Source organism: Papaver somniferum, unplaced genomic scaffold, assembly GCF_003573695.1.
Source record: "Papaver somniferum cultivar HN1 unplaced genomic scaffold, ASM357369v1 unplaced-scaffold_33, whole genome shotgun sequence".
Classification (NCBI taxonomy): Eukaryota; Viridiplantae; Streptophyta; class Magnoliopsida; order Ranunculales; family Papaveraceae; genus Papaver; species Papaver somniferum.
This window is the reverse complement of record NW_020644373.1, coordinates 2,640,642-2,700,491: the sequence shown is the minus strand read 5'-3', so window position 1 is coordinate 2,700,491 and position 59,850 is coordinate 2,640,642. Positions and strand designations below refer to the sequence as shown.

At 36.9% G+C, this 59,850-nt stretch overlaps 1 protein-coding gene and 1 long non-coding RNA gene across 6 annotated transcripts in view; one reads left to right on the top strand and one right to left on the bottom strand.

Moving 5' to 3' along the window:
- The first annotated feature begins 41,294 nt into the window (after positions 1-41,294).
- On the top strand, positions 41,295-44,002 carry LOC113342091. 3 transcript variants are annotated; one of them, XR_003356400.1, is made up of 4 exons: positions 41,295-41,967; positions 42,280-43,039; positions 43,133-43,324; positions 43,790-44,002. It is a non-coding gene; the product is annotated as an uncharacterized LOC113342091 (long non-coding RNA). The 3 variants fall into 3 exon arrangements; XR_003356399.1 differs by having other exon boundaries at positions 41,298-41,967; positions 42,280-42,747; XR_003356398.1 differs by having other exon boundaries at positions 42,280-43,324.
- Positions 44,003-59,768: 15,766 nt separating this feature from the next.
- The window catches only part of LOC113342027 (probable serine/threonine-protein kinase WNK3), a 4,943-nt gene continuing 4,861 nt past the window's right edge, over positions 59,769-59,850 (bottom strand). For all 3 annotated transcript variants that reach the window (XM_026586691.1, XM_026586690.1, XM_026586689.1), the window contains one exon: positions 59,769-59,850. This exon is cut by the window's right edge and continues 1,350 nt beyond it. The gene's annotated coding sequence lies outside the window, so the exon portion shown is untranslated.

Sequence of the window (59,850 nt, the reverse complement as noted above, 5' to 3'; positions counted from 1 at the left end):
AATTATTATTTTCTAAAGATATGCATTTAATTGCTGGAAATTAAATAGCACATAAAAACTACGAAACCTTAATTAAAATATTTTCAATTTATTTCGATCCTGGGATTCTCCTTTAGCTATTAAGGAATATCTTTGAATAATTAATGATAAGGGTTATTGCACATGTTCAAATTATGTCGACATCTTTATTTTGCAAGTCTTTTTTCATACTTACGATCTTGGAAACTATTTGCCACACTTCCAAACAAGTTTAGAATTGGTTCGTCTGAATTCCAAGAACTATGTGATTGATTATCCTATCAAATCACCAATTATGGGTTTCACGGTTCTACCAAAACAAGTTCGGTTCTACCTCCATGTGAGTACTGTGTATAGTCACGCTAGTTACCAAAATTTGGTTGACTAGGTACTAGGATCGGTTCCCCACAACTTATGGTAACTAAATGTATTCGGTTGCACATGTCTATAAGATCGGTTCCCCCAAAACTACAAACTTGTTGCACATGTTCATAGGATCGGTTCCCCCATCTACTAAAAACGTGTTGTACCTCTTACAAGGATCGATTCCCTCTTGTAAATTTGTTGCACCTCTTACTAGGATCAGTTCCATAATTACTAGATAAAAGTTTTTATTTACAAGGTATCGATCATACCATCTTGAGTGATTACTTAAGATCGGTTTCACTAATAAAAGTCATACCAATACATAAGTCATTGTGAATAGTTTTACCAAGATACATAAACAAGTTTATGAGCGGTTATACTAAACACACATATTGGTAATTCAAAATAGATTTGCAATGAATAACAATACCAATAAGCCTAGCGATTTCCTTTTCGATTCACAAAACGAGTTTATGAATTTACTTCCTTTAAACGAATGTAAAACATTGTTTCCTAGGATGAAATATTCACTCATACCCATTAATAATCACAATAGAATTCATATGATCATGTTGATGTCTTATATACAAAGTTTAATGGTTAAGCAATAAACGTCGTATTGTATTCCTTAATACTATGTCTAACTAGAGTATCATTGTTAATACCGGAATTCTCGTTAGGTTCTACCTGTCCTAGTGTACCAAGATGACCTCACTTTTCTTAGAATAGCATGAGAGAGCCCCCTTTACATTGTACCTTGTCCTTCCTTATATGGACTTTCCAAAAGCCCCTTCTTTTTATGACACCTTGCCATGTGTCCTAAACCTCCTTAATTACTACTAATGCCATCCCTTTTCTCATATAAGCTCCTTCTTCCTTGTTAATTCCTCCATTGTCCCTTCCACCTCATGGAGACGTATTCGGTGGACTTGGGCCTTAGTTCCCAAGTCCCCATGTCCCATATGTGACCTTTCCCTTCTTTGGGGCACCCTAATCTGGTTAAGGGGAATTATTTTTCATGTATCAACATTAGTTCCCTGACTATGAGGTTAATCGTCAGATAACCTTATAGTCATTATCCATCTCTCCACCGTTTTCATGTTACTGGGCGACGTTATAACTTCCATTTGCACGATCATTCTTTACTTTTGTTAATTATCGTGCCTACTTGTATAACTACCACCTTTACTCCTCCAAGCTTCCTGTAAATATGTGTTCTAATTTACCTTCTTCTTTCACTTATTAAACTGCTTGCCTTTTCTTCAGACATCACACTCGTTGTTGCGCCATGTCTAGCAGTTCTTCCGACGATACCTCTTCGAGCGGGTCAGGCGAATCCAAGGAGATAATGAGTAATGGCCCGGAAGAGAGCGAGTATTCAGGAGAACAAGAAATTCACTTATCTCCTCCCGCTGATGGCAAAGCTTACACACTTACGGAGTTTGCTGAGACTCCTCAACTAAAACACGCACTGAAGCTAAAAAAATATCGTGGAAATAGACGTGTGATACCCTTGAATGATAACCTCATCCCTCGTCTCCTGAATCCACTGGTATTACCTTATCCGAACGCCCCGGGATGGCTCATGTATCCGGAGCCGGAAAATACGGCTACCTTTTCGTTAATAAGATTTCCTCGTATGACTATCTATCGTGGTGACTACAGGATTCCGGACATCGACGCCCGCTCTGTATCGAAGACTACTCCGATTTAGCCACATTAGGAAGCTTATATCCGCGATAATCCTGATCACGCGGCCAAACTTCGCCAGGATAAAATCAGTGAGGCTGTAGGTTCTTCTCTTCAGCGGGAGGTAGAGAGATGTAGGCGCGACACAATGCGACTCTTGTGTCGCTGGGCTCCTCCCGTTCATACTCTCCCCACATCTTGGTGTAGGACATTGTAGTCTTAGAGGAAATTGTCGCACTCACTTGCTTACCTCTCCTTGGATCCCATTCTTATGATGAGGCGGCCGTTTATGAAGCGCTGACCCCGGACTACCTAAGTCTATAGAGTTATTTGTTGGATTGCAAGGATGCTTCTCGAGTCGAACTAGTACGGAAGGGCAAGGCACCAACCCAAAAGGGGAAGACAAATAAAGTTTTTACCGCAGGAGGTAAGACTATCAAAAGGGAAAACTGTTGAGAGTAAGAAGAGAAAGAATCCCTCGGTTCCTCCCTCGGGGGAGCGTCTACTTAACAGTTCGTTCCGGGCTTACGAGTCAATTCGCGTCCCCAACACTCTAGCCGTTTCCTCTGATTCCGAGTGGATCACCAAGGATCACAAGCGCGTGACTTTTCCTCTCTGGATTCGATTCTTCCCCCCCCCCCCCCCCCAACTAGTGGATGGAAAGGTGTTTCCCCCGGAGCGTAAAGAATCCAATCCTCGAGCAGAACTGGCCGCCTTCATTCTCCTTTGGCTTTGTCGCGATGTATTCGAATATAGCCCACAGGATACCATAAAGAATGAATTGATTCCGATGGCGGTGTTGTTGACCCGCGGGGTTTCCTTTCCTCTCGCTCCCATATTCCTGGGTGGTTTGTACCGCCACTTAGACTTGTTTTGCCAGGATCTCCAAAAGGTTGGCTCGGCGCATAAGATTGAGACTTTCATCCCTGCCAACTTCATGCTCGCGTGGTCTTGGGAACAAATTCCTCCATATGCTCCCGATCCCCATGAGTTAGAGGTCCACGGTGAAGAAGATGTCAAGCGGGACGATGGTTTGGTGGAAAGGGTTCCGGTCGTATATAGATATCCTCGTATGGCTCTTTGGCGCAAAAAGCGGAAAGTACCCAAAGGCGACATAGTGCAGTTCTTGGACGTGGCCAAGGATTTGAAACCACTTCCTACCACGATGGCTGATCTGGTCCAGCCCACTATGATTTTACTTCACCTTTTGACGCGGACTTGGATTCGACCCAATTTCTGTCTGAATCAGATTTTGATTCGGTAATGGCGGTGTTGCCTGGCTATCTTCCTGGTTTCCATGCTGGTAAATTCATAGACATGTCTTACAATCCCGACCGTACGACTCGTCAAGTTGGTTTTGATCAGGGAGTCTCTCATAGGTTCCCTCTTCCGGAGAGTACTGATACTTCAGATAACATAGCTAGTTTCAACCGATATATCTTCAAAGGGCCGGTGCGCCTAGCTGACAGGGGAATCAACTTCTCATTCAAACATCCCCTTCAAGACTGACTCTCCGGAGTTAGTGAGGGTGCTCATAATTGTCAGCTTTCGATGCGGTGTCGGGATTTGAACTTTCCGCTGCGGGAGCCAGTTCCCTCTAAAGAGTTGGCTTACGAGGATATTAAAGCATTGCATGCGTCAGGTAGGATTAAGCTTGATGATGCCGTAGCAATAGCGCGTCGTCTTCCTCCGGGTACTAAAGTCCGCTTCTTGAAGCCTGTCCTGACTTCTTGGGATCCTTCAGAGGGTTGTGATCTTATTCGGCCGAAGAAGGAGACGAAATTTTCGAGTCGAAAGCCTCCCCGTATGAATGTATCTAAACCATCTTCGAGTCATGTAGCAACTAAAGTATTGATGAATCGTTCCTTTCTTCCTTAGCGTTTTTTTTTTGATAACCCGATCTATGCGCTGATGGGCCATCGGTTCGACCATGTTCCCAGGGTGCTCCACTTTCTACTCGCGTGGGGTGGAAGGCCCTTTCATATACGATGGAAGAGTATTTGAACATGCCTAAGCATGAACGGACCGAGAAGAGTCTTGCCAAGAAGGCCAAGCGTGAAGCAGCCAAATTTTTAGATCCCCCTCTGCGCCCTTGTTCCTCTGCTAACGTTTCCCATTTGCAATATGGGCAGCCTTGTCATAGGAGCGCGTCACAGCCTCTTCAGGACATCATTAGAGGTCCCACTCCTTCTTTTGCTGATCAATTGCACAATTTGGGGATCATCTTGTCTGAGGGTGGAGGATGGGTTTCGCCACGTCCTAAAGTGATATCTGTCTGCCCTCCTCGGGTGCAGACCGTTCGTTCTCGAGGTGAGATTATTGTGTCCCTTAATGTTGTTTTGGAGTCAATGAGCCCATCTGGATCTAACCGATCAGTGTTTGGTGGGTCCTCATCCTACGTGGCGTTTTCTACTGGTGGTTTCCAAGGTAGCCAAATTACTCTTGTCTTGCGTTCATGAGTGTTTCTACCTCTCTCCTCTACTTATTTTGTTATAAATCATCGGGTTTTGTTCATCATGTTTCTCACTTTTGGATTTTCAGGTACACTTAGCGGTCCAAGCTCGTCATCTGGCTCTTCGGTGTCCCACGACGTAGATATCAATACCTCTCAACACCAGGTCGCATCTAAGTTTAGATGAAAGGTCTAATATTTTTACTTTATTTTTCATGAACCCGCGTCTTTATTAATAACTGGTTTTATTATTAGACTATGGGTAGTAACCGGAAGGGAGGGAGCAAACCCGAAACCCCTGGAATTGATGTCGGCCGACGCATAATCGTCAACAGTGATATCGGTTACAAGCGCCCTCATAAAGATGGCAGTGGATCTCAAGCGAATGTGCATCCACCCGATGTCCAAGTAGAATTCTCTCACGCCGATACAGGCACGGAGCTCCAATTCCCCATGATGGTGGAGGCCTCTGTAGCTTGGGTCGACCCTTCCACTCATACTGTGGTTTATGTGTTTTGGGTTCCGTCCACTTTCGCTGCTGTGTAAAAAGATATTGTCGAGCGCACTAGTGGCCATATGGTTAGTATCGTACTATTGGATATGACGACGCTTTGTTACATGACCAAAAATCTGTTGGAGGTCGTCGACGATCTTACTAAAGTGGGAGATGGTCCCATTTTTGCAACCAAGATTAGCAGCTGGGAAGCGTCTGTGCGGACATCCACCAACTTGAAGTTTCCGATAGGTTAGCTGGAGGCATTGTTAGTGCAGGTGAAGAATCGTGTAAAGACCCCTGCGTTCAACTTACCACTCGGGTAACCAAGCTCGAGGAAGAATTGAAGAAGTGTTCTGGGGTGACCAAACAGAGGACAGAGGTGCTGGACCAGCTTCTTACCCAGGTGGGAGTGGCGAGCGATGAGCTACTTCGTGCAGCAACTGCAGAGAAGGGTGCCCTGATGTGATTTTCAATTGAGTTGTAGTAAAAAGTTCGTTGAGACTTGTGAAAGCAAAAGATTTTAGATTTAATGAAATTTAAAAACAAACAAAACATAATTCAAGATTATTAGGAATAACCAAGACATTGATTCCACTATTACACATGAACAAATTATGGCAAATAATCCAAAACTCTAATTATCTTTTAAGTCCCTTATTTCTTAATTCATAATTAATCAAACATATTCTCAAATATTAATTGTATTCCCCAAGCATAGATTATCAATTGATTAAACAAAGTATAATCTATCAAATTGAATCACAAGTAATTAAGAAAATTATGTAAACATTTAAAAACTCTGCAAGAGCAGTGATTGAGTAAATTATAATTAAAAATTAGAGAGAATGAAATAGTTACCCATTATTCATGCGTGAATAGCTTCCTCATTTCCTTGGTTGTGGGAGAATTAGCTCATCATCATGTTGGAAACACCCTCAAAATTCATTTTTATTGCTTAAAGGGTGTTTACAAAGATGAAATGGAGAATTAAAAACCGGGTTTGCAATAGTTATAAGTGTTACAAACTGAAAAGAACGATAGAACAGTAATGTCGCTGATTATTGACCCTCGCCTGTGTGTCGTTTCTACTGTTGAAAAACGACTGTCTTGGATGGTCTGTTCTTCGCGTTCTTCAGATGAGCAGCTGCAGAAAAATATTTCTGGAACTTGATTTTCTCGACTCTGTCATGCTCTATAATCTCCCAAAACTCTCCGTCCCTTCTAAGATGCCAGAACACGCTTTATATACACAAAAACTTCAAAATATCTCGTAATAATGTCTCCAAATTCTCTCACAGCAAAGCCATTATTTGGGAATATATTATTTCCAAAGTTATGGTTTTAAATCCTTCTTTACATCCTTCATGTGTCTATTGCAACTCAGAGTTCTCCATACATGTGCAGTACACGAATTAGAGTCCCAGCAGCACACGAAATTCATAGCAAGTCCCGTGAAAACTCCCCCATGAACGTATTTCTCTGTTTGCTTCAAACCCACGATGCATCCAACTCTAACCGAAACCATCGACCATACCATCCCTGTTTGGTCCAAACATACCCAAAGCAACCAAACCCAGTGATTGATTCTCGCTCAAACTCCTCGGAATTCGAAACAAAGCTTTCCATTTGAAGATAAACCCGAGATTCTGTTTCTCTTCAACTCCACCATTATAGCCAATTCTGGTCGAAACCATTGATCATACCATGCCTGTTAAGCTTAAACAGGCCTTCCCATGAAATTTCAACCATTGAGTCTCCGTGAACCTTCTCCAAAATCGAACTGTTGGAGAAGAACCAAATTTCCCGCCAAAAGCATAATTTGAATGTTGAAGATGAAGTTCCCTGAATCCATTATGCGGGTGCCTTTAACACCTTTTCGAGCCAAAATTTCCAAATAATTTTATTTCCCAAAAATACCTACAAGCACATAAAACACCAAAATAAGTACGAAATCGAGTACCAACAATACAGAAAATTGAGGACAACTTAGACACAAAAATGTGTCTATAAAATACCCCCAAACTTATTATTTGCTAGTCCTAGAGCAAATCTAATATAAAATGACTACACTTAGCACGTGCATCAAGCCGTTAAACCGCTAGGTGGCCCTAGCGGAGGAGTGTTGTCTCCGGAGGGTTTACCAGAGGTGTACCCACAAAACCTTTACTCCAGACCTTAACTATCCACGCAGGACCTTGGAAGGCACTAAATAATATCCTTGGTTGGCATACAAACATTGACTATAGGAGGAAGTACCCTGATGCGGATTTCCAATTGATGTACACGAGTTTGCACTCAGCATACTATAATTCATATATAAGTGATAGAGCTCTACTCATATATTTTCTAGACATCATAACCGGAGTCAACCAATCATATGAAAAGATTAAGAAGATGGATAAAGAGAAAAATAGATGGTTAAAGTGAACGGTGTTTCCCATATCTGTCTGAAGGCCTCTGCCAAGATGATCCTATCCTAATGGACTGAGATACCGGTCTGACTAATATCAACACAACTGGCATATACAAGGGGACCAGTGGTCGATAAACCTAACTCTAGGTCAACACAACTGGTATATACAAGGGCACCAGTGGTCGAATTTATTAAATTTATTCCGGTTGGTCTGATGGTCTGGTCTCAAACTTTTTTTTTTTTTGTATCTCAATCACTCTATTTCACCTAGAAATGGTAACAGCTTGAGTCGTGTGCCCCACCAAATCACTTAAGAAATAAAAACAGAAGGGATTAGGATTCAACGAGTTATGGCGAAACTACCATGTTTTTTTTTAATTCTAACACCTGAGCCCTGTGCTTTTATGAATAGACTCTTTAGATATTTCCATCTAACCAGATTGGTTCCTCAACTCCTACAACCAAGATGTTCCCATCCACTTAGATTGGTTAGTGCCAACCTTAATAAGCATAAATTTCTAGGCTCTGGAGTTTATTTATTGCAACTAAAAGCTAACAAAAAGTTTCTTCCCCACCCCCAAACTTAAATCTAACATTGTCCTCAATGTTTCTAATGAAAGAGTAATACCAAAAAGCAAAGTAACATGAGGAATCAGTAAAGAGAGAAGTCGGAAAGATAGTACCTGGGTGAAGAGAGAAATCAAAAACTAATATACAACATACAATCGCCTCGATGTTCAATCAAGGGTAAACAGGGTCCTCCAAAGGGACCTCCTCAACATCACCTGTAGGAAAGGGCTCTAAAAAGGGTTTCAATCTCTGACCGTTAACCTTCAAAGAACTACTACCATCCGCTGTCTCAATCTCAACAGCTCCATGAGGAAAGACAGTGCGAACAATAAAAGGACCCGTCCACCGAGAACGTAACTTCCCAGGGAAAAGATGCAAGCGGGTATCATACAGAAGAACTTTTTGACCTGGAGAAAATGACTTTCTTAAAATATTATTATCATGCACAAGTTTCATTTTGTTCTTATACTCCTTAGTAAATCACATGAAGTAACTTATTTTCTCGCTGACCTAGCACAACACCAATAGCATAATCTGAAGCATCACACATGATCTCAAAGGGTAGGTTCCAGTTGGGTGCCCGGGACTATGGGGGCGGTAGTGAGTAAAGTCTTAAACTTCTCAAAAACCTCTAAACAAGCATCATCAAAGACAAACTTAACATCTTTTGCAAGCAAATTGTAAAGAGGTCTAGAAATCAAGCTAAATCCTTTAATGAATCGGCGATAAAAACCTACACGCCCTAAGAATTACCTAATATCTCTTACGGTTTTTGGGACCTGTAAAGTTTTAATAAGGTCAACTTTGGCTCTATCTACCTATATACCCTTCGAAGATACGATATGCCCTAGAACAATTCCTGAACGAACCATGAAGTGACATTTCTCCCAATTAAGCACTAAATTCTTTTCCTTACACCTAGTCAAAACTAATGACAAATGATGCAAGCACTCATCGAAAGACGAACCAAACACTGAAAAATCATCCATAAAGACCTCTAAGAACCGTTCTACCATGTCATAAAATATGCTCATCATACAACGCTGAAAGGTCGCAGGGGCATTACATAGCCCGAAAGGCATGCGTCTATATGCAAAGGTACCAAAGGGACGAGTAAAAGTGGTTTTCTCTTGGTCTTCTGGGGCTATGACAATCTGATTATAACCGCAGTATCCATATAAAAATCAATAATGGCTATGTCCAGCTAATCTCTCTAGCATTTGGTCGATGAAGGGAAGGGGAAAGTGGTCCTTCCTAGTGACCTTGTTCAATTTCCTATAGTCAATAAAGACACGCCAACCCGTGGTCACCCGGGTTGGGATTAACTCATTGTTATCATTCTGGACTACAGTAATACCGGATTTCTTGGGAACAACCTGAACGGGGATGACCCACTTACTGTCTGAAATGGGGTAGATAATGCCTGCATCTAACAGCTTAAGAACCTCGGTTCGAACTACTTCTTTCATATTAGGGTTCATTCAACGTTGCATCTCCCTAGAAGGTTTGGTGTCACTCTCTAAATAGATATGATGCATACAATCAGTAGGACTTATTCCCTTAATATCTGCTATGGTCCATTCTAAAGCTTCCTTCTTATTCTGAAGGACGGTCACTAGCCTACTTTCCTGATTACTATCCAAGTCGGATGCTATAATCACAGGTAAAGTTTCAGATGGGCCTAAAAACACATACTTCAGGGAATCTGGTAATGGTTTAAAGTCCAACTTAGGAGGCTTTTCTAACGAAGGAACTAGGGTAGACTTAGAAACGGGTAAAGGTTCGAACTTAGGTTTCCAGCCATTATTAGTGTCTAAAAAAGGGTTGATTCTAACAAAGCATTCACCTCATTAATCACATTATCATCATCAAAATCAATCCCAAAGTGAGCTAGGCATTTCTCTAATTGATCTTCTAACAAAGTGTTTGGTAATGACTCCTCGACTAATGTTCCTATCATGTTCACCTCTTCTATGCTCGAGTCATCTAGTTCAGAGGGTAGCTTACTAATATTAAAAATGTTCAGCTCAATAGTCATGTTACTAAAAGACAAATTCATAATACGATTTCGACAGTTAATGATCGCATTGGATGTAGCTAAAAACGGGCGACCTAAAATCACTGGTATTTGGTTCTCCGGGTCATGGACAGGTTGGGTATCTAGGATAACAAAATCCACTGGATAAATAAACTTGTCGACCTCAATAAGAACGTCCTCGATCACACCACGAGGAATTTTAACGGACCTATCAGCTAACTGAAGTGTCATCTGGGTAGGTTTCATCTCACCAAGTCCTAGCTTAAGGTACACATGGTATGGTAGTAAGTTCACACTGGCTCCTAAGTCAAGCAAAGCTTTCTCGACATGGTGTTTACCTATTGTGCAAGAAATAGTAGGGGACCCTGGGTCTTTATACTTAGGAGTAGTGGTATTCTGAATAATAGAACTCATATGACTAGCTAGGAAGGCTTTCTTCTGTACACTAAGTTTTCTATTTCGCGTACACATATCCTTAAGAAACTTGGCATAAGCGGGAATCTGCTTAATCGCATCTAACAATGGGAGGTTGATAGTAACCTGCTTAAAAAACTCCAATATATCATTAATGTTAGACTCCCTCTTAGTTGGAACTAGCAGCTGGGTGAACGGGGCTCTGGGAACAAAGCCGAGCTCAGCAGGACCCTCATTGGTCTCTTTGGAGACTCTATCGGTCTCCTCATTTTCTGGCTCAGAAGGGTGAACTATAGCATGTTCATTATCAGGCATGGCAACCTCATTGTCAACTTTCTTTCCATTCCTAAGGATTGTTATAGAATTCACATGATTTTACGATTTCTCTCCTTTAGGGTTAGGATCAGTTTGACTAGGGAATCTTCCATCTTCTCTTTCACTGAGAAACTTAGCTATTTGGACAACTTAAAGCTCTAAGTTAGCAAGAGAATGGGAATTATTCTTAAAATTCTGCCTGGTTTCTTCTTGAAAACCACAGTGGTTGTTTGATAACATCTCATGGTTCTTTGCTAACATAGTAAGGGTTTCTTCTAAGGTGGAGATCTTTTTCTCATTCTGAAACTGGGGTTGACCTGAAGAGTTCTTAGCATAACCAAAACTCGGGGGAGGCTGAGAATTACTAGACTGTCCTTGATTCTGACACTTAGACCAAGAAAAATTAGGATGGTTTCTCCAACCAGGGTTGTAAATCTCTGAGTATGGGTCAAACTTCTGATGGTTATCAAACCTAGCATTGTTATAGACAACATGGGCTTGCTCTTCACTAACCTGACCTTCCCAAAACGAGTTATTGGGTTCTACTCCACAACTAGACACTTGAGAGGCTCTAAACTTATCATCAGGTTCAACAAGAGACCTATGTTTAGGATGATTGAATTCCAAAGCTTCTAACCTTCTAGACAAAGCAGCAAACTTAGCATCAGACCCGAAGCTTGTATCAACCACATTGGTGCTACTTCTATTGACCAAGAGTCTTTTGGGGGGTTCAACACAAGACTCCCACTGTTAGGATTTTTCAGCGACAGCTCCTAAGAAGGTAAAACCATCATCGACACTTTTACTAGTGAATTCACCAGCGCACGTAGACTCAACCATGGCTTTGGTTGAATAGTCTAAACCATCATAAATAATCTCTACGAGTTCCATCTTACCAAATCCATGGTAAGGACATTGGAATAGGAGATCATTGAATCTCTCTAAAAACCTATAAAGAGACTCTCCCTCTTGTTGTACACTAGCATTAATTTTCTGCCTAACAGACGTAGTTTTATGCTTAGGGTAGAATTTCATATAGAAAGCAGCAATAAGTTCCTGCCATGTTTCAATGGATTCAGATGGTAGGTTGTTCAGCCAGGTCTTGGCTTTGTCTCTCAAGGAAAAGGGAAACATCTTAAGTTTCAAGACTTCATCAGTAAGGTCTTTTATTCTAATTGTCCCACAAATTTCCTCAAAGTCCCTAATATGAAAATAAGGGTTCTCATCATCTTTCCCTAAGAATATAGGGATCATCTGAAGAACACTAGGTTTTATCTCGAAATTAGCCGTAGTGGCTGGCAATTTAATGCACGAAGCTCGGGTGGACCTAGTTGGGAACATGTAATCTTTCAAAGTTGCCATCGCTGGCACAACTGAAGTACTAGGGGTATTTTACTCACGAAGAGACAAATTCTCAAAACTGAAGTTTCCGAAAATAGGGCTCTCAAAAGAAGAGTCTTCGAGCTCCCCGCTTCCACAAGAAGAACTACTAGGTTTTTCACTAATCAATCGACCTACAATGTTTCTTTTCCAAGCCCGATCTTTAATAACCTTGGGCATACACTAGAAAAACAAAAGAAAAAGAAAAAATCCTAAAAGGAAGGGAAGTTCTATGCAAACACAAACAAGGCTGACTCCACCACAGCAAACCTACTGATTTCTAGCAAACAAAAAGCATGATGGATCCACTTAGATTGTTTCTAGAACAGCTTCTAATCCTTCGAAAGGGAATTCGTTACAATTTAAGCAAACCCCTCTGGAATCAATCCGAGTTTAAGTAAGTTGAATCGAGACGAGGGAATCTCAATGGATCTTTGATACCCAGAGCCTCACCGGCGTTACAAGGCGGCGTATTCAACTCACAGAAACCATCATGAACTTTGAAGCATGCTTAAAAGAGTAACCAATATTTTTCGAATGACTTTCCTATTAAGCTCGTTACCCCATAGGTCTCGTTCTAGTCAAATTTTAGGCTTAGGTTCGCTTTTGGTTTCGTTTTCCTAAGGCGGGCAAGAAGGGAACGATGATGAAATCCTAACCCTTATCTTGTATGGCCAGTCCTTTCCCTTTACTAGGAAATTAAAGCATCTGTTTTCAAATCCTCAGCATATATGCAAATGAAGGAATATAGTAACTCTCTGACAGGGGATTCGCGAGTGTTTCGAAAAACTCATCTCCCGTACCAGACGGGGGATGAACCGCTGAAGACGACTCGGGCCACGACTACTATGTCATGTACGAACCCGAGGGGCCGAGGCGATATCGTAATCGCCGTCCTTCTCTGCAAACAATTGATATTTAAACTACCCTTCCGTAGGGTTTTAAAAAAAAATAAAGTCCCAAAGTCCACAGTCCAAAGTCCAAAAATAAAGTGCAAAAGAAAAATATAATCTAAAAAAAATTGTCTCTTTCTCTCTTTTTTTTTAATTAATTTTTATTCTTCCTTTCTTTCGCTCCTTTCGCTTTGCTTTTACTCCAAATCTTTAAGTATTCACTAAAAACTTTGGCAAATTTTTCTTTCACTCCAAACTCCAAAATCTGTAAGGAAAAGACAAAAACCCAAAAACGTAAAGAAGAACAAATAAAATAAAAATGAAAAACAAATAAAAACCTAAAAAAAAAAAAATCTAAAAACTCTAGCCTAAAGACAAGTCCGCGTCGGCGGCGCCAAAAATTGATGTGATTTTCAATTAAGTTGTAGTAAAAAGTTCGTTGAGACTTGTGAAAGCAAAAGATTTTAGATTTGATGATTTTTAAAAACAAACAAAACTTAATTCAAGATTATTAGGAATAACCAAGACACTGTTTCCACTATCACACATGAATAAATTATGGCAAATAATCCAAAACTCTAATTATCTTTTAAGTCCCGTATTTCTTAATTCACTATTAATCAAACATATTCTCAAATATTAATTGTATTCCCCAAGCATAGACTATCAATTAATTAAACAAAGTATAATCTATGAAATTGAATCACAAGTAATTAAGAAAATTATGTAAACATTTAAAAACTCTGCAAGAGCAGTGATTGAGTAAATTATAGTTAAAAAATTAGAGAGAATGAATAGTTACCCATTATTCATGCGTGAATAGCTTCTTCATTTCCTTGGTTGTGGGAGAATTAGCTCATCATCATGTTGGAAACACCCTCAAAATTCATTTTTATTGCTTAAAGGGTGTTTACAAAGATGAAATGGAGAATTAAAAACCGGGTTTGCAATAGTTATAAGTGTTACAAACTGAAAAGAAAGATAGAACAGTAATGTCGCTGATTCTTGACCCTCGCCTGTGTGTCGTTTCTACTGTTGAAAAACGACTGTCTTGGATGGTATGTTCTTCGCGTTCTTCAGATGAGCAGCTGCAGAAAAATATTTCTGGAACTTGATTTTCTCGACTCTGTCATGCTCTATAATCTTCCAAAACTCTCCGTCCCTTCTAAGATGCCAGAACACGCTTTATATACACAAAAACTTCAAAATATCTCGTAATAATGTCTCCAAATTTTCTCACAGCAAAGCCATTATTTGGGAATATATTATTTCCAAAGTTATGGTTTTAAATCCTTCTTTAAATCCTTCACGTGTCTATTGCAACTCAGAGTTCTCCATACATGTGCAGTACACGAATTAGAGTCCCAGCAGCACACGAAATTCATAGGAAGCCCCGTGAAAACTCTCCAACGAACGTGTTGCTCTGTTTGCTTCAAACCCACGATGCAACCAACTCTAACCGAAACCATCGACCATACCATCCCTGTTTGGTCCAAACAGGCCCAAAGCAACCAAACCCAGTGATTGATTCTCGCTCAAACTCCTCGGAATTCGAAACAGAGCTTTCCGTTTGAAGATAAACCCGAGATTCTGTTTTTCTTCAACTCCACCAATATAGCCAATTCTGGTCGAAACCATTGATCATACCATGCCTGTTAAGCTTAACACAGGCCTTCCCATGAAATTTCAACCATTGAGTCTCCTTGAATCTTCTCCAAAATCGAACTGTTGAAGAAGAACCAAATTTCCCGCCAAAAACATAATTTGAATGTTGAAGATGAAGTACCCTGAATCCGTACTGTGGGTGCCTTTAACACCTTTTCGAGACAAAATTTCCAAAAATGTTTATTTCCAAAAATACCTACAAACACATAAAACACCAAAATAAGTACGAAATCGAGTACCAACAATACAGAAAATTGAGGACAACTTAGACACAAAAATGTGTCTATCATGCCAGAGATGCTCTTGAGCAGGCGCAGCAGGAGCTGTCCTCCCTTCAATCAATCTGATGCACTTTCTTTACTTTTTATCTTATGGACAATTTCATCTTTTTCGGCTAATCTATTTTTAAGCCGAGTTGTTGTATTAGCTTCTTCTTTTTTTTTTTTTTAATTTTAGACTTTTTTAAAGACGTTTGTTTAAGTTGATGGTGGTTGAATCTTTTGATTGTGCGTGCTTCCTATTCTTCTTTGTTATTTATTGTTTTGAAAACCTTTAGCCGTAGCTGATTGTCGTCTATCTATTTCTGAGCGAGCTTTTCCTCACTTGCGCGGGTGTACTTTATCCCTTGCAGTGGTTTCCGCTTTGTTCGCTCCTTCGATATTCCTGGTGAATTGAGGCGCTTGCTACTTCTGAGGAGGGAGATAGATATGTTATTGGATTCTCGGTTAACGCACGTGGACAAGATGCACAATTTTTATCATGGTCGAGAGGAGATACTAGTTGCTGCTGGAAAAGCAAAAGTTCCCAGCAATGGTGATTGGGAGGGCGAGATGTATGTTAAACGCTCCTATTCCCCCTTAATTTTTCTCAATGGGGATTGGGAGGGCGGGATATATGGTAAGCGCGCATACCCCTCCTGTTTTGCTGAACGGGAACTGGGAGGGAGAGGTATATGTGTTAAACGCACCTACTCCTCCCTCTGTTTTTCTCAACGGGAACTGGGAGGGCGAGGTGTATGTGTTGAACGCGCCTACTCCCCCTCTGTTTTCTCAACGGGTACTTGGAGGTCGATATATATATATGTTAAACGCGTCTGCTCCCCCCTCTGTTTTTCCTAACGGGAACTGAGATAGCGAGGTGTATATGGTAAGCGCGCCTACTCCTCCCTATGTTTTTATGGATCAGCTTGAGGTGTGAGTGGGAGGTGCATAATATGAACGCGCCTACTCCTTTTTCCTCTCCTTTATCCACTGGTTGAGTCGTTATTTGTCAGTTGAGCAGGCGTGATTGGCATTCCTACTATCTTTCATCAGTCAATCGAACGCCATTGGCGTTCCTGTAAATTTTCAGTCGGTTGGGCGCCATTGGCATCCTTGTGTTTTAGTAAATTTTCCAGACGATCGGGTGCTTTTTCATTCCCGCGGTTTAGTCAGTCGATCGGGTGCCATTGGCGTTCCCGCAAATTTTATCAGTCGATCGGGTGCCATTGGCGTTCCCGTAACCTTTTATCGGTCGGTCGGACATCATTAACGTTCCACAACCTTTTGTCAGTCGATCGGGCTCCATTGGCTTTTCCGAAACCTTTTGTCAGTCGATCGGGCACCATTGGCTTTCCCACAACCTTTTGTCAGTCGATCATTAACGTTCTGCAACCTTTTGTCAGTCGATCGGGCGTCATTGGCTTTCCCGCAACCTTTTATCAGTCGATCGGACGTCATTAACGTTCCACAACCTTTTGTCAGTCGATCGGGCGCCATTGGATTTCCCGCAACCTTTTGTCAGTCGATCGGACGTCATTAACGTTCCGCAACCTTTTGTCAGTCGATCGGGCGCCATTGGCTTTCCCGCAACCTTTTGTCAGTCGATCGGGCGCCATTGGCTTTCCCGCAACCTTTTGTCAGTCGATCGGACGTCATTGACGTTCCGCGACCTTCCCCCCTCCCCCCCTTTTTTTATCAACTCTGGAGAGATTTTTTTTTTGAAATTGTTTTTAAGGAAAAGACATTACAGATTATATTCATTATATTATTTTATTTTTACCCGTAGATTGTTATCGCACTCTTACATTTAGCTCATCGGTTTTCTTCGTTTTTAGTGACGCGGGAATAAGTCTCGCTCGATCATTTATCTTGCTGCCTCAAGCCCTCCAGACTCGCGTTTTCTTTCAAATATGCTTCTTATCGCGAGACATTCTACTGTCGGATGTCCAATTCTCCTATGATAATGGCAATACCTTGCAGCGTCCTTATTCATTTTGTTGACATCCACCACCGTCGGCGGCAATTGAACCTATCCCTCGGCTACCCATTGGTTGAGGAGACAAACAGTTTGTTCTCTTCCATAAGGTAGTAGAGGAGGGGATGATCTCGAATCCCTTCTGATCCATCTGTTTTTCCTTTGGGTGAGGTCCCCCCTTGTTGTCGGCTTCCGCTCCTCTCTTTGTTATTAGGCTTGTAGGGGATTACGGATGTGGTACTTATAGTATGACGCCAGTTGACGTCTGCGGGTAACTCTTCCATGCAGTCAGCGATTCTTTTAGCGGCTTCCTCTAGTTCGATGAAGGTTTGAAATCTGAAGTTGATCAAACTCCCTTTGAAAGACTGAGTCATTCTTTGTACGCATATTTCCACGAGTGCTTCTTCACTAATGTCTTCATGACAAACCAGTGCCGTCCTTCAGAACCTTTCTATATATGTCCCTATTTCTTCACCCGTCCTCTGTCCTCTTATGCTCAGGTCTATGGACGTAACTTTCCACTTGGATGAATAGGTTTTGCCCATAAACATCGAGTACGTAATGGGCCAAAAGTCTATGCTTTCTTCCTTTAGGTTATCGTACCAGGTAAAGGCTGTTCCTGCCAATGATTTGGGGAATTTTCTCAAACATAGTTTATCGCCGGAGATTCTATCATTCATGGCTGAGAGAAAACGGCTGACATGTTCCCGCGCATTTCCCTGTCCATCGTAAGTCGTAACTTGGGAGAAACATAGCCCTCGGGGTACTGATATTCCCGGATACTTAAAGGATATGGGTTGTTTGTTTATTGGTGGTTATCTTGCTTCGTGATATGATACCTATGCTCCAGGGTACTCCGCCATTTCCTCCTGTGTGATTACAGCGGCCTTGATATTCTGATGTTTTTCCGCTTCGGTTGCTTCCCTAGGGGAACTTTGGCCTGCAATCACAGCTTGTGTTATCCATTCTTCTAATGCTTGCTTCTTTTGCAATCGCTCTTTTAATTCTTTCTGAATGCTTTGCATGCCCGGGATTGCAGGTCTTGATTGTCGAACCATTTGTACGTCTTCTTTGCGCGTGGCATTTTGGTGAGCGTCTTCGAATCGTTTGTTTGCGCTTTGATGTGGTGTTTCTTCCTCGCTATCCCCTTCCTCTATGATGACCTCGTGGAGGTCGACAGGGTGTTGGATGATTGATTTCCTGCCACGCCATGGTTACTGCTTTTTGGCTACATCGTGGTGGACTAGGCACGAGCCTCCGGGCGTGGTCAGCAAATGTTAATACCGGAATTCTCGTTAGGTTCTACCCGTCCTAGTGTACCAAGATGACCTCACTTTTCTTAGAATAGCATGAGAGAGCCCCCTTTCCATTGTACCTTGTCCTTCCTTATATAGACTTTCCAAAGGCCCCTTCTTTTTATGACACCTTGCCATGTGTCCTAAACCTCCTTAATTACTACTAATGGCATCCCTTTTCTCATATAACCTCCTTCTTCCTTGTTAATTCCTCCATTGTCCCTTCCACCTCATGGAGACTTCTTCGGTGGACTTGGGCCTTAGTCCCCAAGTTCTCATGTCCCATATGTGGCCTTTCTCTTCTTTGGGGCTCCCTAACCTGGTTAAGGGGAATTATTTTTCATGTATCAACAATCATACACAGCTTCGCAATTATGTTTTCAATATGCACGACTTGAAAGATACGTCAGGGAATGAAACAGTTCAAGTCAAATATTAGTAACCTCAAGAGGAAGGATGATGTTGTCGTTGTAGCTCCATACTTCTTCACATTCTTCAAGTCTTCATGTAATAGTTGTAAGTCTCATATCCTAACATTTTCAAGCTAACCTATACGAAGTTGACTCTAGTATATAATCAAGCGACTCTTTAAATGAGTTTTGATTCACTAAAATATGACAACCAAATTTGACATACCAATGCTTGGTGGGTTCAACCGAGCTATGCTCTAACAAAATCTAACTGCATACAAAAAAAATCTGTAGCAAACAAGATTTATACTATAAGCATTACTATACTAATCCAAGAAAATCTTGTTAACAAATAGGAGTTGATCCATAAAAAATGAAGACCTTTACTACCTTTACTGCAACTACACCTTCCATAATCACCATCAGTACAACACCAAATAAACAGAAATCACCTAAATCATTACCACTAAATAATTGAAACACAATCATATAGAAATTATTGATTTCGCTGAATTTTATGGAATGAAAATCAAAATCACAAGAAATTTATACTAGTTTAAAAATTAAATTGATTGGTTACCTTTCCATTTAATCTTCATGTCGATTGGTATTAAGATCACATCTATCTATCTTCAAAAATCGATTTTCATACCATATCACTAATTTCCCAGATCTGAAAAATTAATGAAATTCAAATTATCAAATCTAAATCTGAAGTTTATTGGTTCAAACGAATTGTTGTGAATCAGTCATGGATTGTTGTTTTTGATGATCACGCTCAAAGCACTCAAACCTCTCTCTCGAATTTCACTGGGAAAAAATAAACAAAAATGCAGAGATCGAGATAGAGATGGCGATGGTGGTGATGTTGATGGTAATTAATGGTTATGGCGTCGGAGATACAGATGGTGGTGTTAATGCTGGTGGCTGCAATGAAGATGATGGTGGTGCAGATTCGATTTTGAGATCTGAAATTAAAAGAAATATAATGATTTTTTTTTAAAACCTTACCAATCTATCAAGGATAAATTGAAATCAATTATAGTGATGGATCTACAATTAATGGTGGAGGATGTGGTGGCGGCGATGGAGCTGGTGGTGGTAGTTGTAGAAGCTTCGTCGGTGATGGTGGTGGTGGCGGTGGGTGTTCTCGGAAGAGAAGAAGAAAGAAGTTTAGATCTGGAAAAATGAAAATAAAGAAACAATCTTCTTTAAAAGTGTATTGAAAGAGGAAAGGTGAATACGGAAACAAAATAAATGTTAATGGACCCCTGATGGGATTATAGATGGAGAGGGGTATATTTATTGTGTAATAAGGATATTTGTGAAGCCTATTAAAACAAGGGACATTTATATAAATATAATTACCACAAAAAAATACACACACACATATATATAAATTATAAAAACTATTTCCCAGTTGTTGTTGTGATCGCGATCGCCAATTATTCCAACCATTCTTGTATAACTACTCTTTGCTTTTCAATAAAAGCCCCATGCGGCAGTCTTTCTATAATTTGTGCGCAAATTGTTTCTAGGCTCCCAACCCTCTTAGTCAATCCTATGTAACGTCCATTCTTTTCCTTTTCAATAAAATCCTTAGTGTCCCTCGTTTAATTAATTAATAATAATATTTCTTCGTCAGACATGGCATCTTATCATGGGGTTCATCAGTTCGGTGTAGGCATCCCGTGTGGGGCAGAAGGTATTCTCCATTCCGCAAAGAGACTCTTGGAAATGAAAGGTACACACAACACCATGTCTATGCTTCTAATTGACTTCTCTATGCTTTCAATATGGTCGATCGTACCACGTTAATTCATGAAGTGAGACTTAGGTGTCCTAGTATCTCAAGATAGGTGGAGTTTTGTTATGCTACATCTTCAAGACTCTACTACGATTTCCATGCCTAGTACCTTGATGATGATACGATTGCTGGTGACACCATGGAAGTAGCTAAAGCTCTCTCAATTATTCAAGATGAAAGCAACAGTCGTGGCTTACATCTTAACATCAATAAAACTGAACTATTCCGGCCAATCATTAATCCTAAAAGTCATTCAGTTGATGTTTTTCCGGCTAACATTAGCAGACCTTCTCGAAGTTTGAAGTTTTTGGGTGGTCCTGTAAGTCTTGATCCGTAGTTCTGCAGTGACTTAGTGAAGAGAAAGATTGATAAAACAGTTTAACTTATGGAGGCAGTCTAGCAATTGCAAGACCCACAGTGTGAACTTCTTTTGATACGTAGTTGCTCAGGTGTTTAGAAGGTTTATTTTAATATGAGAACTACTAATCCCTCTGCTTTGTAACATGTTCTTTCTTGTTATGACCTACCCCTAGTACATTTCCTACGAAATATAGTCACAGGTGATGGGGCAGGGTTTGGGCATCTCCAACAACGTATTGCAACCCTACCTTTGAAAAATGGGGGTCTCGGTGTCCTCAGCGATGGCAGATACAAGCCATTATTCTTATCTTGTTTCGTGTATTCAAACGAGCTTTCTGCAGGAAACCATCCTCAAGATGCCTCCTGATTCAGACCCCAGCCCTGGTCTTCAACAAGCTATAACACACTTCATACAGGTTTCTGGCTTGTCCTTATCCAACCTTAATACTATTGACCCCCGTTCCATGCACTCTTTGGTAATACAGTATTTCGAGGTTGTTAAGAGGGACATTCCCAGTAATTTCCCCATGTCTGATCGTGATGTTATTCTTTGGCAATGCAACAGGCTCAACCATGCTCAAGATTACCTTAAAGTTACACTTATCAGTGGGATTAACCAATCGCTTGGGCCTAGGCAATTCAGAGTTGTTGTTTGTTATAGGCTTGGTATTCCTATTTTCAGTACGGTTGAGGTGTGTGCTTGTTGTAAAAGAAACATGGATTATTTTTGGGATCATGCACTTCACTGTGCGAGTGAAGTGGGGCTCAATTTTCGGCATGATTTGGTTAGGGATGTCATGGTGGATATTTTCTACAAGGAAGGAGTTGCATCTAGAAAGGAGGTTGTGCGGGGCTTTTTATCGGATACTGATAGTGCTTTGAAGCCTGTGGACATTCTTGTCTATTATTTGGATAATGGACAAGATGTTTGCTTCATTGTTACAGGCGTTTCTCCTTTTACAGGAAACATCGGTCGAGCTTTTGTCTCAGGTGTTGCCATTTCCAATGCTATTTCTCGCAAGAGTAAGAATATTTGGATAAATGTTCGTCTCATGGGTATAGTTTCGGTGTCCTTGCATTCTCCACTCTGAGTGAACTCGGTGAAGATATGGCATTATTTCTAAGAGGTTGAAGAATTGCATAGCTAAATATGATTTAAGTTATAAAATAGGCAATTCTGTTTTCTATAGATTAGGAATTTGCATTCAAAAAGGTGTTGGGGCTCAGCTTATTGCTAGATTACCTTCCAACGATGTTGTACCTATTCTTTGATTTGTTAATAATATGCCCCTGGTGGCTCCTTTTTTATAATAATAATATGATTTCAGGTGAATTTCCTCTGTTGTGGTTAAAAGCTGAATCAAGCTAGATTTCTAGAGTTTCTGGACCTACCAGAGAATATTTAGACCAATAGAAAATAAGAGTTTCTGGCTCACCAGAAAATCTTAAATTAAAAAAATGATACCTTAAATAGAAAAATCTTATTGGCCCCACCAGAAAATAATTTTTAAATAAAAAATTATAATACCTTAAGTAAAATTAAAATAATTACGGGTAAAAGAAAAAAAATATTGGATTAAATAAATAGGCCTATACTAAAAAAAACGAAGTTCTTCACGGGAAAAATAAAATATATCTATGAGTAAAAAAAATATCTTCGTGGGTAAAAGAAAAAAATATTGAGTAAGGAAATAATTACGGATAATTTTTTTTTAATTATTTTACTTGTTTATTAATTTATTCCCTTAAATATGGCCTTTATTAAAAAAAGTAGAAAATTCTTCATGGGCGAAAATAAGATATATCTTGAGTCAAAAAAAAACTTCACGTGTAAAAGAAAAAAATATCTTGAGTGAAAAAAATACTTCACGTGTAAAAAAGAATCTATTTTTCTTGTACGGGTAGAAAAAAAATTTTAACCCTAAACCATGAACTGTTTAAGGAGAATTAGAGGTGAAGGAAGAAGATGTAAAGACAAGAACGGGAATATCTTATTAGAGAGATAATAGTTGTAATACATAGTAAGGTTACATTATATACACATAAAGGGTTAACTAGATGGACCGCACATCCATGAGCCGTAGACCCTGAAACACTCTCCCTTGTGCGGTTCAATAACAAAACTTTATACATATGGTTCACATAGTGATTTGAATGTAGTTCTTCAAATGTCATTCTCTCCTTGATGACTTGTGCTGAAATCAATTGTCTTACTAAAAATTTGACAAGGAAAAACCTAGTGGGATAAAACCTTGGTACAACTCTTCACATGTAGTATTTCACATGTTGTCCCGTAATTTACACGTAGTTCATCACATGCAATACGAACTTCAAAGATCGCCGAGTCTAAGTTAATTGTCTCGTCAAAACTTCGTCAGGCTAACCCAGAGGGACAAAACCTGAACTAAAGAAAAAGAGTACAGTATTAGTAAACTTAGAACATAGTTGGATGCGTATACGTTTCCTCATTAAAACCTTGACAAGAAAAACCCAGTGGAATAAAACCTTGACGAAGGGAAAAGAGTATAACGTGACAGATGCAAGTAAAGGTGAGCCATTGCATATGATCACTTTGCTCAATTGAAGTTGACTAGTTGCTTCACAACTCTTAAAGAAGAAAGTCCTCATGGGAAAGATAATATCCTTAGTTGGGAAATTACATTCCCGGTGTTTGTTGTTGTTGCATTAAAAACCTTTCCAAGTAACAAAACCATGTGGGAAAAAGCAACCTCGGTGAAGGAAAATAGTTCAACACAGCATTAGATGCTCCCCATGATGCCAGACAATTTTCATAAGTCTAATGCAGTCAAAAGGAGTTTATCACACTTTACTTTGGTGACTTGAATGTTGATAATACCATGTTATTGATTCTGGAAGTTACATTGCTTAACATGCCATCACATCACATTTCATTTCTTTTATTTAGATATTTTCAGTAATATCAACGCGATATTTATTTCTTCAACGTTCAACATACTTTGATGTTTTTAGTGTTGTCTCGCTAAAAACCTTGTCGAGTAATAAAATCCTTTGGGAAAAACTATTCTCGATCGAAGGGAAAAAGAATACAACACAGCTTCAAATTTCGAAGTAAATATGTCGACACCATATCCTTGGATCCTCCCACTGATGTCGGCATCTCCCCTTAATTACTTTCAGAGTTGTTCCAAACAGTTCCTTTGGTCATGTACTTTTCGAAACTAAATATCGGTAATGATTTAGAAAATAATAATCTACCATATCTCCCCCTGATTACTTTCGTTGGAGAAGAGATTATCATTCCTTCATAATCAACAACTTTTGGATTGTAGTTCCTTTATCATTCCCTTTTTATGTCTTTGCTGGGATAAAACAAAGTCATGTCAATAGTTATTTTTAAGTATATGATTATGTTCATTATACCATTCCAATGACGTTGCGTTGGCGCTGAGCTATATTTAGCTAACAAGTTCCATGGGGATGTAAAATTTAATCGAGTACATTATTATTACACGTATTCGGCATCTTCCTTTAGACAAAACGGTCATTTACTTACTTTTGAACCTCGACTAATCATGGGAGTGCTATAAGGATGCATGTCTTGTTAAATTGCCTGAAAATTTTAGATATATGCAAACAAGTGGAATAATATACCACAAGCTCAGTATTTGGTCGAGCTTTCCCCAGATTTTTCATCTCAAATTCGGATTTTAAATAGCTTTTAAGGTCTCTTATTACATCAAGAGTACCTATCATGTCTGTACCATCGACATAGATAGCTACAATTCCAAATCTGGAACTTTTTTGTGAATACGCAAGGGAAAATAACTTACTTGTCTATCCCCTCCAAATCAAATAGCCACTTAGACGGGTATACCACACCCACCTGATTGCTTCAATCTATAAGTGAACGTTCTATCTAACTGTAAACGCATTCTGTGATTTAAAGTCACTTGATTTGGGCAACAAAATTCTATCAAGTACTTTTGTAAATATCTCTTATCTCTTGATTCTTTTAGAGATACGTAACAAATGCATACATATGCTGCATTTCAAGTCCTTTTGAAATTACCAAGCTAACTAAGTAGCGGAACGCTATAACGTTCATTAAAAGAGAACAATTCCAGGGTTTTGTGAGAAACCTCGCGCCACAAGGCGAGTCTTTATGCTTTAAGACTTCTTTCTTCTCATTATGCTTTGTGACAAATTAATCATGTATGTCCAATAGGATTTACACTTGGTTGGTTAGCACTACCACACAAAATACCGGTTTATTTGTCAAAGAACCAAGTTCTACCTGGATTGTTTAGGCCAAATATGCTCTTCATTGACATTAAGCAACAAGGAGCTTGGTTCGATCTCATCTTGCTCTATTTCCTTAAACAAATGTATATGAAGTTAATCATCAATATGCTCGCATGATCTTTCCATTGACTCGTGCGTTATCATAATCTACTTGGGATGTCATTGTTCTCTGGAATCATTAAACTTCGGAACGTCCTCCAGTATTAATTCATGGACATAGACAAAGACAATCAAATGAGATGATTTCATTGATGATACAACTTAGGTTGTGCCTCATCTACATCCTTTCTAGGTGAGTATTGATTGAACCTGGTGGTCTCTCCATCTTCCTTGGTGAAGCCACGGCCTTAACTACACTTCCACCAAGTGTAGTTGCAACACCTTAGTCTATGGTGTAGCCCATACTGAGGATTTCTAAACTTGCATGAACATTTGCAGCTGGTAAGTGTGATCTTGTCACGTTGTCGATATCAGTGCACTTTCTGAAATTGATTATTCTTTGTCACTTCACATTTACATTTGTGGAATAGAAGAATCAATATGAGACTCAGTGGGAACACACCATGACAATTCCTGTCGTTCCCTTAGAAAATACTTTTTCTTATCTCCCCTTATTGACAGGAAGACTATCTCACTAAAATGACAACCCGCAAATCTAGCGGTAAGAGATATCCTGCCAAAAGTTTTAAAATGCGGATAATTGTTGGGAGTAAATATTCAACAAAACTACTTAATCGTTTTTGTGACCCATCATAGTATGATGTGGATTAGTAATGACACATATATATTGCAACCAAAAATGCGTAAGAACACGAATGTCAGGCTTATATTCAGTTACCAACTGGTACGCAGAAAAGGTTGACTAATATTGGGTTCTAAAACGAATTAAGTAAAGATGCGTGTAATATTGCATATCCCCAAAGAAATAAAAGGCAGGTTGGTACGCATAACCTATTCCTTAGACATCATCTGTAACATTTGATGGTATTCTGTGCGAGACCATTGGATATAAGATGCTTTACATTGATCCTATTAAACATGCAATATTCATCAAATCCTTTTGATGTACACTCGCTAGCATTTACAAGAGGTGGCGAGTCCTTACATGTATAATATGTGCTAGTATTTTTCCAAAAGAAAATTTTCTTGGGAACTATAACTAGTCCAAAATGTCAAAACATCCACCAGAGCCATAAGTCACTTTAATGGTCCGCATTCTGTATGAATATTTTTATAAATATCACCTTGTTATCTTTGTAATATGGATTTTTTACCATTTGTATCTTAGGATGGTCTCGATCATGTTTTACTGAAGGCTTTGTAAAATGAGTGATATGCTTTCTGATTTAAAAGCATAATGGGAGGGGGGGTTATGCATCTAGTACTTTAGAAAACACTTATTGAGAGATATGACGTCACTTCGCATTCTGTCAAATTTTTTCCCGTTGTCTCGTTCACTCAAATTAAGTGATGTTCGTATAAGTCCTTTCAAAGCGATCATCATGTCACAACCAAAGTTGCTTTATGGTTATGCCCAAAGTCTGTATGAGTCAATTCCCAACATTTCATCATCATCAATATGGATTCAATAATCCAACTACTATAGTGATTTACATTTCACTAGATTGACTCATTAGTTTCTCTAAAATATATTTCTTTCCAAATATATTAGAGACTATAAGATGCAATCAATTACACTCTCATCACTGTGAGGTTCCATATTATATCCATTTGCATGGGTTTCTTTGGAATTTAACAAGGTGGATTATCTATCGGTACATGTAGAGATTTTATGACGTCTTTGTTCAATCTTGAAAACAAATTTTGAGTAGTGTTGCGCTCGATATTCAATCCTCGTAGTCACATTATAGGGAAATAGTTCAACAACTAGTTTAAATTCCTTAAGATGGTGGGAGGGAAACCACTATCTTTTGTTACTAATAAGTGGTGTGGCCTTATTATTAACAAAAGTGAGATTCAACTCGATTACTTTAGAGTGATGATATGTTACGTTTCATCCAAATATATCTCAAGTGCTTTAGAAAATTTATGTTTCTTGGGAATGATATACTTTTCATTCCATAAGCGCGGATATTGGATCTAATTCAAATAAATAGTCAATTGGCCAGGCAAAGTTCTTCTTGTCATTAATGTTGATGTCTAAAGTATGACCTTCTCATAGAAATTGGTTGCTACTATGGTACTTGCATTCCACTGCTAATAAGATTTATTCCAACTCATTGGTGAGAGATAGAATTACATCTTAGCTTCATCCCATGTTCAATTGATAGGTGTACTTTGGTATCATTACTATGATAGACACATTTTTGTGTCTAATTTGTCCTCAATGTTCTGTATTATTGGTACTCGATTTTCTACTTATTATGGTGTTTTATGTGTTTGTAGGTATTTTTGGAAAATAAACATTTTTGGAAAATTCGTCTCGAAAAGTTGGTATAGGCACCCGAAGGACACATGTTATTCGGACTCTCAATTTTGGATAAGGGGCACCTAACTGATAAGGGGCACCCCAGGTAGCCAACTGCTAATCGCACCCCATTACTGGTTAAGGGGGCTCCATCTTCTTCCTTGATTTGAAAAGAAAATTGGCGGGAAATTTGGCTTCAACGGTAAAGGATTTATTATCTTTAAGATAAGAATATCTTCTTGCCTTACAAACATGAAGTTTTGAAGAAAAAGGAAGTTATCTTGTACTAAACAAGAAAGATATCCTTAAAAGATTTTATCTTGGATTTTATTCTGCAAACTAAAGAAGATATGGGTTTAGTAAAGACATATATAGAATAAATAGAAGGAAAAATTTTGAAGATATTTTTAATTAAAAAGAAGAAGATTTTGGAGTTATGGAAGAATATATTTAAGTGATGCGTATTTGTGTGTATAAATAGAGAGCTAGAGAGCACATTTGGAGGAGGGGAGAGCCGGTGACCCGGTAGCCAGTTTCACAGTATTCTTTTATTTCTTCTATTTAGTTTTCTTTGTAATAATGAGGAACTAGAATCACATGTTGGGATTATGGAGGAAGCGTTGTTCCAATAATAAAGTGGTATTTTCTTATTAATTTATTATTGCAATTTTTTTATGATTATTTGCACTAAACTATAATTGATTATAAGATTTTGATTAATTAGTTGTGTTATCTCTTGATGGTGCATGCTTAGCTTAGAGCTCTTGATGTTCCATACTTGCGATTAACAATTAATATTTTGGAAATCTAATATTGGCAATATCTTAAAATCAAATTAAACGTGTGAATTGCATAAATATTGTTGTTAACTGAATCACTTGAAAATTGGTCAATGGTGGAATCCATAGTCCCAGTTCTTTCCATAATCTTAAATCTTAAATCAATCTTCACAAGTCCGAGAGAACGACAACCTTCTTACCACTATATAAAATTCGATCAATTTTTGGCGCCGCCGACGCGGATTTGTCTATAGATTTGTTTTTAGGTTTTATTTTATTTGTTATTTTTACGCGTTTTAGTTTTTTTGTTTGCTTTCAGATTTGGAGCTAAGCTAAAGGAAAAGAGAAAGTGCTGAAAAGAAGGGAAAAGCCCAAAAAGGAAAGAAAAGATAAATCCAAACGGAGTGAAGAAGAAGATTTTGTAAATAATTTTATTTTTATTTTTTTAGAAACTGTAATTAAGGTTTTTATTTTTATAATATTTTATTTTTGGACATTTTTTTTTCTTCTTTTCTTTTGGACATTGAATATTGGACTTTATTTTTAAAACCCTACGGAAGGGTAGTTTTGAATAAACTGTTTACAGAGAAGGACGGTGATTACGATATCGCCTCGTACATGACATAGGAGTCGTGGCCCGAGTCGACTTCAACGGTTCATCCCCCGTCTGTAACGGGAGGTAAGAATTCTAAACCCCTGTCAGCGGATTTACTGGATGATTTTGTATGCATATATGTTGAGGACCTGAAATCGGATTTAATTTTCTATTAAAGGGCAAGGCCAAATCAAGATAAGGACTCGTATTTCATCACCGTTTCCTTCTTTCCCACCTTAGGAACACGTAACCTACGCGAACCTAAGCCTTAAAATTTGGACTAGAACGAGACCGATAGGGTAACGAGCTTATTAGGAAATTCGTTCGGAAAATATTGGTTACTCTTTTGAGCATACTTTGAAGTTCATGATGGTTTCTGTGAGTTGAAAACGCCGCCTTGTAACGCCGGTGAGGCCTTGGGTATCAAATATCCACTGAGCTTCCCTCGTGTCTATTCAACTTACTTTAACTCGGATTGATTCCAGAGAGGTTTGCTCAGATTGTAACGAATTCCTTTTCGAAAGAATAAAAGCTGGTCTAGAAACAATCTAAGGGAGCCATCATGCTTTTTATTTGATAAATAAATAGGCTTGTTGTGGTCGAGTCAGCCTTCTTTGTGTTTGTTTAGAATTTCCTTGCAGTTAGGATGTCGAACTGGTATAGCCAATACAATGATTATTCGACTGAGCAACATGAACATTATTCTTTTTATGACCATAGTGTGAATAGTGGTTGGGAACACCAAACTTTTGAAGGTTATGGGTCATACCATGGTGAGCCCAATTACTATCCACATGCCCACCGGTCATACGAGCAAGATTCTTATAATTCCTCTCCTCTAGATGAAGCACGTAAGATACTTGAGTCAACGCGTAAGTTACATGAGTCGACACATAAGTCAGCGGACACATATGACTTAGTTATAGACGAAAGAACTGTAACAATGAGTGGACATTCTTTATAAGATAATCTCATGAAGTTAGATGAGTCAACATGTAAGTTAACTGAGTCAACACGTAGGCTTGAGTTAGAGACGGAAGAAAGAATTGCTCGAATTACACTGAATTGCCAATACATTGCTTCAAAAGTCAACCTTGAAAGTGAGAAAATTTTTTATTTACATAATCAAGATGACAAGGATAGAATTGGAAGCAATAATTTAGATGAGGTTCAACCATTTTCATGTTATTATGATTATGATAAGGATAGTGCTGATGAAGAATCTGAAATATTTAGGCATAGTGATCAGGAATTTGTTACTCCAACTGAGCTTTATAATGATAATATTATTTCTAGTTCAAATCCAAATAATGAGCTTTATAATGATAATATTATTTCTAGTTCAAATCCAAATAATTTTAATAATTATTCACCTATTCAAAAGGACGAGGATTTGACTAAAGAGAAGACTTCCTTAAATGATGTAGTATTTCCTTTTGATTACGAAGGCGATGATATTTAGAGGAGCGGGTTTATCCTGAGAATATTATTTCGAGTCTAGCGATTTAGAAATATTAGTCTTAGAAAAAAAAATGAAATCGTAGAGATGAGTGACGATGTACCCGACTTAGAAGAATCAATTGACCATTTTCAGGAATTTGATGACCTTGAAACTAGGGAAGTTGTAACTAGTCTTTATAGAGACATTGAAAACTCTAAGTTTGGGGGTGATTTTTATTTTCCATGTGCTTTAACTCTTACAAAGGTCCCTAACTTGGAACTTAACATATATTCCTCAACCATTTTACAAGATTATCTTCATACACGTTTACCTGAACCTAATGATGTCCAGAAAGAAGTTCAGTTGTTAGAAACCCATCCTCTGGTTGATGTGGTTAACCCAGGCTACGATACCTCGATTGACTTTGTTTTCCCACCAAAACCTTTTTCTCCAATTGTGGGAACTTATGAAATTCAAATATGTCAGATATTAAGTTTCGAGACTAAACCTAATTACTTTAGGAGATTAGGGTCGACATATTTGTGTAAGGAAGACCACCACTCTCTTTGTGGTCAGTTGTGTGAGTTAAATTTGATTGACTTTAAGGATCCGCAATTATTTAGGTTATTATTATGTGCTTCTAAGTTTTTATTTGAGTTTTTCCAGACTCTAGAACCTGAACATTCGGATCTAACTTTTGAGGAAATGCAACCCAGGAAAATATGTTATCTAGACCCAGTTATAGAACCTGAACCACAACTAGATGTAGTTGTCTTAAACAGGAAACTAGACAAGGGTGTGCTTTATTTGTTAACTTTCTTGGCATGGTGCAGATTCCTTTTACTTGTGATAGCTCTATTTGGTTTTGGTAATCCGCAGTTATTCCGGCTAGTACTTTATGATTCTATAAGGTGACTAATCCTTTCTTAGTCTGGCTGAAGACTTTAAACTTAGCACTTCTTGGAAGGTAACCCAATCTCATGCAATGCGGTAATATCTTTCCTTCACTCTTTTTCTTCAAATGGTAACAGTTTCTCCTTGTTCATATGGTTTTAATTTTATCTTTAGAACATTGAGGACAATGTTAGATTTAAGTTTGGGGGTATGGGAGAAACTTTTTAGTTGCAATAAATAAACTCCAGAGCCTAGAAATTTATGTTTATTAAGGATGACACTAACCAATCTAAGTGGATGGAAGCATCTTGGTTATAGGAGTTGAGGAACCAATCTGATTAGATGGAAACATCTAAAGAGTCTATTCATAAAAGCACAGAGCTCAGGTGTTAGAATTTAAAAAAAAATGGTAGTTTCGCCATATCTCGTTGAATCCTTTTCACCTTCTGTGTTTATTTTCTTATAAGTGATCGGGTAAAATAGAGTGATTGAGATATATTAAAAAAAAAAAAAAAAAAAAAAGAAGAAGAAAGAGACCAGACCATCAGACCAACCGGAATAAATTCAATAAAGTCGACCACTGGAGCCCTTGTGTATGCCAGTTGTGTTGACCTAGAGTTAGGATTATCACCCGCTGGTTCCCTTGTATATGCCAGCTGTGTTGATATTAGTCAGACCGATATCTCAGTCCATTAGGATAGGTTCACCTTAGTCAACATCAAAACCATCTATGTTTTTCTCCACATCCATCTTCTTAATCTTTTCATGTGATTGGTTGACTCCGGTTATGATGTACAGAAACTATCTGAGTAGAGCTCTGTCACTTATATGAATTTTAGTATACTTGAGTGCAACTCGTGTACAACAATTGGAATTTCGCATCAGGGTACTTCCTCCTGTAGTCAATGTTTGTATGCCAACCAAGGAGATTCTTCATTGCCTTCTGATAGACGCATTTATGTGTTTATTTTGTTCTCAATATTCTGTATTGTTAGACTCGATTAAGTACTTATTGTGTTATTTTGTGTTTTTGTAGATGTTTTTAGAGAAATAAGCCTTTGCGGCGAAATGAGCTCGAAAAGTAGTGTTTTACACCTCAGGATAATGTACCGGAAGCGTCCCAGAAATGTACCGGAGGAACCCAGAAAAATTACTATTTACACCCCAAAATTACTATTTCCACCCCAATTGCTAAAGGGACACCCGTACAAGATTATGGGGAGGACACTTTTCTTCTCATAATTCAAATTTTGGGAGAAGGCGGGAAATTTCTAAACAGTTCTGGCAGAATTTCGATCGTCAAAATGAAGGGGTTATGGGTCGATTCAATGGCTGAAATTTGGTATAGAGATGTGATATAGGTTAAGGAACATAGTATGGGTGACATGATCGATCAAATTTGGCTGGAATTTTCGGTATGATTCACACACCCAAAACAGAGCACATGTACTGTAACACGAGCAAAATTGAAGTTCTTATGTGCATGGGGGAGTTCTGCTGGCGTTGGAAGAGTGTTGAGGCGTGAATAAGTCGAATGGGAGCGTGCAGGATCAAAGTTAACGCGTGCATGGGATTAAAAATGGAAATTTTCGTTATTATTGGCAGCCGAGAATATTTGGATTAAATGGAGAATATATACAATCAATGGTCGGATTTTTGGCTCCAATTCACTATAAATACAAGGCAAAACAGTTTGGGAAGGTGTCGAGAGTCTGGGGGGCTGAGGAGAGCCAGAGAAGAAGAAATTCGAGTTTTCCCAAACTCGGTTTCTGTTGCTGCTGCTGATGATGAACATGAAGAACACGAAGAACGGACCTGCAACAGCAGTCGTTTTTTTACAGTAGTAACGACTAACACATGTGGGTCGTAATCAGGCAGTCTTATTTTCCACAACGTTTGCGACAGAGCTTCAGCAGTCTTATTTTGTCACTGAGGGTCGTAGTTCTCTGGTTTTATTGTATTTCTCATATTCTCATCATTTGTAAACCATTTTTGAGCCATAATAAATTATTTTGAGAGCATTTTTACTATGATAAGTTAAACCCAAACACTGGGACGACGGAGGAGGCCGAGCTTCATACATGGGTAATTTTACTAATTCTTTTTAAGACTTTTGCATTAAAAATTAATTGAAATATGATTTGATTAAATTGGGTGTTATTTGATTAGATGGGTCATGCTTAGGTTAGGTGATTTGATGTTCCATGCTTAACATTTACAATCAATGTTTTGAGAATCTACTTTGGCAAAATAAGAGTCCATATATGTTTTGAGCGATTATTGTTGAGAATAAATCATTGAGCCCTATGTTATGAAGATTGGCCGAATCATTAGTCCCAGTACCTCTCTACCAATTTGTCAATATTTTTGTATATAATTCTTATAAATCTAAAAATCCTTCACCTTCACAAGTCTTAGAGTTCGAACCATCCTTACCACTACTACTACAACCCCCATTAAATCTTTAATCATTTTGGCGCCGCCGACGCGGATTTGTGCTTAGGTAGAATTTTTAGGGTTTTTTTTAATTATTTTTTTAATTATTCCATTTGTTATTTTTTACGTCTCTTTGGTTGTGTCTTTGTATTACAGGTTCGAAGTGCACTAAGGACTTGGAGAGGAAAAAGCTTAAAGCGAAAAGAAAAGAAAAAAGGCAATTTTAGGATTTAATTTTTAATTTTTAATTTTTAATTTTTTTTAGAGTGTGTGAGGAAAACTGTAATTTTTTATTTATTTATTTTGGACTTTGGAATTTAAACAATTGGACTTTATTCTTTTTTTTACCCTACGGAAGGGTATTATTAAAAAAAAAATTATATAAACTGTGTGCAGGGAAGGACGACGATTACTATATCGTCTCGGCCCCTCGGGTTCGTACATGACATAGGAGTCGTGGCCCGAGTCGACTTCAACGGTTCATCCCCCGTCTGGTACGGGAGGTAAGTCCATCGAAACACTCGCGAATCTCCTGTAAGCGAGTTACTGTATTCCTTGAGGTGATTCATTGATTGAGGACGAATTTGGACTGTTTTTAAATTCCTAGTAAAGGGGAAGGCCTGGCCAATACAAGATAAGGTTCGGATTTCATCACCGCTCCCTTCTTGCGCGCCTTAGGAAAACGAAACCTAACGCGAACCCAAGCTTTAAAATTTGGAATAGAACGAGACCGATAGGGTAATGAGCTTAATAGGAAACTCGTTCGAAAAATATTGGTTGCTCTTTAAACACACTTCAAAGTTCATGATGGTTTCTGTGAGTTGAATGCGTGACTGCGCCGCCTTCTAATGCGGTGATGCCTTGGGTATCAAAGCTCTACTAAGCTTCCCTCGCCTCGATTCAACTTACATTAGCTCGCATTGATTCCAGAGGGGTGTGCTCAAATTGTAACGAATTCCTTTTCGAAGGAATAGAAGCTGGTCTAGAAAACAATCTAAGTGGAGCCATCATGCTTTTTGTTTGCTAGAAATCTTTAGGTTTGTTTTGGTGGAGTCGAGTCGGCCTTGTTTGTGGTTGTGTAGAATTCCCTTGCAATTAAGAATGTCGAGCTGGTATGATAGAATCCAATACAATGAATATCGACCTGAATTTGAATATGAACATCATCCTTTCTATGACCATGTTGGGAATAGTGGTTGGGAACGCCATCATTTGGAAGGATATGGGCCATACCCTGGTGAGCCCAATTATTATCCACACATGCATCAGTCTTACGAGCAAGAAGATTATAGTACTAGTTCTTCGTCTCTATAGGATACAATCAAACTATTGAAAAGTAGTCCTTTTTATGATCCCTCTGTTCCTATTCCTCCTTTAGAAGAGTCCCTCAGGGAGTTAGCTGAGTCGACGCGTAAGTTAGCTGAGATGAATAGTGTAATTCTAGACGAAAGAACTACAATAATGAGTGAACTTTCTATAGGGTAATCCTTCAAGCTGATGGCTGAGACAAACGAAAGACTTGCTCGAAATAATCTTACATTCCAAAATAGTGTTTCCAATTTTACCCTTGATGTAAATAGTGAATATTTGCCTAATTTAGAGGACGAGGTTAGAATAAAAAACACTACTTATTTAGATAAGGTTCAATCATCTTCTTACTATGATGATGAGGATAGCAGTAATGAAGAATCTGAAATATGTAGGCATAGTGATCAGGAGTCTAGTAATCCAATTGAGCTGTATAGTGATTATATTATTTCTAGTTCAAATCCAAATAATTTATGATTATTCACCTATTCAAAAGGACGAGGATTTGATTAGGGATACCACCGTTTTAGACGATGTAGTTTTTCCTTTTGATTACGAAGCCGATAGTGATTTAGAGGAACGGGTTCATTTCAAAAATACTGTTTTAGAGTCTAGCGACTTAGAAACAATAGTCTTGGAAGAAGAAGATAAACCCGTAGAGATGAGTAAAGATGCACTACCTGATAATAACTTAGAAGAATCTCTTGAATATTTTAAGGACTCTGAAGATACGAAAATTCAAGAAATAATTAGGTCTATCTAGAGACACTGAAAACTCTAAGTTTGGGGGTGATTATCACTTCCATAGTGCCTTACCTTTAACTCTCAGAAAGTCCCTACACTTAGGACTTGATATCTCTGCCTCGACCATTTTACAAGATTATCTTCATACGTTTTCCCGACCTAATGATGTCCATGAAGAAGTTCAGTCGTTAGAAACCCATCCTCTGGTTGATGTGGTTTCCCAGGCTATGATCCCAGATTGACTTTGTTTTCCCACCAAATAGTTTTCTTCCAACTGTGGGAACGTTTATTTCAAATGTGTCGAATATTAAGTTGTGAGACTAACCTAATGCTTTAGGAAATTAGAATCGACACATTTCCTAAGAATGACCACTACTCTCATTGTGGTCAATTATGTAAGTCAATCTATTGACTTAGAGGATCCTCGTTATTTAGGTTATTATTGTGCGCTTCTAAGATCATATTTGAGTTTTTCCAGACTCTAGACCTATGATTCGGATCCCATATGAAGAAACGCAGCCAATGAAAATTTCTATTTAGACCCTTTCTAGAACCTGAACCTGAACCACAATTAGATATTCTTTCAGGAAACTAGGTAAGGGCATGCTATTCTTGTCACTTTCTTGGTTCATTGCAGTTTCCTTTGGTCAGCTCTATTTAGTTTTGAAGACCCACAGTTATTTCGACTGTTACTTTATGGTTCGAGTTGACTAATCCTTTCCTAAGTCTGGCTGAAGACTTTAAACTTAGCACTTCTTGGGAGGTATCCCATGCTCATGCAACACGGTAATATCTTTCCTTAACTCTTTCGCTTCAAATGGTAACAGTTTCTCCTTGTTCATGCTTTTAGTTTCATCTTTAGAACATTGAGGACAATGTTAGATTTAAGTTTGGGGGTATGGGAGAAACTTTTTAGTTGCAATTATAAACTCCAGAGCCTAGAAATTTATGCGTATTAGGATGGCACTAACCAATCTAAGTGGATGGAACATCTTGGTTGTAGGAGTTGAGGAACCAATCTGATTAGATGGAAACATCTAGAGTCTATTCATAAAAGCACAGAGCTCAGGTGTTAGAAATAACATGATAGTTGCACCATATCTCGTTGAGTCCTTTTCATTTCTTTTTATTTTATTTTATTTTAAACTATGTTTCTCTAAGTGATTAGGTGGGGCACACGATTCAAGTTGTTACCACTGCTAGGATGAATTAGAGTGACTGAGTTACTAAAAAAATATTAAAAAAAAGACCAGACCAGTTAGAACAATCGGAATAAGTATTAACACTTGGATAGCAATATGCGTGTGTTCTCCCTGTTTCCGTCGCCTAAGCAAGCGTGGAATGCAGGACCCGTGGGAACTATCGTGTAATCTGCTGACAAGAAGCATGCGCTTGGATCAAAAAGATCTATTCATGCCGTTAAGTTAAAAAAAATGGTTATTGTTCTGTGTAGTCAACCGCTGGTTCCCTTGTATTTGCCAGTTTGTTGATCTAGATTTAAGTTATTGACCACTGGTTCCCTTGTATATGCCAGTTGTGTTGATATTAGTCAGACCGGTATCTCAGTCCATTAGGATAGGTTCATTCTGGCAGTGGCCTTCAGACAGATATGTGAAACATCGATCATTTGGTTAACATCAAAACCATCTACATTTTTCTATTTCCATCTCCTTTTTCTATCCATATGATTAGTTTGATTCCGAATATGATGTCCATAGTGCAACTATCTGAGTAGAGCTCTGTCACTTTATATGAATTTTAGTATGCTTGAGTGTAAACTCGTGTACAACAATTGGAATTTCGCATCAGGGTACTTCCTCCTGTAGTCAGTGTTTGTAAGCCAACCAAGGAGATTCTTTAGTGCCTTCCAAGGTTCGTTGTAGATAGCTAGGGTCTGGAGTAAAGGTTTTGTGGGTACACCTCTGGTAAACCCTCCCGAGATTAACTTGGTCACTAGGGACACCTAGTGAGTCAGGATTTTATTTTTGCTCGAGGACTAGCAAATAATAAGTTTGGGGGTATTTGATAGACGCATTTATGTGTCTATTTTGTTCTCAATATTCTGTATTGTTAGACTCGATTAAGTACTTATTGTGTTATTTTGTGTTTTTGTAGATGTTTTTATAGAAATAAGACTTTGCGGCGAAATGAGCTCGAAAAGTAGTGTTTTATACCCAAGGATAATGTACCGGAGGCACCTCAGAAATGGACCGGAAGCGTCCCAGAATTGTACCGGGGGAACCCAGAAAAATTACTATTTCCACCCCAATTGCTAAAGGGACACCCGTACAGGATTAGGGGGAGGACACTTTTCTTCTCATAATTCAAATTTTGGAAAAAGGCGGGAAATTTCTAAACAGTTCTGACAGAATTTCGATCGTCAAAATGAAGGGGTTATGGGTCGATTCAATGGCTGAAATTTGGTATAGAGATGTGATATAGGTTAAGGAACATAGTATGGGTGACATGATCGATCAAATTTGGCTGGAATTTTAGGTATGATTCACACACCCAAAACAGAGCACGTGTACTGTAACACGAGAAAAATTGAAGTTCTTGTGTGCATGGGGGAGTTCTGCTGGCGTTGGAAGAGTGTTGAGGCGTGAATAAGTCGAATGGGAGCGTGCAGGATCAAAGTTAACGCGTGCATGGTATTAAAAATGGAAATTTTCGTTATTATTGGCAGCCGAGAATATTTGGATTAAATCGAGAATATATGCAATCAATGGTCGGATTTTTGGCTCCAATTCACTATAAATACAAGGCAAAACAGTTTGGGAAGGTGTCGAGAGTCTGGGGGGATGAGGAGAGCCAGAGAAGAAGAAATTCGAGTTTTCCCAAACTCGGTTTCTGCTGCTGCTGCTGCTGATGAACATGAAGAACACGAAGAACGGACCTGCAACAGCAGTCGTTTTTCTACAGTAGTAACGACTAACACCTGTGGGTCGTAATCAGGCAGTCTTCTTTTCCACAGCGTTTGCGACAGAGCTTCAGCAGTCTTATTTTGTCACTGAGGGTCGTAGTTCTCTGGTTTTATTGTATTTCTCATATTCTCATCATTTGTAAACCATTTTTGAGCCACAATAAATTATTTTGAGAGCATTTTTACTATGATGAGTTAAACCCCAATACTGGGACGACGGAGGAGGCCTAGCTTCATACATGGGTAATTTTATTAATTCTTTTTAAGACTTTTGCATTAAAAATTAATTGAAATATGATTTGATTAAATTGGGTGTTATTTGATTAGATGGGTCATGCTTAGCTTAGGTGATTTGATGTTCCATGCTTAACATTTACAATCAATGTTTTGAGAATCTACTTTGGCAAAATAAGAGTCCATATATGTTTTGAGCGATTATTGTTGAGAATAAATCATTGAGCCCTATGTTATGAAGATTGTCCGAATCATTAGTCCCAGTACCTCTCTACCAATTTGTCAATATTTTTGTATATAATTTTTATAAATCTAAAAATCCTTCACCTTCACAAGTCTTAGAGTTCGAACCATCCTTACCATTACTACTACAACCCCCATTAAATCTTTAATCACCTTCCAAGGTTCTGCATAGATATCTAGGGTCTGGAGTAATGGTTTTGTGGGTACACCTCTGGTAAACCCTCCTGAGACTATATCTCGGTCGCTAGGGCCACCTAGCGAGTTAGGATTTTATTTTTCTAGATTAGTTTTTCTCGAGGACTAGCAAATAATAAGTTTGGGGGTATTTGATAGACACATTTTTGTGTCTAATTTTTCCTCAATGTTCTGTATTGTTGGTACTCGATTTTCTACTTATTATGGTGTTTTATGTGTTTGTAGGTATTTTTGGAAAATAAACATTTTTGGAAAATTCGGCTCGAAAAGTTGGTTTAGGCACTCGGAGGACACATGTTATTCGTACTCTCAGTTTTGGATAAAGGGCACCCCCAGGTAGCCAACTGCTAATCGCACCCCATTACTGGTTAAGGGGGCTCCACCTTCTTCCTTGATTTGAAAAGAAAAATTGAAGGGAAATTTGGTTTCAATGGTAAAGGATTTATTATCTTTAAGATAAGAATATCTTCTTCCCTTACAAACATGAAGTTTTTAAGAAAAAGGAAGTTATTTTGTATTAAACAAGAAAAATATCCTTAGAAGATTTTATCTTGGATTTTATTCTGCAAATTAAAGAAGATATGGGTTTAGTAAAGACATATATAGAATAATGAGAAGGAAAATTTTTGAAGATATTTTTAATTAAAAAAAAGAAGATTTTGGAGCTATGGAATAATATATTTGAGTGATGTGTATTTGTGTGTATAAATAGAGAACTAGAGAGCATATTTGGAGGAGGGGAGAGCCGGTAAGCCGGTAGCCAGTTTCACAATTTTCTTTTATTTCCCCTATTTAGTTTTCTTTGTAATAATGAGGAACTAGAATCACATGCTGGGATTATGGAGGAAGCGTTGTTCCAATAATAAAATGGTATTTTCTTATTAATTTATTATTGCAATTTCTTTATGATTATTTGCACTGAACTATAATTGATTATAAGATTTTGATTAATTAGTTGTGTTCTCTCTTGATGGTGCATGCTTAGCTTAGAGCTCTTGAAGTTCCATACTTGCGATTAACAATTAATATTTTGGAAATCTAATATTGGCAATATCTTATAATCAAATTGAACGTGTGAATTGCATAAATATTGTTGTTAACTGAATCACTTAAAAATTCGTCAATGGTGGAATCCATAGTCTCAGTTCTTTCCATAATCTTAAATCTTAAATCAATCTTCACAAGTCCGAGAGAACAACAACCTTCTTACCACTATATAAAATTCGATCAACCGGGGGGAAAAGTACATCTTTGTCTCGTGAAATATATGTCCCTTTTCACATGCTTTATATGAGGCAATACGTTTAACCCTCATTACTTCGGGCTTCTTTCCATTTTCAATTTTGCTACATTTAGCTTAATTTGAGAATTTTCTCTATCTCAAAGGCCAAGAGAATCTCACTACACATGTCAACCACTTACTTTAGGTTGAATAGATTACTAAAGATGGTTCTCTTGTTGTTATACTTCAACATATACTGCTTCGTTAGTATCATGGATGGAGTAGAGAAATGGAAATTTTCCAACGCATATCACCTTTTGTGAGTTCTTCCACAAAAATTTGAATACATGTAATTTTATTTGCAATGTATCTTTTGAAAATATTGACTCTTTAATAGTGGAGCAAATGGATTACATCCCATAAAAACATTCAAATTTGGGGAGAAAATATCACGTACGCAATAATGGTGCTCGGCTACTTCTAAATTTCAAATGAATACATTGGAATCGAGTTGGAACAACTAATTGAACAAAAGACACCATTGCCAATATATAATATTAAGACCAAAATTCTTAATAAACGAGATCGACAGTCATAATTTAAGTGGACCGTTTATATAATATGGACTTATTCTAAGGGAAAGACAGAACTAGGCATCTATAATATAACACAAAATGATTTGTTTGATGTCCATGGTTGGTTTCTTTTCTGGACTAAAAGGCCCCTCCGGGTTTTATTTCCTTGGCCTACGTATCACTCCGATATTGGTAGATTTGGAGAACTGCAAGGGAAAATAAGAATCGTCTGTTTTGTCTTCACAAAAATAACGATTAATTCTTCCATCACCAAAACCAGAGAAACACAAACCAGATCTCCATCAGCTTCATCTTCCCCCACACAAACCACCACCGACAACTCCATCGCCACGAAAAACACCACCACCATTTCCTTCTTCTCTTCTTCTTCTTCATCTTCTTCTTCTTCCAATTGTTGTTGTTCGCCCGATTTTTCCCCATCAATTTTGTGCCCTAATCTAATCATAACAGCAACTCTTCTCAACTCTCCCTGGGATCTCTTCTTTCTTCATCTTCATCTTCATCTTCATAGATAGATTTCCCACTATATTTCAATTATTCTATACTCAATTTCGAATTTAGAGTACAGGTTTTTGATTTGATCGATTCAATCAACATATAACCTGTAACCCTATATTGGAAATTGGGTTAATTGATTCATTTGACTTGATTGAATTTCTTTTGAGTGAGTTGGGTTGACTGATTTACAGAGAAATCAACCCCTTCGTTGATGTAATTGATTGAATTACTTTTTTGAGTTGTGAGGAAATTATGGTTTGTGCAAACTTTAGATTGATCGAAGAACAATTTGAGGTAAGATTAATGGCGCATATGATATGAAAAATTTGAGGTAAGATTAACGCTGCTAAACCCTGTTAGTTTCTCCATGTTCAAACTTATCCATATTTTAATTTTCTCTTTGAATTTGTGATTTTATAATGGTTCAAATGAATATCTTCCATATCCAATATCGAATTTGTGAATTTTTTGAGTATCCAAGTTTTTGAATTATGTTTCTTACTATGAGTATTATAATATGGACATCTGATTATGTATTTAGTTAACTTCTTCAGTTTAACTTTGTGAAAATTACCGTTTGTGCAAATGCTTGAGAAATCAACAGATTTTATTTCAATTTTTTTTTCTTTGGTTTGTTTCGCAGATGCAAGATTCATTTCCAGGTAAGATTTCCAGTTTCCAACCACGTAGAAGTCCAAGATTTATTGAAAGAGATGCTCACTTACAGCGGCGCCATGTTACATATGAAGTAGGTTTTATCGATGACCGAAGTCGAAAAACAAACGCTTCTTGAGAAATGTCGTAATGCCTTTCGCTATAGGTTTTATCTTTTCTTAATTAGTAGTAGGTTTTACCTTTTCCTGATGAGTGAATCTTTGGATATTTTGATGTAATGTTAGGCTTTTGAACAACGGGTTATGTAAAGAAATTGATCATGATGGGTTGAAGCTAAATGTGTAAGAACTTCTAGGAATTAATTTTGTGTTCGTGTTTTGGTTTGTCTCAAATAGGTAGTAAAGAACATAGATTCGCCAGTTGATTTTCCTTGTACAGACAATGGTTTTCACCGGTTTGAAGAGTCTGTATCCAACTTATTCTAGCTTAATACCAGGTAAACAAAAGATTTTGGCTGTAGTTAGGTTAGATTGGCTGTCTGAAATTCAATGTATTGATGAACGCTACATTTTGATATGGATTTTAATTCTAAAACAGATGGTTTTGGTACTACATTTTGATATGGATTTCAATGTATCATCAGATTTGTTTTTTTATGGAAGTCCATGGTTTGTGACGCATATATATGATCCTACTATTGCTGCACTTACTAAGTACTGCTAAAAGGTTTTCCCTCTTAGCAGCACCCTGGAATAAGTCTAGATCTACTTGATTTATGCAGCAGCTGGGTTAGAAAATTTTGTTTTTTTGTTTTCTTCTTGCTCTATTATTTTTCCAGGCTACTTGAGTAATCTAACTGATGACTTTTTCTGTGTTTGCAGGTGAACCATTTTCCAGCGGGATATGAGCAAGAATAAGTTGTTGGCATGAGTATGAACACGAAGAAGAGCTGAAAATAATTCACTGTAAATGTGCTTATGCGTGATAACAAATAAGAGACTTTACTTGCTTTCCGGAGGAACATCAATGGACATGAGACCTCAAATTTGGTCTATCCGGAAGTCCTCTTATAGGTACTCTTACATTTTACTTCTCTTACTATTCTAAAATTCTTAGAATTTCGATAAAGTTTCCATGAGTGTTATAATCTGATTATTTATTTTTTTTAGGACAATTTAGTCTGTAAGAGAATCTGATACGGTAGAATGATAGCTGGTGAGGTGATTTATGAGAGTTTCTTTGTTTTTTAGGGTCTAGCTTGAACCATCGATTGAGACACAGTTTTTAATAGATTTTGATTTGAGTTCTGGAAGTTTTAACTACAGAAGTGCGAGTATTTGGACTGTTCATTAAAGGTTGGCTCCAAAACTATTCTCGGGTATGAGCTTACCGAGTTATAGAAATTTGCATGGCATGGCAAAATAACATAAAATTTAGATTACAAGAGTAGATGTACAAACATCTTTCGATATTCTTTGGATAGTTTGATTCTAACTAAAATGTTTTGCATAATAGCGATCATTTTGCATATACTGCAGGTACAACAGTATTGGAGAAACGTATGAACTGTTGCCGAGAATCCGAAATTGCAAGCAAGAGAATTCGGCCAAATTCAAGTTTGGTTCAAATCTATAACACCAAACAGATTGGATCTATACACATTCTATTATATATTGCCATGTTATTATGAACAACACTGTTTACTTCATAATTTTAGTATTAAATGTAATTGCCGTAATTGCTGATACCAACAGTATGTTAAAGCCCAAACAAAAGTCCGGGCTGGTGCCATCATAATACCAGCACCTCTTCCACCCCCGTGTCATTATGGCACGGGTAATCCACTAGTGTTCTAAAAACCAGAAAAATAAGCCCAACAAATATTCAGTGTTAAGGACCTACATTATACATACCTCAAACATTGGTTCCCAATGTATATACATAAAACTAGAACAACCTTGGTCGCGCACCGCCAGAACAGAGACACAGCTGGAACGGGTCCAAACAGAACAAGCCACTGAGATCGGAACCAGACCGGGTGGGGTGTACCGGACCAGGTTGGGGGACCGATGGGTTGGATCCTGTATTGTGGGTGGACCGGTGGGTAGAACCGAACCTGGTTGAGTTTGACTGGACCGACTTTTCTTCTCCTCTTTCTCAGCGGAAGAAATTACGAACATGCGAACTATTTCCTTCACCATTACGACCAGACGCTTTTCCCATTGGGTTACCATCGACGGGGTTACCAACATATTACAAATATATCAGCCGATTGATTATGGGATTTCAATTGTCACCATAGATTTAATAAACTTATATTGGATAGCCAAAATCAAAAGCAGGGGAAAAAAATTAGATCCAACTTATCTGATTTGATTCCAGCGACTTCAACATTAGCTTGACGATAATTTATGTCAATCATCCACAAAAAAAAAACAATCTGATTCAATCTAGCTCTGCGGTATAGCTTCGTGCTGATAACGTATTTAAGGAGAATTAGGGCGAAGGAAGAAGATGTAGAGAAAGGAAGGATAATATCTTATTGGAAGATAATAGTTGTAATACACAACTAGGTTACATTATATACACATAAAGGGGTAACTAGATGGACCGCACGTCCATGGTCCGTAGGCCCTGTAACATAAACCTATTTTTATTCACCAATGCATACTTTTTGCTACAAAACATTTAAGTTGCACGAGAGCAACAACTATATATTTACCAAATTTTACTTTTATACCAAAAATTACAGCCGCAAAACATACCTATTTTCTGCAAAATATCTGCACGGGCGTCCCAACTAGTAACATAATTTTTTTTTTGGGGAGAACTAGGAATGTAATGCGATCAACCTCTTATTCACTCTTTAGGGCTAAGTTTTATGGGCTAGATTTGGCTTCTACATTAGACAAAAAACGTTGTAATTTCTTCTCAAAGCGTTGTTTATTCTTCAACACTACTTCTCATTCAGCGCAACCAAAATTCTCTTTTTGCGGAATAATTCAGCGAGATTGTTTTATTTTTGATCTGACATGGTTGCGTTGTTCCATTCAGCGCGGCCACGAGGAATGGTTCGGCGCATCCAGATGCTAGATTAGAATGACCATAGGACATGGATGAGTATTCTGGCTGACGTGGACTTCCAATCTAGATGCTAGAATAGAAGACCATAAGACTAAGCCTGTGTATACTTTATTTCTTTGTAACAATATACTAGAATAAACTACATCAGCACATTAAAAAAGAAGCCTATTGTATGGGCTCCAAACTTTTGGTTTTGAGAGCTCCTATGATTCAAATTCCCTAAATGTGGATAAGGGGAGATATAATCCATAAAAAAAATATTTTTTGATTATATTTATTACTCCCTTATTACGCTTAAATAATTAATCTATATTATGAAAAGAGAAGGAGACATAAAATAGAGAGAAAAGAGGAGAGGAATTCTTATTACTATGTGTATAGAATACAATGTTTAAGCCTTTATTTATATAGATAAAAGACTTGGTGTCCAGGATATGTAAACTCTAAACTTAGACACGAAGGGCATCTTAGTAAATAAACAATGGTTTATAACCCTCCCCCTGATGACCAATGTGGCTAAGTCATTACAAACATACCGGGAAAACTCAAAAGAGAAAAACCTGAAATTGCATAAGCATGTAAAGACTTTGACAGTGTTGGACACGCATATATTGCCTCGTTAAAACCTTGACAAGGAAATCCCAGTGGGACAAAACCTTGACGAAGGAAAAAGAGTACAAAACGATAAAGTCCATCGAATATACCTTAATTTGATGATGCCCCGCCCCCCTCCCCGACAAATACTTCAGTCAAATATTGGCGTGCAAATCTTTGAGTCGAGACTTTCCAATGTTGAAGAATGAATTTCTTGAATGCAGAAGAGGACTGTGCTTTCATGAAGATGTCGGATAGTTGATGAAGTCTTCATTTGTGTTGCACAAGCAGTAATTCCTTCGATTAATACTTTTACAGAGTCTACATTCTTCTTCAACGCATTGAGAATTTGTGCTAGCTTCCCGAGATGATTTGCATAAGTTGTTGATGTAGTTTCTTCAACATAGAGCCAAGATGTAGATAAATTACCATAAGTGAACAAAACTAAATTTGTGGTCATACCTTATGTGGATCTGAATGACATCCAAATTACTAAGGTATTTTTATGTTGATTTGGTCTAACAAAATGACCTAGTTAATGGTGGAAACCCACCAAATAACATAAATTATACAACTCCCCCTTGGATGACCACCATGTTGAATAAATTGCCTCACTAAAACCTTTCCAGTAAAACCCAAAGGGAAAAAATTTGGACGAAGTAAAAAGAGCACAAATATCAACATTTTGAAGAAAATTAAACGTCAACAATATGTTGCCTCGTTAAAACCCTGTCAGGAAAACCACATAAGACAAAACCTGAAAACGAAGGCAAAAGAGTACAACTTTTGACGATTTATGGATGCTAACTCAACTATATGAGTATTACAAAAAACAACCATCAAAATACTTAAATCTATATCATGTATCACAATAGATATTGTTCATGCAAGCATAATTTTTAAACTGCAGATTTACGAAAAAAGAAAATAAAAAAATGCTGCAAAGGCGTGGATTTCTTTGTTTTTAAGGACTCTTCAAGAGACCTACAAAGTTGATATCATCAACTAATCCGGATTATGATTATGATCTTTTACCAATTAAAAAAAAAACACAAATATCATTGTTAAACCTGACATAATCGAGTCAAGTGGCTGCGCGAACATAATTTGAATCCTCCGAGTATCACAAATTCGAAAACTGTTCTCCGATCACATACGAGTCCTTCAAGGACTACCATGCCAAATGTGTCTTATAAGAAGAAAAATTATTGAACCAATCCTAGGGTCTGAGCAAAAAGAAAACCCTCAAATCGTTTTACAATGAATATATATTTCTCGTGTGATGCTATTATCACCAACCTATAATTAATAGGCTTGAAAAATTAAAGGTGCTAGTTTTGGATCCAAAATTGTGTCAATTTGGATTTTGTGCCTATCAATCACATTTATCGATATTTCTCTGCAGATGGTTTAAAAACAACCATCATTTATATAAGTAGCTACTAAATGAATATTCGACAAATAGCTAACTATGATCCAACACGATTTTCAAATATATGCATATCTTGAAAAATTCATAGGATTACTGGTACCAGTGCCCGTAGGCATTATAATCTCCTATCATTCAAATAAGGAGATATGAATATTGAGAATGTGGATCGTATTATGATAGACTATGTTGGAGCACTATGTGTAGCCGATATAAAAATGATACATGCGATGTGATTGGATTTGCCTTTTTCAAACGACATAAACTTATGGGAAAGCTAAATGATATATTTTCACGCCTATTTAATAACAGTCTTTTTTCAATTTGATCATGATGGGAGAGAAATTATATAACTTTTAAGTTAATTGATGCTAACTTCTAATAGCATGGAGTCTCCCCCTGATTCTGGCGGAAATTGTAATTTCATATATGAAAACAAGTTTCCTAGAGTATTATCCGTTTAAATCGAGGACATATACTCATAATTTCTGGATTTTAACAACACCAGATTGGACGATAAATACTAACTTTAATAGCCACAAAAATAAAATACAAACAATTGTCCAAGAATTGTAGTCTATACAATTTAAACATCAACCATAAATTTTATTGGTTACATCCAAAATATACAAAATAAAATCTTCAATAATTTTGTGACCTATAGGGTCGATGAGATAATTATTTAGAATGAAATTATGAACACATTCTTTATTAAAGAAGATTATATCAAGAGAGATATAGTCATTACAAGGACTAATGAGATGGCCTAACAAGCTGGGTACGCACCCTTTGACCTTTAATGTCGTTGGATGTTCCAACTTCAAGTTGAACGGATCTAAAATTTGGAGATTATTACCACGAGGAATAATTAATTGCTCAGTACAAAATATTCCACTTTGTGCCTGATTAATGATGGTTTCTTGTATGGAATGGAAACCAATCAATGTTTCTCTCAAGAAATAGAAACATATTGGCTTAAAAATAATCTAGAATACCAACCTTATAGAGTTCATGGAGGAGAAAAAAAGCCAATATCAATTGGTTTTTACAATTTACCAAAAGTAAATCGACAAAAGAAAAAATATTGTCGTTCTAATCATCGCATAGAACATATGGTTTCCTGTAAAAGAAATAGAAACCATAGAATATGATAAATCACATGATCTTCGTCATATGGAAAAAAAATACCAAAGTTAATTGGCCGTAGGTTTTTCAACCATGCACATGATTAATTACCATAAATGTAACTAAATTGCGATAACGTCAATTTTGGTGATTACAATTTCATTAAAAGAATAGAAATTGTAAACCATCTTACGATGGATTTTTTGCTTTTTATTCTCAATGAAAATATTAGAGAATAAAGGAAATCAATTATTATTTCGATTAAAATTGATCATCTGAATCCTTTAAAAATAAACCATATCACTTTATGATTAGTCAATGGACTTGGACTTTAGTTGCGCCGGAAAATAAAAATTGAGAATAAACACAACCATATTCTCATTGTGGGTGCAAAGATATATGATGGTCGTTGGAGAAAAATACTCCTATCATTAGTTTTTACCAATAATATAATAAACAAGATAACAAAAGAAAAAAATTCAATAATGAAGCACTGACAACAGTATAAGATGCGAAAAGAAAAACAATATAATTTTATTGTATGATTTACGTTATGTATGTTGCTCTCCGTCCTTGCTGGTATTTATGTCTTGTCTCATGCGACTTTTTTTGATCCAATTCCACACGAACTTTTACATACCATCTGTCATATGCACGTCAAATCAAATATATGAATAAATTAATGAAAAACAAGATATAAGCAAATGGGAAAATATAAGGTGAATCGGTCTTAAAGTATAAAATAACTTAAAAATAAAAAGTTGAGATCCTTCTTCAATGGAAGTTTGACAAGTCAAATCCTACTACGGATTTGCAATCACTTTTTTTTCTTTTCTTTAATTCTTCTTATTATCGTCTCTTAGCTTCGATCTAGCTCATCGTGAGCGTGCTGATGACGTATTGTGAAAAGAGAAGGAGACATAAAATAGAGAGAGGAGAGAAATTATTATTATTATGTGTATAGAATACAGTGTTTAAGCCTCTATTTATATAGATAGAAGACTTGGTGTCCAAGATATGTAAACCCTAAACTTAGACACGAAGGGCATCTTAGTAAATAAACAATGGTTTGTAACAATCAAAATCTAATTAAAAGCCAAAAACTAAACCTAAACCTAAACCAAAAACTAATCAATGTCGCTTCTTCTTCTCCATCTCCATCGTCTCTTCTTCGTCCTTTTTTTTCTTTTGTTCTTCAACGATGATTAATCGTCAATTTTCTGCAAATAATTACTTCAATTAGATAAGAATCGAAAACCCACCTTTTTTTGTTTCTTTTGATCATATAAATAGGTTAGATTTTATCAAATTAGGGTTTTTAAATAGTTTCAGAATTACATACGGTTGAGAAATATTGGTTTTCCCAACCGTAAATCAATTACACAGTTGGAAAAATATGAACTCCCAACTATATATCAAATTTTTCGAAAGATGTTTTATCAGTTCAAAACCCAAATATAATAAAAAAACCAACTGTAAGTAGTTATGCTCCATATTTTTCCCGACCGTATTTGAACCTGGGTTTTTTTACGGGTGGGAAAGTTTGAGACTCCCGACCGTTTGTTAAATTTAAAAATAAAATAAAATTGATTTTGATTTTGATTTTCGAACCCTAACAATAAATCAAATTATTAGTCTAATTTAATCACTAATTATACTTAGTTTAGTTAATCTAATCATTAGCACTTACTATTGGAGGATATTATAGCCATTAAGAAAATTAATAGGTTAAGGGTTTTTTTTATTACTATTTGATAACTCTATTTTGTCATCTTGTGAGCCCCAAAAACCAAAAGTTTGGAGCCCCTATAATAGGCTTCTTAAAAAAGATTTCAACTTAGTTAATATATCCAAATATATATAAAAGATTACAATTTAGTCACGTATCAATAAGTAACTTATATTATTCTAGGGTACTCATACTTCTATAATATCAGTCTACACCTAATAACATCGGTACTAATAGAATCATTCTATATTTAGACACACGGTTCCAACAAAAATATATCTTGAAAAAAATTATCAACTACTTATTATTTAATTTCATCAATATTTATTCATGTTTAGTTTTAAATCCAATCATCGTTACTGAAGACCGAAGTATAGAAATCAAAAGAACATATGGATCCATGTTGGCAACAATAAATTAGTTTATTTTAGTACATAACGGTGATGACTATTAGAGAGCAAAAAAAGAGGTGACCTTTTTGATTCGAACATTACTTACTTTGCATTTTCTACTGATATCTTCCTTTTGACACTTCATCAGACCTTTTTTTTTTTACTATTGAATGCTAATATAGCAACCTGCAACAAATAAAAAGAGGAAAATTGTACCTAGACTACTCAAGTGTTTTACTGTTGTTACAAACTACTCTTGGAAACATAAATATTGGAGATGAATACGTCATGGATCTATGAAGGTAAAGACAACATCCAGAAAAGTTGTAAATATCTTTTTCTTCTCGCAGAAGAAACATGATTTATAATAATAAAGATAGAGACTCTTACTTTCAAAGAATAACGAATATCTTGTTGTCATTTACTAACATTCCACACTTACTCGGAAATTATTTGTGGAAAAAGATTTCTTCATTGTGATAGTAATAATGCGTACTCCATATTTCCTGCATAAGAATTGTAAACATGTGATATCTTCTTTTCGATATTTACAAATTTCTGAATCAAATAACAGTTTTTCACACTCCATATAGTTGACAATGCATACGATAAGAAAATGTTATATCGTCTGGTGATAGTTTAACTTGATAAAAAAAATCCATATAAGATTAACTAATAATGATGTACCATGTAGTATGTAATGAAAAAACAGTTTTAATGTTCTATAATAAAACTTTGGGGTAGACATTCTTTGTCGAAAGACCTGCAGTTTCTTATGCTAATTAGAAACATTGTTGTACTTAAGTACACCTTGATAGTGTTAGATAAAGTTTACCATGGCTAAATAAAGAAGTGTACAGATTTATGCCAACATATTGTTGATGGTCATAGCAAACGCCATAAGGACATGGAACTAACGTGTTGGATAAATATATTTTTTTCAGTTGTGTTACTGGTTAGAGATTTGGCTTAGATTACATGTCATCCACATTTAGTAACAAATAACCTTGTACACTTGCAAAGACCTTCTCTGGGTGCAAGATGCTTCAATACTATGATTGGACAACCAACTTTGTGTATATCTTCATTGTGCACTGACAGTATCATCGGCTCGGTAAAATGTATTAGACGTGTTCTCTCCTCTTTACCCATATAAGGATAAATGTCTTTTATTAACCTAGGCATGTCTTTACACCTATGCACTAACTCGGGAAGATCAAGATCGTCCTTAGGATTATCACCAACATATAATATCCAACATATGAATATCGAAGTATTCTTTCATATGTAAATCTGAAACAAAATGGTAAAAACAATATTCTCCATATTTGTACCTCTATCAAGAATTTTGCAAAAGATACATTATCCAGATCAAACATAATTATATCCCTACCATATTTTGATTAAGGTTTAGTATAATGACGTCTTTCCAAAGCAATGATATTCAGAGATGCTCCAACGATTTTTTTCTCGACACCCTTCAGGGATAAAAGGAAATGTTTTCCCAAAATCTCTGCACATAATACCTGAAACTTCATTCCATAGTATTTTATGAACCCGACAATCACGAATTTTTCGATCATCTCCTTCAACACAAAGTCTATAACGCATCGGAACTATGTCCCATATAATTAGCTTCACTCGTCTCGGGAGTTAATCCTATGTATCTTTTTTATCAGTTTCATAAACATTGGTTCAACTATTTCTTTGGGAATCTTGAACTAGAATGCGAGCTACGACTTCCCATCAAAAGAAGCAGAGCAATTCTAGAAATAAGCACCAGCAAGAAATATGTATTCAGCTCTGCGACAACTTGTGACTAATATGTTGCATATAAAAGTTTTTCCACTTCTTGCACTGCTATTTAGAGAGAGAGAATCCCATTATGTGCTTGCACGAAACCAATTGATGCATTATATGCCAAAAAACTCATTGATTTAGAATCTCATATCGCGAGTTGCGGCAACCAATACTCCTAAATGTACCTATCACCAGCGGCATCACTCCAATTTTAAATTGATTTTGGCATATCTTAGAAATCGTCAAGAGACTTTCCACATTCATGTAGTTGTCATCAAAGGGATATAATCAATAATCAAGTACTTGTTCATTACTTGGCTTATAGATGTTGTATATCACACGTATTTTAAAATGTAAGTCATCATATATTGTCAATCCAAACTTTGACCACGTGAATATTTGTTGAGTCGGATTACAATCGCAAAGAGTGATCATGAAGAGTTTTCTTAGTTGAATTCCATTTCTCATCATTGATGCTTCTCGAAGACACTAAAACGATTCATCTTTATCTTTTAGAATTCCAAGGGCAACACACAATACTTTGAAAGTAGCGTGAAGTTTCACTGTAGCACCATCCTTAATTGTCTTCACAAAGTCAAATGAATATGCACCTTCCAAATGAATGTAGGGTAGAATTCACCAGCATTATGGATGACAAAGTTGTTAGGGCATTGCTTGGTTGAACCCACCAAGCGTTGGTATGTCAAGTTTGGTTGTCATATTTTAGTGATTCAAAAATCATTTAAAGAGTCGCTTGATTATTTACTAGAGTCAACTTCGTATAGGTTAGCTAGAAAGTTACTAGGATATGAGACTTACAAGTATTACGTGAAGACTTGAAGAATGTGAAGATAAAGAGCTACAACGATGACATCATCCTCCCACTTGAGGTTAGTAATATTTGACTTGAAATGTTTCATTCCTAATGTATCTTTCAAGTCGTGCATATTGAAAACATAACTGTGAAGCCGTGAATGATTATACTCTAGTTAGACATAGTATTAAGGAATTACAATACAAAGTATAACGTCTATCTTTTGAACTTAGTATATAAGACATCGACATAATCGTATGAATGCTATTGTGATTATGTGTATGGGTATGGGTGAAGATTTCGTCCTAGGAAACAATGTTTTACATTCTTTTAAAGGAAGTACAATTCATAAACTTGTTTTATGAATCGAAAGGGAAATCGGTAGGCTTATTGGTGTTATTATTCATTGCAAATCTTTGGATTACCAATATGTGTGTTTAGTATAACCGCTCATAACTTGTTTATGTATCTTGGTAAAACTATTCACAAGGCCTGACTTTTGTATTGGTATGACTTTTATTAGTGAAACAGATCTTAATTAATCACCTGAGATGGTATGATCGATATTTGTAATTGGTGTGACCATTCCTAATCATTGGGTGAAGGATCCTAGAACTTGGTTGGGACTAATCACAAGATGTGTAATCGATCATTGTAGTAGATTAACAAGTTTTAGTAATTGGTGTGACCGATCCTATAACTTGTGCAACCGAATACAAGTTTATGACATATATATGTGGTAACCGATCCTAGTACCTAGTCAACCAACTTTTGGTAACTAGTGTGACTGATCCTAGTACCCACATGGAGGTGAAACCGAAACTTTTTTTGGTAGAACCGTTAAACCCATGAATGATGATTGAATATTTTTGATCAATCACATAGTTCCTAGAAATCAGATGAACCAATTCTAAACTCATTTGGAAGTGTGGCAAAGCGGTTCCAAGATTGTAAATATGAAAAAGGATTTACAAAGTAAAGATGTCGACATACTTTGAATATGTGCAGTAACTCTTATCTTTTATTGTTTAAAGATATTCCTTAATAGCTAAAGGAAAGAATCCCGGATCGAAATAAATTGGGAATCTTTTAATTAAGGCTTTTAGTTTTATATGCTTTTAATTTCCAGCAATTAAAATGCATATATTTAGAAAATACAATTGGTAATGTGCATTTACTAATTGGAGATTTTCTACTGAAATTTCGGTCAATATTTGGACAAAGCATTTCCAGGAATTATGAAAACCGAATTTTGAAATATATTGCATATCTTGAGAATATTTTCGATTTTGGAAATTCCTTGGTGTCCAAACTTCCTTGGTCTATAAATATTGAAGTTTGCATTTCAAGTAAACTAATCCTCAGAGCCAGTAAAACTACCTAGTTGTGTTGTTACTGGTGGAGCCGTCTATTCGGAGAGGAAAGTACCCTAATTAGGCGAAATCTCTTACGACCGCTCGTTTTAAAAACTTCTTTGGGATTGGGAAGCTCTACGAGTACCATTGGTGGGAAACTAGATAACTATAGTTTATTATTAGTTTTCGATTGATTTGATTAACTAACGGTGGTTGAACTTTGATTGCACCTAATTTTTTTATGCTTGAGAATATTCTCTTCTGATATAAGATTCACTCAAACTAGATCGAAGTTTTGACGGGGATCTTTAGACTGTTTGTAGATATAAAGACGTCTTATGATAATCCATTGTTAACAGACTCCGTTTTGTGTGTGATTGATCACAAGAGATTCAATTTGATTGTGTGCAGGGTGTTTATTGAAGATCTAAGAAGATTTGAAGACAAAGAAGATTGCTTGTTTGAGTTCATAATCTATGGTGTGCACAAAACTTGATCGGCTGGGGATCCAACTATAATCGGTTTATCTTTGTGATAACCTTGATTGATTAGTTGAGTAGATCGGCATCAATATATTGACTTTGTGACTAAGAAGTATTGATTGCAAAATCTAGACAATTACTTTGGTAATTGTATTGAGATAGATCTAAGAACCTGACAAAGGAGTTTATTGGGATAAACGAAGAACCTTTTGTCAAACTCATATCACTTGTTTGAAAAGAGTTGTTACCAAACAGATTTGTTGTTCCTTTACTGTTTGGAATACGAACCAAAGGAATTGTTCCAAGTGCGTGACTTATTACAAGATGGAGGCGCAAGGATACAGACGGAACTAGGTGAACTATAGGTTTAGTTGCTTGGTCTCAACTATACGAAGTTGGTTTAGATTTTGTATAGCGGCTTAATCCTGAGAGTATTCAATTCTGGACAAGGTCCCGGGGTTTTTCCGCATTTGCGGTTTCCTCGTTAACAAAATCTTGTTGTGTATTTTACTTTTCTATTTCCGTAATTATAATTTTTTTTATTATAATTAGAAGTAAAATACACAAAACGTTAATTCCTATTTACTTGATAGCAATCATGTTGTGTTTGGTTAATTCCAAACCTATTATCAAGTTAACATACTTCATTGTTGTATTATCTCGATCTTGTATCCATAGTCAATCACACAAGTTATCTTGTTGTCGTATTGTCTCGATCTTGTATCCATAGACGATCACACGAATTGTGAACCGATTAGTTGTATTGTCTCGACTCATTCCATAGACAATCATTTTCGGAGACATGACTTATAGGTGTAAAAGTTTTAGATTGAGGTATATTTGGGTACCCTCGTCTTTTCAAAAGTACATCCTTGCAATCGCGAAACCTCATTGTCTTATTTTTCATTTTTCTTTGTCCACATAAAATGGTACATAAATTCTTGATAACGATATCCTTTGAAAGTGGGGTTAATAAAAAAGGAGACTATTCTATCATCTCTTCCTCATCCAAATTCTAATTATAAGCTTTAATATTCATTATCATCTATTTCCCATCCAAAAGAAAAATAAAATACGCTATGGTGACCCCCTACCCATATTTTGAAGATTCTGTGATTTTTAGAGCATGGCGGCGGTCAGACAACATGATGAAGATCTAGACATTGACATAGATCAAACATTTCTTTCTTTATGGAACCGTGTTTTCATAGTTTTTGTGGCATTAAACGGATATCGCAATGGAAGAACTTTGGAAATCGTTAAGGAAAGATTCGAAAAAGTACTTGAAAAATAAGCTTTCAAAAAGGAACTGAAATCCATGAAGGAAGCCAACCCACTATGCTGACTGCTGCAAGAGTAAGTTCTTTAATAAGTTGTTTCATTAGAAATCATTTTGAATAACACTATCTAACATAACGTATTTGTTTATATAGTGGTCGAGGGCTCACCGCCAATATGAGGTTGTTCATGGGAAAGAGTTTGAAAAAAATGATAGCTATCGCATATAGGAAAGTACTACCTATGGTTTTGACCGATACGAACAAGGGTTTATTTCAAATGTTATGATATATCCTATCAATATAATGAAAGATGTATGTTTTTCCAATTCAATGAATGAAAAACCATTTTGGTTTGTTGAGTTTCATGTTTGTTCAATTTCTTAAAAGAATAAATGAATAGTTTCAAAAAAAAATCAGTAATTTCGCCCAGGCTTTAATCACAAATGACCTAGCCGTTTTGACCAGAAAAACTGAAAAATTCAAATTTACGGTTTGGATAACGGACCATGAACAAACCGTAAACAAAATATCGGCAGAGTCTGTATAGTTTCCAGGCCGTAACAAGTTTTCCAGAAGCATATACGGTTTGAAATTTCTTTTTACGACTGGGATTTAACTGGTTACGGCAGGATACTCTGGCCGTTGGTTGCGATTCCCATAATTACGGCTGGTTTACCTAGCCGTGATTTTGGTTGGTTTTTTAAATTTTGTTGTCGTATTCCATCAAATTTTTCACTTTCATTCATCAATTCATAATATTACCATTACATAATTAGGCCGCGTTACATTCAATAGTTATACCCAAATGGAAAAAGGAAAACATAGAGTATTATAACTAAATTGTCAAGCTTTGTTGAAAATCTCAATAAACTCTTTCGTGATCCAAAAGCATTTCTCATACTCAAATTCTTTGCGACGAATAACTTTGTATCGGGAAAGTGCCCAGGATTTCTAGAAAAACAAATCAAGATGAAGTTAGTATATTATTCAAAACTTACTTGATGAAAAACTTTTGCACATAGTACACACTCTATCGTAAAAGGACATATCGGGACTTATCGCCTTCACCCGTTCCAATTGCACCCTCAAAACTTCCATTTCTAGGTAGATCTCCTCGAACCTTTCCTTCATTTGGTTCATTGATATTCTATTTTCATTACCATCTATGGCAACAAAGACCATAAATACGTGGTTCCATTAAGAATCATCACTTTCGCCCACGTTAATGCCTTGTTCTTCGTCATGCTTTCTCACCGTGAGAGATACTCTTACAATTGCAACATCTTCTTTGGTAGTATATCGGGAAGACATTTTTCTTCTTTTTTGTTACAACAATTTGAGAGTTTTGAGAGTTTTTGCACAAATTCTTTGTTGGAGAAGGGTCATTTTATAGCAAAGAATGACCCAACGGCTAATTTTTCCATTCCTCGGAAAAATCAATGCAATAACTCATTTCAGTTAACATTTTATGGCTAGAAATCTTGGAAATACCAAGTCGTGGTTCTTAACTTTACAGGTCAATTATCTGAGATCTCAGATTTACGTCCAGGATTAATGAAACGACCAGGCCGTATTATGCTGTCGGCTGGGTTTCGACCTTTACCAAGCGTGATTCTAAACATTCTCGTGCCGATTTAAATATGTCCCAGCCGCAACCTTGGTATTACGGCTCGGTCAGGGTTAAAACCCAGCCATGAAATCCAAAACGACTTGGTATTTCTATGTTTCCTAGCCGTAAATCTGGGACTACCTTGAGTTATTGCATTGAGTTTTTTGAGGAACGGCTAGTTTTTGAAAATACTAGTTGTTGGGTCATTCTTTGCTATAAAATGACTCTTATTGTTCACAAACTTTGAACCTATAATTGTGCAAAAACTCTTTCTCTCACAAACTTTCAACCTCTAATTGTTCCAACAAAAAAAAAGGAAAACATGGTTACTCCCTACGCCATCAAAGAAGATGTTGCAATCGTTGGAGTGTGCCTAACGGTAGTAAAACATCACGAAGATGTAAACATTTACATAGATGAAGAATCCGAACTTTTTTTGGAACCGTGTGTGTATTGTTTTTGTGGCCTTAGACGGAAATCATAACGAAAAATCGATGAAACTCATTAAGAAAAGATTCGAGAAGCTCTTTTCATAATTGGAAGATTTTAAAGAGGAAATGAAAGTCGTAATGGAAAACAATCCACATGCTCAAAGAGTAAGTTTGTCAATAATTCGTCTCAAGTATTGTTTTTCATAACATAAAATTTTAATTGATTTGTTTTTCAGTGGGAGATGGCCGAACCCAATTATGAGATGTCCATGGAAAGAAGTTTGACCCTCATGGTTGTTACTTCGTCTTGGAAGAAAGTATTTATGATTTCGATCACTATTATTAAGACCCTTAATGTAATGATCTGTTCTTTAAAATTTATGCTATGAAATATGTATTCCCTTTCAGTTTCAATGAAATGCTATGAATTATGTATGTCTTTTCCCTTTTTTTGGTCCATGAAGTTGCACAATTATACAAGAATCGAGACACAATTTACTTTCATTTAGATACTCACGGTTAGGAAATGATAAAAAAAACCAGTCGTTTTCAAGGTTAACGACTGGGAATTGCTTTCCAACCCAACGACAATAGCATTAAACGGCTAAAAAGAACCGCAAGATCAAGTCTAAAATGTTAATTACGACCTGGAAATTTTTGTCATGGCTGGGAACCTAACGTTACGGTGAAGAATTCCTAGCGTAGATCAAGAAATTTTTTAAGTTTTTTTTTGCAGTTACAGAACAACTTACGGCTAGGAAAGACCCAACCGTGGAAAGTACTTCACGGATGGGACTTCTTTGTGTCCCAACCGTAGCCACCTTTTGGTCGACTAGAACTCCTAGCCGTAATCCCAGAAGCAGATTTCCTAAACCCTAAATTCATCAATCTTACCTGGTAAGACAATCTAATGTTAAATAAATGGTGGGTTTTTAGATTCTTAACAAATTCTGGTGTTTGGACACATTCACTTGGACAGATTCATTCACCAAATCTTAAATTTGTGGTTTATAATCTTTATAAACATTAGAATTTGTGTAAATCAATGATTGATTTAATCTGAACCGTCCTAATCTTGTCATATTAAGAATCAACATTAATAAACATTTTTGAAAATATGAATATCTGATCAAAATATTTGGTTTTGTTGTTTGATTTTGAGAAGAAAAAAAAAAAAAAAATATGTTAATGAATTAATTTTGGTTTTGTTTTGATTTTAGGTATTACTATGATCAAAGGATAAATTTGACTTTTCATATGAATTAGGTCCCCCTTACGGTGCTTAAGGATGTTAGATACCCTATAAAGCCCCCAAATCCCAAAGGATTTAAGCCCCCGTAATAGGATCACCAGATGTATCACCATTGCCATATAACCAAAAAAACAACCGAAGTGATATTGTGACAAAAGAATGAAGATATGTGATAATGTACAAGATTACAGCTGTATGACCCAATTTTTGGGCACTTATAAAT